Genomic DNA, 60,948 nt, shown 5'->3' on the forward strand with positions numbered 1-60,948 from the left:
TCAGGCTGGAGTCACAGTCCGCGGGCGGCCGGGGCCTGGGGGCTCCGTTGCCGCTGCTGCGGGCGGCCGGGGCGGTGTGCCAGTCGAGCTGCACGGGCACGAAGGAGACGAGCACGGCGAGGGCCCAGGTCAGGGCGACCACCAGCAGCGCGAGGCGGCGGCTCATGCGGCGCTCGTAGCGGAACGGGCTCGCGATCGCCCAGTAACGGTCCACGCTGATGACGCACAGGTTGAGGATGGACGCGGTCGAGCACATGATGTCGAACGCCAGCCAGACCTTGCAGAAGGGGCCGAACGGCCAGCCGGACGCCACCTCGGCCGCCGCTTTCCACGGCATGACGAGCAGCGCGAGCAGCAGGTCGGACAGCGCGAGCGACACGACGAACAGATTGGTGACTTTGGCGCGCAGGTGCTGGTAGCGCAGCACGGCGGCGCACACCAGCGCGTTGCCCAGCAACGTAAAGAGGATGAGGGCGGACAGCAAGGCGCCGGTCAGCACGCGGCCGGCCAGCTCCCTGTCCCCCGCCGGGCCCTTCCACAGGCTCCCGTTCCTCATGCTAGCCCCGGGCACGCCCCCCTCTCTTTGCCTTTTCCCGCCTGACCTGACCTTGACCCCGGTTTCTAAAGCCTCGGCTTCTCCCGCCCGGCTCCTCGTGACATGGCCGCCACGGTGCGAGTGCGGGCCGGCCTCCTCCACCTCCTGCCGGCCGCATGGAACCGACACCGGCACCCCCACCCCCTACCCCTCTCCTCCTCCTCCTCCTCGCGCGCGCACACCCCGAAGCCGCTCAGCACCAGCCCAGACACGGCGCGGCCGCTGGCGGCGGCGACTCCCCGCCGACTCGGCGCTGGCCCCTGCTTCCCGCGACGGGAGCTGGCATCTCCGGGTCAGCACCGTGCCCGCTTGCTGCTTCAGCCCGTGTCGGCACGGGCGGGTGGTGGAAAGCGTCGGAATTTGACTCCCCGCTGGAAAAATACTGTTTACCAACCGAGACGCTCAGAGTTCAATCCCATTCGGCGCCTGGAAAATCAACTCATTTCCTCCCGGGGGGGGGGGGGGGGAGGAAAAAAGCTACATTTCCCTCCTCCTTCGACAAGTGTTCGAGGCTCCTCTCTCTTTTCGCAGCAATAATCTGTCCTCGCATCCCTGAGTGCTCAGGAGAGCTCCGTCTCTCTCGGCGGTGCGTACTCCCGGATTGTTCAGCAGCGATTTCTGGACGCGCTCGGGCAGGGTCGGAAGAGCCGGACCCCTTCCCTGTGTCAGAGCGAAGAGCCGCGGTCGGTCCTGACTGTTCACCGCAGGTTACTGCTCTGAAGTGAGGATGTCTGTAGCGTTCTGCACTCACCCCCACAGAGCGTCACACGGAGGCTCAAGGCTGACACGCAGATACCCCAAAATAACGAAATCTGGACTCCACACGCCCTGAATTGTGTGTGTGGTGCCATGCGCTTCCCCACCCATCCAAAGGGAAAGGGGACCAGGATTAATTGCAGCGGAATTTGGAAAGTGCCACTGCAGCGGATCGGAATTCCACTTGCAAATCGGCAACAGTTGAGTTTTCTTGGCCGAAGTCTCCAGTTGACGAATTTGTGCAGAGTTTAATGAGAGCTGAAGCACTCGGGTGCTACCGCTCTTAACAGCCCCGTAGTTTCGGGTCACTGCAATGTATATTTCCCATATTCGGAATGAACGTCGAAAAGCAGACTGTCGAATGTAATACGAAACAAAAACCTGCGGTGCAAAATGGAAAGTGCTGGAGAAAATCAGCAGGTCTGACCAAGGGTAGCTGGACTCGAAACGTGTTTGTTGCTCTACATATGCTGCCAGGCCTGATGAGTTACCCCAGCTTTCTCTGTTTTTGAGTTTGTCAGAGTTATTGAATACGTTCATCGCAGCTTCGTAGTACCGAGGTCCGACGCCCATCATAGCCACATTAGACAGAGGGCAGCCCGCTTACCTGAATCTCCTGCCAATGGGACCCAATCTCTCGCTTTACTGGTAGTGATTGATATGCCATTGTTCAGCTAATGCCATTGCCACTTCTGCTGGAACCATCTTTGTTTACTTATGGTATCTCATTACCATTATATATATATCATTATTAGGATCGGGATGAGTTGGGCAAATTATTCTTGGGAGCGGTGGATCTGGATGGGAGACTTAATCGTGGTGTGTAAGATTATAAAAGACTTGGACAGAGTGGATAGGAAGACCTGATTCTCCACTGCAGGTGGAGATCACTAATCAGAGAATATAGATTTGGGGAAATTGGTAGAAGAATTTGAGGGAAGCTGTGGAGAATTGTTCTGAGCCAGTGGATTGTGGGGGTCTGGAAACCCTGATTAAAAGTTGGTTGAGGCTGAAATACTTGTATAAGACACTTGCAGCACAGTAACGTACGGAGGTATGAACCAAGCAGAAAAGTGGGATTAAGCTAGATGTCCGTGCTGACCAAAAATCAGTTATGATGGGTCAAGTGGCATTTCCTACATTTTTGCCATCTCCTTTTACTTTACACCTTTCACCATCTGATCCCTCTTCATTTTCACTCTATCACATACCTTGCTTTTTGTTCCCTTTCCCTGCCTTGTACGTTATTAAACCAAATGTAGCTCAAGAATTTTGTAATTGTGATGAATGACATCCATCCAAAGTGTTCATTTTGAATCTCTCCGCAAATGCTGCTGCTACCATTTCTATTCCACTCTTCAGGCTTCATTGGCATAGAATGGACTCAATGTGTTGTTCTTTGTAACCTGTCAATGTTTGATTTAGATAATCATCAAGAAATTATAACAGGATTTCTCTTTGGATGGGCCATTTAATTCAGATGGCTCGTGTGTGATTCCAAATAATGCCGATAAATGTGGTTGTGATTCCCATTCCAGCCGAGGTAAACTTGGGACCTGCCTCTCACTTGACCCTTAAGAATGGAAGACGGTAGGTAAAAAGTGCCAGGCTCATAATGAAAAGAATGAATTACCTTTAGGCGGATGACTCATTACTGGTTGTTTGTTACTGATGTCAATTCGTCAAGGTAGCCCTCCCTCCTAGTAATTAACAGTAACATTAAGTGAGTATTCAGTGTAGGCGTCGGGCTATTCGATGCAGCTCACCTTGTGGTCTCAGTGGATTTTATTTTAGCATCCGACTTCGCCATAAAGGGATCCGCTAACAACATTTAATCAGCGACGTTTGTGGCTATGTGGCTGCTGCGACTTTGTTCCGCTATGATGGACTGAATGAAAACCGCGTGGAAGCAGGCGATCGCCACCCAGTGCACTCTAACGGGAAAACAGGTCAACGTTTCCTGAGCGTAACTGAACCGATGGAGTTCGAATTTGTTTTAACAGCTTCTTAAGTCTTAGATTTAGACCGACCTAAGGAAACCAAAAGGAACATTTAACGTCCTAGTGTAGTAGGAATTTATATCAAAACGTGACATAATAATGCATAGTACTAAACCCGAACATGAGATTAAAAATAAAAAAAAGAGGTGGGACAAAGACTGAACGGAATGAGGGCAAAAAAGGAGATATTATAGTAATAAAGAAACGCCCCAATAATTGATGTACATTAGCTGAAGGAAGGACCAAATAGGGATTTTCAAAATTTTGAATTGATTTTGAGAATGCTATCAGAAAGCATAATTGTGAATCAGGACCTGATAAGGGTTGAAGTAACTGACGATGTGGATCACAGCTTTTATTGACGTAGAGGTAGCAGTCTCATTGTTCAGATGAGAAAAATAAAAAAAAAAGAACTGTCAAGTCTTTTTAATGCATAACCCATGCTGTACCTGTATGGGCAATATTTGATGGGACAGTTTGGAGCTTTATTCTGTACACCCCCTGGTAAATTGTCATTAGCTGCTGCTAAGGATTCAAGTTAGATATAAAGTGAGGCTTCCTCTTCACTGTGCTGTCAGAATATAATACTGTATGGGTTAAGCACAGAATAAGGAACCCTTGTCACTGACGGTCAACAATTCCCAATGTGGGTGTAACACTATCAGGTAAAGAAACCAAAGCTAGAGGTTTGCACAAATATGTTGGGACTGGAAGATTGTAGATGACAGACTGAGATGGACATTCTTGCGCTATTCAGGGACACCCTCACTCAGTTGTCAGAGGAGAAGATGCTTGTCATAACTTCAGTGACATGCGGATGTTGCAGGACATTTGGGGTTGGTTGGGTATGGGACAGTGATTGCAGCTTTTAGAAGGCACATGTACTGTGACAGTCATAATCCAGCGAGTGTGAGCAGCACCAGTATATCCAGCATCACCCATTACTTCCCCACTGCTGTTTCTCATTCTGAGAAAATGCTCACCCTACGTCTGGATCATCAATGACAACGCAATCCTCTACAGATGGAGTCCATGGAGTAATACACGGTCACAGTTCACAGGCATAAGCACCATCAAATTGTCCAGTGTGACCATCCATATCCTTGTCACACCCTCACTGAGAGATTGGGCGTAATGGTGTGGCTCGGTAGTTATGCGGTTCATTCACTGGCTTCTAGTCATTATTGATTCCAGGATCATCTTCACACAGTTAGCAGCTTGGAATCTTGAGATGACCAAGTACAACAAGAAAAATTGACTCAAACTAGGAGTTCAAGTTTAGAGGATAGAATTAATTACATTTCTAGTTTATTTCATGACCACATGATGTTTCAAAGTGGCTTACAGCCAATTAAGTACTTGTTTAAAGAAAAAAGGAGTGTTACTTTTGTAGGAAATGTAGCAGCCAATTTGTGTACAGCAAGCTCCCACAAATAGCGATGTGACCTGATCAACTAGTTTTGTGACGTTGAGGGATAACTTAAGATAGACAAGACGTTGGGATTAACTTCACCGCTTTTTCTTCGAGTGACCTGGAACTCTTACACCCACCTCAGAGATCAGATGGGACCCTAGACTAGCGTCTCATCAGAGCGATGGCGCCCCTTGACAGTGCAGTACTCTTTCAATAATTCATTGCAATATTAACCTAGATTGGTGCTGCTCAAGGCCTAGAATAGAAATTAATCGAGTGTCTTTGAAATGCCAGCTACAACCCACTAAATTGTGACTGACTCACAAACGCTGGAGTTAAAAAAGATTATCAAACTAGTTGCAGAGTTTAAAATAGAGTTTGCCCGCACAAGGTAGCTGGTTTTCTCTTCAAAATTTATAACATGGGTTAAGCCGCTATCCGATGTAAATAGCAGCAATTGAACTGCACGTGTCAACGAGTCTGTAACACGTGCTCCCTGTAATCTGCAGAATTAAGTGGCATTGACGAAATTTAGTGCCGTTTGTGCATTCACTATGAAGGGAGAAGAAATCATATGGAGTTAAAGAAAAACTGCTTTAATTTTCATCATAAATCTCTGCTCGTCTTCATCCGCTTGCAACATAAGGTTTAGATGATAAACTAAGCTCCATTTTGATTGCCTTCAGTAGAAACCGTCTTTGATTCCTCTAATTTGAAAAAGACCCAGTTAACATAGAAGGGATGTATTATAAGGTAAAATACGAACAGCAAAAACAGTCATGTCAGAGGAATGGCACTTCTACTGAGATTAACTTGTTTTTAATTTCGACTCAAAAGCAGTTTTAACCATCTCTAACACCAATCGTGTCTTAAAAACAAGCTGCACAAAATCGACGTCCCTTTTGGCCATTGAGATTTCGGGGGAAAAAAAAACATCTGCCGGTTGCAATCAGCTAAGGAGATTACAATCGTTATGTATAGCAGCACAGAGGCAAGAAATTCTCCTTCGCAGTTTCATTGTCAACAGATGCTTTAATTGAAAACAATATATATGAAATATAGAAACCATATTTATCGCATACGTGAAATGTATTCCAAAGCTGAAAATATTAACAAAAAACATGAAACTAGCTTTTAAAATGCGAGTCGTTTGCGTATATCACAGCATTAATAATATTTATCATTTGTCAGTGCTATTTTTTGTCAGTTTTCATGTCCCACATGGTATGGGAATCTCTATGAACTTTACAAAGACCTGGTTAACAACATAAAAATAGGAGCATGAGCAGACCATTCGGCCGTTGGCGTGCACTGCCATCATCGAACTCATTAGTTTGTTTCCGCTTTTTCCATATACCCTTTGGTCCTTTTAGCTGTAAGCACTATATCTAGCTTGTTTTTGAAAACATTTAACATCTTGACCTGAACAACTTACTGTGGCAAGGAACTGCATAGATTCGCTACTCTAAATGAACACATTTATCTTTATCTCAGTCCTAACGAGCCTATTGTGTATCGTTTGACTATTACTCTGGCTCTAACCCACCAGTCATCAGGTACACTCTCTTACGTTTGCCCTATTCAGTCCTGTTAATAATTTATAGGTATTTTTGTGAGATTCTCCCTTCATTCTTCTAAATTCTAGTAAATATAATCCTAATCAATTCACTCTTTCCATAATAAGTTTTGCCATCCCAGGAATCAATGTGGTCAATCTTTGTTGACCTCCCTCCATTGCTGGAACATCCTCAGACAAGAAGACCAAAACTGAACACAACACTTGGTGTGCTGTCACCAAAGCCCTATCCAATTGCAGAAAGACATGTGTTCTCGTGTGTTTGAATCCTCTCATTATAAAGGTCAACGCATCCTTTACCTTCTTCACCTCCTGCTGCTCTTGCATGCTTATTTTCAGTGGCTGGTTTCCAAGGACACCCAGGTCTTGTTGCACATCCTGCTCCTGAACTATCACCATTCAGAATATAACCTGCTTCTTGTTTTTTGGTACCACAGAGGATAAATTCAAATTTATCCACATTATATTTCATCTGCAACGCATTTGCCTACTCATTGAACCTTTCCAAACCTCACCAAAGCATTTCTGTATCTTCCACTCAACACACTCTCCCACCCAGTTTTCTGCCATGATATGATCACAATGAAAATATTGACTGATTAAGGCTGAGACACAATTGATACAATTATTGTGTGCTGATGGTATTTAACAGAAACAGTATTGTGTAACATTATAGGATACAACCATATACATATATAGAAAGGGCTATACAAATATTCTCTACAAACAGAGGGCTATACAAAAAGCATTAAATCATTTCTCATATAATATGAAACAGTATCACAGGCTTTGTGTTCAGCATAGTGAAAATATGACTATAACTAATATAAATATGCATTTATATACATTCATGATAAATACATTTCCTTAAATTCATGATTATGGCAAGTGAAAATCTTTTATTGTGCATGAAAATCAAATTAAATAATTTGGTTCATCTTACAAATATTTGCCTTTTATTAAAGCGTTAAACATTAGTTAAATTGCACAGAACACTTCAAAAAGTGCTGAAGATGCATGCATGCGGTAGAAAATAGCAAAAGGCATTGCAAGATTTACAATTAAAATCCAAACTTCAAAGCCATAAACATTTTCTTCCAATCCATTGTCAAATTGGGGCCAGGCTCCAAAAGCTGGTAGTATCCAAAACTTTAAGAAGGAAAAAAAGAGTTTGGAGACAGGTTAACTAATAAATGTCATTGAAAGTTAATAAGTACTAACAATAGACAATAGGTGTAGGAGGAGGTCATTCTGCCCTTCAAGCCTGCACCACCATTCAATATGATCATGGCTGATCATCCTTAATCAGTATCCTGTTCCTGTCTTATCTCCATAACCCTTGATTCCACTATCCTTGAGAGCTCTATCCAACTCTTTCTTAAATGAATCCAGAGACTGGGCCTCCACTGCCCTCTGGGGCAGTGCATTCCACACAGCCACCACTCTCTGGGTGAAGAAGTATCTCCTCATCTCTGTCCTAAATGGTCTACCCCGTATTTTTAAGCTGTGTCCTCTGGTTCGGCACTCACCCATCAACGGAAATATGTTTCCCGCCTCAAGAGTGTCCAATCCTTTAATAATCTTATATGTCTCAATCAGATCCCCTCTCAGTCTTCTAAACTCAAGGGTATACAAGCCCAGTCGCTCCAGTCTTTTAGCATAAGGTAGTCCCGCCATTCCAGGAATTGACCTCATGAACCTAAGAGTATTTGGTGCAGTGCCAACATGCAATAAGTAAAAATGATCCAAATTGTTATTGGTATAATTTTTTTTTAAAATCTCCATTGAGCTTTACATTGTCAGAATCATACATCATTGTTGTGCAGCTGAATTAAAGCTAAACCAGCTTTAGTCCTTTGTATTTGATACAAATAACCTCCAAATTAAAAAAAACTGCTACCCATAAATTAGTAATTATTAGTAAATACATGATTTGCATTCATAGCATTAACAACAACAAATTGTATTTATGTAGGGCAGCTCATAGGTGCATTATAAAACAAACATATGACACTATTGCGTAAAAGATATTAGGACAGATGACTGAAATTCTGGTCAAGGCAATAAGTTATAGTTTATTATAGCAGGAAAGCATGATGCAGAGGCAGAGGTTTATGGAACAAACTTAATACTCAGGCAGCTGAAAACACAGCTGGCCAAACAACTAAAGTCAGCAATGCTAAAGAGATTAGAATGAAGGAATTACAAATATATTTGGCAATTGTGAGGCTGGAGGAGATTACAGAAATAGGGTGGCGCGGGACCATGGAGGAATTTGAAAACAAGAAAGAGAATTTCAAAATCTTGTTTAACTGGGAGATCAGTAATGTTGTTTAACTGGAAGATCAGTGAGCACAGGGATGATGAATAAAAGGGATTTGGCATCAGTTTGAAAACAAACAGCAGAAGTTCGGAAATATACTTAAGTTTATGGAGCAGAGAATGAGAGAGGCTGGCCAAGCATGTGAGAATAGTCAAGTTTCGAGGTAAGAAAGGCATGAATATGAATTTCAGGAGAAGTTGAGCTGAATCAGGGGTAGAGTCAAAAAGTGTGGTGCTGGAAAAGCACAGGCGCTCAGGTAGCATCCCAGGAGTTGGAGAGTCGATGTTTCAAGCATAAGCTCTTCATCATCTTCACCTCCACATTCCTGATGATGAGCTTATGCTCAAAACATCAACTCTCCTGCTCTTCGGATGCCGTCTGACTAGCTGTGCTTTTTCAGCACTATACTTTTTGACTCTTATCTGCAGTCGTCACTTTCTCCTGAATCGGCTGGAACTAGGCAACGTTGCAGAAGTAGACATACGTCATCTTGGTGGCAGCCTTTGATAGTTGCCAGGGAGAAAGATAGTGTCAGTGACTAAGGAGTGTGCTAGGAACAAAAAGAAAAGCTCCAATATTCCAAATATTTAATTGGAGAAAATTTCTTTTTTTATCTCGTACCGAGTGCCGGACAACAGTTTAATTTTGAGACCGAGTGATTGAGAGATGGGATCCATGATGCGGAGGTGTCTGTTGGACTGGGGTGGACAAAGTTAAAAATCGTGCAACACTAGGTTATAGTCCAACAAGTTTATTTGGAAGCACTAGCTTTCAGAGCGCTGATCCTTCAGGTAGCTGTAGAGCAGGATCATAAGACACAGAATTTAGAGCAAACGATTTGCTATAAATAATCTTTTGTTATAAATTCTGTGTCTCATGATCCTTCTCCACATCTGATGAAGGAACAGCGCTCCGAAAGCTAGTGCTTCCAAATAAACCTGTTGGACTATAATGTGGCGATTTTTAACTGAGAGCTGGGATGGTAAGGTAGAGGCCAATGTCGAATATACAAAATTCTAACGGGACTTGACCTCAGGGCGAGATGTTGAGAAGATGTTTCCACTCGTGGACATGTTCAAAAATCACAGGATACCAGTTTATAGTCCAACAGATTTATTTGAAAACACAAGATTTTGGAGCCTCACTGCTAGTGAGAGAGGGAGACTTGGATAGAGTAAAAGATGATGCGAACGGATTGAACACACCTAAGATGGCTGTTAAATCCTTAATCAGTTAGAACGGAGGTGTGGATTTCGAGTATTTAATATGCAAATCCCAGAATTTCTCTCAAGTCACTGTCCCAAGATAACTTAAGGTTTTATCAGTATAAAAGAGGAGACATCTCAGGTCAAACAATGAATTTTAGGCGTGAGGTGTATGTGTTAACCTGGAGTCAGTCAGGTTTTATTTCCAAAGCAGAAATTTAAAAAAAATGCCACGTCGACTGTCCACAAATGGTGTCCTTTTTGAACAAAATAGAATGTATGTGCAAAAGCAAGTTCACCCCATAGATTTATATATATTTATGTGTGTGAGAAAGCCTTACGCGTACAAGGATCTGTTTCGATGAGGAGGAACGCAACGGACACTGAATGCGTTGAAGGATGCCCTCATAAGAACGTGATACAATGCTCAACTCATCAATACCCAGTTCGAATGTACCATCGTTAAAAACCGTAATGATAGATAGAGAGAGAACATGAGATAGCCAAATTTTGATTCTTCTGAGATATCAGGACTAACTGAGTGGGAGTGCAAAAAGAAAGCCAGTGAAGACAATTTCTGGTTACGATGACAAGGAAAATGATGCCAAGTAAATACTGTTCTACCTAATCGAATACACGCGTTACCGATATAATGAACAAGTTTATTTAGAGTTCTTGAGATTTCTAAACAGCTTCACTGTGTCTATTCAAACGTTTTTATAGCTCTTAATTCACATTTTTACATGCTTTTTAATCCATCTTAAGTGATGAATATTTTGTAGTTCAAAGTGGTTTATTGAACGCGAACTATTAACTGTCAATGATATTTCCTGTAGTCAGTCAATGGTTCTGAAGATTTTGAAGTTGCAAGATAGGAACAAATTTTAGAAAAAGATTTTCGATGGTAATGTTACTTCGAGGTCAGAGCCTGTTGCTTAGATGCGACTTCGGCACAGCACCATTGGCAGGGAGATGGAGACATAGTAACATACAATTGTAAACATTGATATAAGATCCTAATCAATTATCGTGGCAACAGGAAAATATGGTTTGTGTGTAGGTACATAGAACATGGTCTACCTTTGTTTAATGATTTAACTACATCCATTTTCGAATTACAGTTTTACTAATCTTTTGATATTCTTACTTTGTTTATAATTTTTAAATTTTTACTTTGTTTATGACATTCTCATAATATTCAAAGGTATTCCTGTATTATGATTGACCTGAAATGTGCTCCATTTGCTGGAGGGAAGCTACCACAAGGAATTGGAGAAGTGTGTGGCAAAACTGTCGCCAATTTTCAAGGACAAAGTGATGTATTTTCTTCGAAGAGATTCCGATGATAGCGGGTTTACCTAATATCATGATTTATTATTTAAGTAAAAAGTAAGAAAAAGGCATAACTTTTGAAACAGGAAAGAGGTTCCAAAGCAAAGTTTGAAAGGGCCTTTTTTTAATTTCTTACTAGATATCCTTATTTTATTATTCACGAGATACCTTCATTTCTGAGTAAACATTAGTTCTGCAGTCTGTTTCTATGATGCGGAAGAAATGTGCAAGTTTTTCTCCCTGAGTCTGCGTGGGTTTCCTCCGGGTGCTCCGGTTTCCTCCCACAGTCCAAAGATGTGCAGGTCAGGTGAACTGGCAATGTTAAGTTGTCCAGAGTGTTAGGTGCATTAGTCAGAGGGAAATGGATTTGGATGGGTTACTCTTCGAAGGGTCGGTGTGGACTTGTTGGACTGTGGGGAATCTAATCTAATCTTATATAGGAGTCCGATTTTGGCGCCGCCTACAAGATGTAAGAGACATCGCAGGGAAACGAAATGGGGATTTCCGAGGCGTCCAAAAGCGGCATAAACGTTTTCAGCTCTTTTTGTGGTAGAACGGCATGTTCTATCCACTATTCAGTACTTAAGTATTAAGTTTCTCAATTTCACTTATCTCTTTAAGGCAGTTCTGACTTTATATATTTTATCAGTATCATGTCACTGAAATCACTCTCTAACATTAGTGTTCTTTTGGTACATTCATTTGAATAATCCTTTTGCACTTCCCTCATTTGGTAGTTCGTCCTTCCTCCTTAAAGGTTTTCTTTTAAACATGTCACATTTATTCCTATTCAATTTATCTAATATTCCACCCGGATGACTAACTTCCATTTACGTTTTGTGGATTTTTATTTGTATATTCAAGGGGGTCACGTGGAGCAATGATAGTATACGAGTTCAAGTCCCACGTCTAAAACGCTTGATCAAAAAAATTATCATGATTTACTTTTAAATTATCCTACTCCTCTTCTGAACTTGATTTTGGCAACATTTCCCGAGGATTTCTTAAACAAACACTACTTTGTGAATGAATGCTGGAAGACATCTTTTCTTTAAAGAAAATTGTTTCTTCACCTGTCTTACCGAAATATTGCACAAGAACAGAAACGAGGCGATGTTCTTCAATATCACTCTGGTTTTGTGCAGATTTCCCGTCTGCCTGAAGCTGGCTGGAGGAAAGGAGCCGGCAGCTCGGGGTGATGGTAACTGCTCACTGCACACCGAGCTGCTTCGGTCTTCTGGAGATTGTGGAGAAGCAGCCGCGCAACACAGCTGTCGCTCTACTCCCTCCAACGTTTTGTTGACAATGCCACAGCGTGGGGGTGATGTCCCAGGACGGTCACTGGTCCCCCTGATTCTTCCTGCTTCCTCTTCACCGTCATCCTGCTTGCGATGGAGCGATTCAACGATGAACATGTTCTGCACGGATTTCTCAATGATAGCCAAAGTGGAAAGCGGTAAACTGAGCCATGTGGAATGCGGACGGCTTTGTGCAGAAACCGCCGCTAGCACAGAGCACCAGGATAGAAGCCAGGAGGCACACGCTGTACTGGCCAGAAGCTGGCCATCCAGCTTTCGCGTGGGATTTTTGGAATAATCCATTGACCTTTTGTCTATCCTATAAATGACCAGGCCGGTTGTAGATGCTGCAGACATTAAGCCAAGCACTATCATACTGTACAAATAAAACATAGTCACAGCAGATAGTCGGTGATCTTTTGAATGGCCCGCCTGTAGACTGTACACAACAAGAATTCCTATTGTAGTTGCGAAGACGGCAGCTCCCAGAACTGGTCCTGGTAAAATGTTGGAGCGTGTCTTAAACACCAATTTTTGAGGGCTGCGGTGTCCCAGCTTTCGACCGACATTCTTCCACATGATGTAGAGCATAGCGGAGGCCAAAACGTGATACTCAATGCTGAAAGGGTACATGTAATAGGAGGCTTTGTAGAAAGCAGCGCATACATGTATAGTACAGCTGCAGTTTGGTCCAGACTTTTCTGCAACGACTAAAGGGATTAAAACATTGCACACATTGTTATCCAACAAGATCTTAGTTGGTTTTCATTCCCGTTGCGGGTTCCTAGTTTTCAAAGTTTGTGAGAAGATTTGCAGCGGGTGCTCATTGTTGTGGTTCTGTTGCCTAGCTGGGAATTTGTGTTGCAGACGTTTCGTCGCATGTCGAGGTGACATCCTCAGTGCTTGGGAGCCTCCTGTGAAGCGCTTCTGTGATGTTTCCTCCGGCATTTACAGTGGTTTGGCTCTGCCGCTTCCGTTGTCAGTTCCAGCTGTCCGCTGCAGTGGCAGGTATATTGGGTCCAGGTCGATGTAAAAAATGAGGTCTGCAGATGCTGGAGATCACAGCTGAAAATGTGTTGCTGGTTAAAGCACAGCAGGTCAGGCAGCATCCAAGGAATAGGAAATTCGACGTTTCGGGCATAAGCCCTTCATCCTGATGAAGGGCTTATGCCGGAAACGTCGAATTTCCTATTCCTTGGATGCTGCCTGACCTCCAGTTCGATGTGTTTGTTGATAGAATCTGTGGATCAGTGCCATGCCTCTAGGAATTCCCTGGCTGTTCTCTGGCTTGTCCAGTCGAACTCATATTGCTTGTCATCTGTGTGTGGCTACTAAGGATAGCTGATAGTGCTGTTTGGTGGCTAGTTGGTGTTCATGGATACCGATGGTTAGCTGTCTTCCTGTTTGTCCTGTGTAGTGTTTTGTGCAGTCCTTGCATTTTGTGTGCTGTTATGAGTCCTAGTGGTCGTAGTAGTCTGTCAGTTCAGAAATGTTCCTGATGTATGGTAACATGGCTAGTCCTTTGGGTTGTGGCATGTCCTCATTCCGTTGTCTTACCCTTAGGCATCTGTTGATGAAATTGCGAGAGTATCCATTTTTGGCGAATACATTGTAGAGGTGTTCTTCTTCCCCTTTTTGCAATTCTGGTGTGCTGCAGTGTGTTGTGGCCCTTTTGAACAGTGTCTTGATGCAACATCTTTTGTGTGTGTTGGACTACTACGACCACTAGGACTCATAACAGCACACAAACCAACAGCCACACTCAGACAACAACTCACCAGGACAAAGGACCCGATACCCAGCATGAGCAAAACCAACGTAGTGTAAAAAGTCCCATGCAAGGACTGCACAAAACACTACATAGGACAAACAGGAAGACAGCTAACCATCGGTATACATGAACACCAACTTGCCACCAAATGGCATGACCAGCTATCCTTAGTAGCCACACACGCAGATGACAAGCAACATGAGTTCGACTGGGACAACACTACTATTATACGACAAGCCAAACAGAGAACAGGCATCCACAGATTCTATCAACAAACACATTGACCTGAACCCAATATACTGGCCACTGTAGCGGACAGCTGGAACTGACAATCGGAAGTGACAGAGACAAACCACTATAAATGCCAAAGGAAACATCACAGAAGTGCTTCACATGAGGCTCCCAAGCACTGAGGATGTCACCTAGACACAGGACGAAACGTCTGCAACACAAATTCCCAGCTCGGCGAACAGAACCACAACAGGTTCCTAGTTTGTTGTTAGCATACACCTGACTTGAAACTTCACGACTATCTAAACTGGGCCTTCCCCCAAGTAGAGCTGAAAATTGTACGCTATATCGCTGTAAGAGGTTATTGAACTAGTAACATTACTACACTGCATTCCGAAACAATTTTATGAAGAAACCCATGTTAAATTATTATGGAATCTAATTTAAATAATTTCAATCATTACAGTATCCCTCTGCAAGGAATCTATTTAGTTAACACTTGTTGCAATGGTATTATCCTGTGGATAATCATAATTGGATTTCGAATTGGAACTGTTCATGACTAAGTGAATGTGGAGGGCCACGCAATATATTTGCTGCTTTATGTAGCGGCTGTTTGAAACAGTGAACCACTCAATCACTATGCCATTATCATCACTTTGACATGAATGTAGAAGTATTTCAGGTTGCCTTCTAATATCCTGCTGCTTGCATGATACAGGGTAATACATGTAGTTGTGGACAATTTCATTGACAACAGATCCAGAACTGAAGCAAATAATTCTCAGTGATGGGCAGCAATGGGAATATAATCCAAAGTCATTTTATTACTTTCAAATTATACTACACTGAGCATATTATGTCTTAAATTATTAATATCCCATTTGAGTCATTTTCTGAATGAAATCTATCCAATTGTATTGAGACAGCTTTATATTTCCTGTGGGAAATGTATTGCCTCTTGAAACTGATAAGAGTGTGGATGGCTGGATGGGTATTAAACAAAATATTGCTAAGACAATAAAAAGATTGAAATAAAAATTTCAGTTACTAATCGCTACTGCCTGAACGGTGTCTAAACAGCTTCAGTGTTCCCTTTCTGACCCTGCAAGCTAGATAAAACTATTAACAACATCAAAGTGTAATGAGCTCAAAATGGCTGCAGCCAAGTTATTTCATAACATAATGTAAATTATTGCAAATTCAACAATTTCATGGTCAAAAATAACTTTACTGGGGAGCTTTGAAGGTTTGGTTTTGTCCGAGTTAATTTTGGAGCAATTCAAATCATCCAGCAATGTGGGAGAATTTGATCTACTAGCATATTTGTAGTTGCAAAATGTTGGATTTTATTTTCTGCATTGATAATGGTGAGTACCCATTACTAATGAGCTATTGTTTTTCTAGATATATTAATTGTCAGTTTATGCATGCAGTTCATCATCTGGGCCTGTAACCATTGGAAGCAAGGTAGTCCCATACTTATTACACCATAATCTTTGTAATTACAAGATGTGGAGGTTCTGGTGTTGGACAGGGGTGAACAAAGTTAAAAATCAATCAACACCAGGTTACAGTCCAACAGGTTTATTTGGAAGTACTAGTGTTCAGATCATTCCTTCATTACCAAATAGAAAAGATATTAAACACAGTACATTATAATATCTTTCTTTAGTGTAAGTCTGTTATATTTTCCTTCTATCTCAGCAGCACCAGATAATCCCTCCACACTGTATCACTTAGTGATCAACCAGAATATACTAGTATAACTACTGACCATGAAACTGACATGACCCATCAAAATAGACTATTTTGATCACAACTAAAATAATTTGTGGTTTGATTCATTTTTCTTTCATGGATCGTTTGAGACACTTTAGCTAATATAATTTATTTTTAAAAAACACAGAGGAGCCTGCAGTTAAAGTTTGGGGTTAGAAGATTGTAGGGTTAATTTAGGTTGACATTTCAATGTAAAACTAAGGGATTACTGCATTCTCAGAGAGTCATTATTCAGATGAAATATCAGGCAGAGCCATTTAAAAGTCCTGAAATAGATAAATAAATTTAAAAATGGTATCCAAAGATGCTGATATTGGAAGACGTGTCCAATGTTTATTTTCCAAAAAAGCAATATTTTAAAGGGACCTCAAAAGGAGCAGATATAGAACATATAGAACAATTTAGGAAAAAAAATTCCAGTGGATTTAGGTCACTGAAGGCAATGTATTAGTGGGGGACAAAGAGCAACTACTGATACTCTTGGTGCTTTTAGAAAAAGATGGGCAATATCTTTGTTGGTGAAATGCCTTATCTCCCCTTCCAACTGCATTTTGATTTAGCCCTCTCCCTCTATCCTTACATCTTCCAAATGTAATAGTCTGCCATTAATGGACCTTACACAGAAATTAATTAATTAGAAAACAGAGGTGATTTACTGGTGGTGGTTAATAAATGAAAAAATACCATGGGTGATTTGATGATGGGAATAAGAAGATCAGTCCTATGGAAGAGCTCTTCTGAATACATGAAAAATTCAAATAGTGTAGCCATTGATACTCTCAACAATTTGAGAGAGAGAACGATAAGTTCCACAGGGAATAGAGTGCCTTACCTTTCATCCAATTCCATTTTAAGTTAGCTTTCCTTCTCTCTCTACCACTCCCTCACCTTTGGTGTTACTGCATTGCCTTTAATGGGCTCTGCATGTAAAGTTAACAGTTAAAAACAGGAGTAATTTATTGGTGTGGTTAATAAATAAAAAAGACACAGGTTATTTGGTGGTGAGAAAAGCTATTCAATTATTTGTGATAGCAATTCCAGGTATAAGAGGAAAACAAAGGGAGTGTGAGTGATACTATCCCTGCCAGTGAGCCAGGAGGTGAGGTTCAAATCCCACCTGCTTCAGAGGTTTGCCGTTACATCTCTGAACAAGCTGGTCAGAAATATCTAAAACAAAGGGAGCAGCAGGGTATAAAAAGAAAAGGAGCAGGGGTATATATGAGGTTGGAGTCAGAGTAGGAAGATAAGAAAGGAATGAAATCATGAAAGATATGAACACAAGGATGGGATTTTTTAAAGTTTGAGTTGTTGGGGAATGTTGAAAGCCATAGTAAGTTAATAGTCATAGAATTGTTACAATGCAGAAGGAAGCCATTCAGTCCATTGTGTCTGCACCTGTTCTCCAAATCAGTAATTCATTTAATGTCATTCCTTTGCCTTCCTGTAAGTTTACACATTCTCCTTTTTCAGATAATGGACTAATCTCCTTTTTTAATTGCATCTGCCTCCACTACATCACAATGCATTCTAGAGCTTCATCACTTATTGCATGGAAACATTATTTTTTCTCCTGTCCCTTTTGCTTCTTTTGTCCATTATTTTAAATCTTGTTCTTGAGTCTTTCACACATGGGAATGATTTCTCTCAATCTACTCTGTCCAGTCCCATCATGATTTTGAATATCTGTCCAAATATCCTCTCAGCCATCTGTTTTTCAAGGAAGCAGGCCCAATGTGACCAATCCATCTTCGTAACTCAAGTTCCTTATCCCTGGAGCCATTCTTGTGAAACTTTTCTGCAACCCTTGAATGTCTCCACAACTTTCCTGACATGTGGTACCCAGAATAGGACTTAATATGACAGCTGAGGCCAAATTAGTTGAAGCTCAGGATTATCTCTTTGTTCCTGTGTCTATGCCCCAATCATAAATCCAAGATACTCAATGTTTTATTAAAATTGCCTGTCATGCCTCCTTCAATGGTTTATGGCAATATACTCCAAATCTCTCTGTTCCAGAAGCACCTTTAGAATTGTGCCCTTTATTTTATTTTGTTTTTCCATGTTCTTCTACCAAAATGAATCACTTCACATTGAAATTCATCTTCCATCTGTCCGCCCACTCCACCAACTTATCTTTTTGGAGACATGATCTGCAAATTTTGAAATGGTACAATGTACATCAAAGCCTAGATCAGTAATATATAGAGAAAAGCAAAGGTCCCAATACTGATTCCTGGGAGACTCTACTAGAAATTGTCCTCTGCAAAGCATTCATTAATTATTATATTACATTTCCAGTTACTCAACCAATTTCATACTTATGCTTCTATTTTCCTTTTTATTCTATGAGTTATAACTTTGCTTACAAGTCTGATAAACATTGCACAGTATCATATGCTATTAGGAAGGCAGAGTTGATGGGAGAATGGAATTTGATATTGGATGGGAAATGGCAGCAGAGCTTTCAATTAGTTCAAAATTATGGGCACTGGAGGATGGGAGGTTCAGCCAAGTCTTGAAGTTACAAAAGCATGCAAGGGGGAGTGGTGGCAGATGGGTTAAGGTTGGGCAGAGACAAACAATACTACAGAGGTTAAAGTATATGTTTTTATGAGAGAATATAGGTTAGACCCTACTGATAACAGATTATGTGTTCACTAGAAATAAGTCTTTGTGGCTAGTTATTGCTATGTTTGGCTTCACATCCACTAAATAACATAATGGCAATGAAGGCAGTGAAATTAACATTTCACATGTTAATTTATAACTGCCAATATCAGCTTTTTCATAGCATGTTAATTATAATTAAGTCTAAACAATTTAAACAAGCCACAATCCAGATATTTTGGAAAACTTTGATAGAGCAGCCTAGAGTTATTATTTAACCAACTGTATCCAATATTAATGTTTACTGCATTCTGTAATGAGAGTTGCTACTTCAGGTACACATTGTAACCCTTGGGTTAGCTTTTTTGCTGTTACTACCTCAGGGGTAATCTGGCAGTATGGAATACGTATGCTTTAGAAAATACATCTGATGTTCATTTCATTGTGAATCTAGCCCAGAGTGTTCTCAAAACTTTAACTCCATCAGCACTTAGCATTGAGTGCATTATGACTGATGCTTTTGTATTTGCAATTCACCAACAGAGCAGCACACAGCTGCCAACATGTTATTTCAAATTTGACACTCTCAAGTTGACTTTGTCTTACAAGAAAGAACAAACAATTTGTTTACTTGACTAATGGGATCAGTTTCTATTTCACTAATTTTCAAATCATTCTGGATCCTGTCAAATGCAAAGATTATGGTAGAATTCCGCTGGTGATGGTAATCAGGCTATACTGATTCTCCACTGATTTCGTATTCAAGCCTGATGTAATTTGCAATTAATTTAGAATGCTACACAATATCTTGTTGATTACAAAATGAAAATAATACATCAACATTTTAGGATATGTAGAATTTGGGCACATTAATGAATAAATCATCTGCAGATTTTTAAAGTGACCTTTAGTGCATATATATTGAAATAATGAGTTTAGATCATTTATTACACCTCAGATTCTGTAACCATTAAATTGAAAAATTCTCAATAGCTGACACTCTAGTTTTCTACTTCTTCTGTTCATGATTTTTCACTTATTAAAATTTCTTACCCATAGTTAAGTTGGCAAAGCCATGTCCTGCCAGTCTCTTTTTGTGGTCATTTAACTGATGTTTTGACTCTGCAATTATACTGTTCACCCATAACAGCAGGTTCGTAAAAACAGAATGAATCATTCCAAATCTAAAAAAAAATGGTAATACACACAAGTGGAGTACATAAATGCAAAAGTAAAAACACATCATGAAATTTACTAAAGAAAAGTCTCCTACAGAATTAACAAAGAAACTTCCTCTAAAAAAATTAGATTCACCAAATATTTTCAGGAGAATATTATCACCCTTCAAAACATAGCTTTATATTTACAAGAATTTATCTTTATAGTCGCCTTTACTTTTACAAACTTGATTGAGTTTTTTGAAGAAGTAACAAAGAGGATTGATGAGGACAGAGTGGTAGGTGAGATCTATATGGACTTCAGTAAGGCATTTGACAAGGTTCCCCATGGGAGACTGATTAGCAAGGTTAGATCTCATGAAATACAGGGAGAACTAGCCATCTGGATACAGAACTGGCTCATAGGTGAAAGACAGAGGGTGGTGGTGGAGGACTGTTTTTCAGACTGGAGGTCTGTGACCAGTGGAGTGCCACAAGGATTGGTGCTGGGTCCTCTACCTTTTTTTAAGATTAGACTTACAATGTGGAAACAGGCCCTTTGGCCCAACAAGTCCACACCAACCCGCCGAAGCGCAACCCACCCATACATTTATCCCTTACCTAACACTACGGGCAATTTAGCATGGCCAAATCACCTGACCCGCACATCTTTGGACTGTGGGAGGAAACCGGAGCACCCGGAGGAAACCCACGCAGACACGGGGAGAACGTGCAAACTCCACACAGTCGCCTGAGTCGGGAATTGAACCCGGCTCTCAGGCGTTGTGAGGCAGCAGTGCTAACCACTGTGCCACCGTGCCGCCATTTGTCATTTACATAAATGATTTGGGTGCAAGCATAAGAGGTACAGTTAGTAAGTTTGCAGATGACACCAAAATTGGAGATGTAGTGGACAGCGAAGAGGGTTACCTCAGATTACAACAGGATCTTGACCAGATGGGCCAATGGGCTGAGAAGTGGCAGATGGAGTTTAATTCAGTTAAATGCAAGGTGCTGCATTTTGGGAGAGCAAATCTTAGCAGGACTTGTACACTTAATGGTAGGGTCCTAGGGAGTGTTGCTGAACAAAGAGAATTTGGAATGCAGGTTCATAGCTCCTTGAAATTGGAGTCACAGGTAAATAGAATAGTGAAGAAAGCGTTTGGTATGCTTTCCTTTATTGGTCAGAGTATTGAGTACAGGAGTTGGAAGATCATGTTGCAGCTGAACAGGTGCTGGTGAGGTACATGACCTACAATGGAAGAGAAATCAAATGTGTTCTTTAAATTTAATTGATTATCCAAGCAGATTGGTCTGGCAAGAAGGAATGTATGCCAACAGACAACTCATCCATTTTAGGCTTAATACCGGAGCAATTGTCTTTATATTATCACATCCTGTACCATAGTTGAAGAAATAGATGTTACAGCCTACAACAAAGATACTACAGCATATCGTCCAGGAGGTTTGGATCTCAAGACTAAATGTATGTGACAAGTAGCTCTGAAGCACAAGGTATATCAAAAAGTTGAGAATGTATACATAATTTACAGACAATAATTCTCAATATTGAGCATGAATAAGTATCTTGACTCAACATTAATCAAATGGCAGAAGGTGTTAGGCTCACTATTATTGACAATAAACTAGTTAAAAGGCAGCCAGTCATACCATGACTTTTCAAAGTGATGCTGGGAATAGGACAACTGCTCAAGGAACAGTGAGTTATAGAACTACAGAACCACAAAATTTTAGTTGCTGAACAATTGATCAATGGACATTAGGTAGATTTCATGGGGCCATTTAAAGTTATGGCACAACCCAAAAAGCTAGAATCCATTGATATTATCTATATTGGAATAAGAAAATAATTTCAACAAGATGAAAATCCATGACTACACAAAGTTTGGAAAAAAAATTTCCCAGTCCTCTCAACACTGAGGAGAGTTGACGAGGTGATAAGAATCACCAAAGTTTGCAAGAAGGTGCAGATGATTTGAAGAATAATGAGTTAGGTGGCCCATTTGAGTACATTGATTAATTTTTAACTGAAGTTGTTCAGACAGCAACACATCCTGGCTGCAGATCCACATTTGATGTTAGGAGTAAGCATATACAAATCCAGTCAAACATGTCAATTCTTTTTTTCTCAGGAAGAATCATCATGATCAGTGACAAGATCATGCTCAGTAAATAAGAATCTTCAAATAGCATGACTAAGGAAGTACACATGTTGGGGTCAACAATAAAGTAACTAACTCGACCAAATGTAATTGTACAACATAATCAACTAGTTTCAGTACAGAGTCTATGAATCTCAGTACAGTCCAGCCGACTAGCTGAGAATTGAGATTTGTTCACACAGAGGGAGGATTGGTTGCATATGATTCCATGCGATGACACCAGCAAAGTGATATGACCAATGTCCAGAGATTCAGGACATCATCAAAAGAAGTTGTCTGATTAAATGATCCAGGATACTGCAAGGAAAACAGTAACTCTATCAACAGAGGGAAAGGATTTATGAGATTAATGGTCCCCCAACTGACATTACACATCAAATTCATGATTTAGCAGGAAAGAGAACCTCTGCACATTCAAAAGATTACTTCACTTCCAGATGGAATGCATCAACTGTCTCGTTCAACAAGAACATTGTTCTCCATAAAAATTCATCCAAGAGATAAATGACCATCTAGGTCTCCTCATAGATTTTGTGATAGTGCAGTACCAATGTAACTTATACTTGATTGTTATCATTGAAAAATCTACTTCCTATCTATGATAAGTGGGTTTTCTCTACCACACTAAACAAAGCAGGTCCTGTAAACCCAATCTTACAGGAGGATTGGCAGCAAACCTATTTTATTTTGACCAGGAATCCAGCTACCTCATGTCACCTGATGAACAGTGGTGAAGATTCATCATACAACAAAGGTTACGGCTGAGGTAACAAATGAATACCTGACATCCACTAGAGAAAGGGATGCGCCCAATGTAACAATAAATTAAGAGTAAAGGATACAATTTTAAAAAATAGAGAGGGTGTATTTGAAAGGTTAACATTTCTCAAAATAGTAAGGCTCTCCCAGTCTGAATGGGATGCATCCCCTGGTTACTGAGACAAATAAACATGGAAACTGCTGCAGCTTTGTCTATAATAGTCCAAACCTTCTGGAATATTGGCTGGCTGCAGGATTGTAAATGTTATTCTGCCTTTAAAATGAAAAGAGGGATACACCTTGTAATTGCCAGTCAGTCTAACTTTGGTGGTTGCAAATATGTACAGTGCAGTACAAAATTCATTGAATAACCTATAGTTTTCCACATGCCAATGAAAGCCAGTACTGACATTTTGAAGGCAAATTATCATTCAATATCCTGACTGTGTAATTTTGTGAAGTAACCGGAAGTGTTGCTGTTGGTGGTGTCAAAGGGCATGGAATAAGGTGAATTTCAGACCGGACCTCAGGGTGAGTATTGCGACCACTTCCATTTTTATTTATATTAATGACCTGAACTTGGGTATATTCAATGTTTGAATTTGACACAATCTCAGAAGTGTAGCACATAACACAGAACAGAATAGTACTACACCTCAGGAGGACAAATACAGATTGGTGAAATGGGCGAACACATGGTGATTAGATTTAAAACAGGGAAGATTAGGCAGAGGTTCTATCAACTGAATGGAGGATGCCATGATGGTCCCACCTCCTGAACCTTGCCCCTCATTTGAGGCTTGGTAACCCTCAGGTTAAACTCATCTCTCACTCTCTAATGAAAGAGCAGCCTTGTGGTCCTATGGCCACTTCACCTCACAACTTTAAACAATCTTTAAAGAGAGATCTGCGGGAATGAAGCTGGGACATAGGTTGAAAGAAGTGTTTAAAAGATATATGGGATCTTTAGCTATATTAATAGAGAAATAAAGCATAAAAACAAGGAAGCTATGCTATAAACATAAATGACACATTTGTCAGGTTTCACCTAGTCTACTGTCTTATTGTGATACTTTTGGAATAGGTCAAGGCCTTAGAGATAGTGCAGAAGACATTATTTGGAAAATGAGATTGCTTTTCCTTCAAACAGAGAAGATTTTTTGAGGTTTCAAAAACAAGATTCTAATGCAATAATTAAAAATTATCTGTTGGCAATGCCAGAGAAATCAGAAGTCAGAATACACTAATCTAAAGCCCACTGGGTCTGAGTTATAGAGTCAGAGAGGTACAGTATGGAAATAGACACAAAACAAGAATGGCTGTTGCAGGTTCCAGGGTTTAGTAGGGTCAGACATGGGGGTAAAAGAGGGGGAGGTGTGGCATTACTTGTCAAGGATAGTATTACAGCGGTGGAAAGGACGATGGAGGAAGACTTGCCATCTGAGGTAGTTTGGGCTGAGGTTAGAAATAGGAAAGGTGAGGTCACCCTGTTAGGTGTTTTCTACAGGCCCCCTAATAGTCCGAGAGAAGTAGAGGATAGTATTGCGAGGATGATTCAGGAGAAGAGTGAAAGTAGCAGGGTGGTTGTTATGGAGGACTTTAACTTCCCAGATATTGACTGGGAAAGCTATAGCTTGAGGTCGTTAGATGGGTTGGTGTTTGTCCAATGTGTGCAGGAGGGTTTCCTGACACAATATGTAGACAGGCCAACAAGAGGTGAGGCTATACTGGATTTGGTTCTAGGTAATGAACCAGGCCAGGTGTTAGACTTGAAGGTAGGTGAGCAGTTCGGGGACAGTGACCACAACTCGGTGACTTTTACTTTAGTGATGGAGAGGGATAAGTGTGCACTGCAGGGCAAGAGTTATAGCTGGGGGCAGGGAAATTATGATGCGGTGAGGCATGACTTAGGATGTGTGGATTGGAAAATCAGGCTTCAAGAGAAGAATACTAATGATATGTGGAGATTGTTCAAGGAACAGCTACTGAGTGTCCTTGATAAGTATGTACCAGTCAGGCATGGAGTTAAGGGTCTTGTGAGGGAGCCGTGGTTTAATAAGGAATTGGAATCCCTTGTGAAAGGGAAGAAGGCGGCCTATGTAAAGATGAGGCGTGAAGGTTCAGTTGGGGCGATTGAGAGTTATAAGGTAGTCAGGAAGGATCTAAAGAGAGAGCTAAGACCAGCGAGAAGGCGACATGAAAAGTCCTTAGCTGGTAGGATTAGGGAAAATCCAAAGGCTTTCTATAGGTATGTCAGGAATAAAAGGATGACTAGGGTAGGTATCGGTCCAGTCAAGGAAAGTAGTGGGAAGTTGTGCGTGGAGGCGGAGGAGATTGGAGAGACACTAAATCAATACTTTTCGTCAGTATTCACTCAGGAACAGGACACTGTTGCTGGTGTGAATATTGAGTCACAAGTGATTAGAATGGATGGCATTGAAGTATGTAGGGAAGAGGTTTTGGGAATACTGGAAAGGATGAAAATAGATAAGTCTCCTGGGCCTGATGGCATTTATCCTAGGATCCTCTGGGAAGCTAGGGAGGAGATAGCAGAGCCATTGGCCTGGATTTTTATGTTGTCATTGTCAACGGGAATAGTACCAGAAGACTGGAGGATGGCAAATGTGGTCCCCTTGTTCAAGAAGGGGAGTAGGGATAGCCCGAGTAACTATAGGCCAGTGAGTCTGACTTCTGTGGTGGGCAAAGTCTTAGAGAGAATTGTAAGGGATAAGATTTATGAACATCTGGATAGGAATAACGTGATCAAGGATAGTCAGCATGGTTTTGTGAAGGGCAGATTGTGCCTCACAAACCTTATTGAGTTCTTTGAGCAGGTGACTAAGGAGGTGGACGAGGGTAAAGCAGTAGATGTGGTGTATATGGATTTTAGCAAGGCGTTCGATAAGGTACCCCATGGTAGGCTAATGCAAAAACTACGGAGGTATGGCATTGAGGGTGCATTAGAGGTTTGGATTAGAAATTGGCTGGCTGGAAGGAGACAGAGGGTAGTAGTTGATGGTATAGGTTCATCTTGGAGTGCAGTTACTAGCGGTGTACCTCAAGGATCTGTTTTGGGACCATTGCTTTTTGTTATCTTTATAAATGATCTAGAGGAGGGGCTTGAAAGCTGGGTGAGTAAGTTTGCGGATGACACAAAAGTCGGTGGAGTTGTGGATAGTGAAGAAGGATGTGGCAGGTTACAGCGGGATATAGACAAGTTGCAAAGCTGGGCAGAAAGGTGGCAAATGGAATTCAATGTAGCTAAGTGTGAAGTCATTCACTTTGGTAGGAGTAACAAGAAGATGGATTACTGGGCTAATGGTAGGCTACTTGGTAGTGTGGATGAGCAGAGGGATCTTGGTGTCCATGTACACAGATCTCTGAAAGTTGCCACCCAGGTAAATAGTGCTGTGAGGAAGGCATATGGTGTACTGGGCTTTATTGGTAGAGGAATTGAGTTCCGGAGTCCTGAGGTCATGTTGCAGTTGTATAAGACTCTGGTGCGGCCTCATCTGGAGTATTGTGTGCAGTTTTGGTCGCCATACTGTAGGAAGGATGTGGAGGCATTGGAACGAGTGCAGAGGAGGTTTACCAGGATGTTGCCTGGTATGGTAGGAAAATCGTATGAGGAAAGACTGAGGCACTTGGGGCTGTTCTCATTGGAGAAAAGAAGGTTTAGGGGAGATTTGATAGAGGTGTACAAGATGATTAGGGGTTTAGATAGGGTAGACACTGAGAACCTTTTACCGCTAATGGAGTCAGCTGTTACAAGGGGACACAGCTTTAAATTAAGGGGTGGAAGGTATAGGACAGATGTTAGGGTTAGATTCTTTACACAGCGGGTTGTGAGTTCATGGAATGCCCTGCCAGTAGCAGTGGTGAACTCTCCCGCTTTATGGTCATTTAAGCGGGCATTGGATAGGCATTTGGAAGTTATTGGGCTAGTGTAGGTTAGGTAGGATTCGTTCGGCGCAACATTGAGGGCCGAAGGGCCTGTACTGCGCTGTATTTTTCTATGTTCTATATTCTATAACACCAAATTGTCCATGCCGAATAGATATCCTAAATAAATCTAAGCCTGTTTGCCAGCATTTGGCACAAATCCCTCTAAACTGTTCCTATTCATATACCCATCCAAATGTTTTTTAAATGTTGAAATTTTACCAGCCCCTAACACTTCCTCTGGCAGCTCATTCCATACACGCACCACCCTCTGTATAAAAAACTTGCCCCCAGGTCGCTTTTAAATCGTTCCCTTCTCACCTTACACCTATGCCCTCTAGTTTTGGACTCCTCCACCTTGGGGAAAAGACCTTGACTATTTACCCTATCCATGCCCCTCAATTTTATAAACCTTTATAAGGTCACTCTTCAGCCTCTGATGCTCCAAGGAAAATAGCCCCAGTCTATTCAGCCTCTCCCAGTAGCTCAAAGCCTCCAACCCTGGCAACATCCTTGTAAATCTTTTCTGAACCCTTTCAAGTTTCACAACATCCTTTCTATAACATACAGGCTAGAACTGCACACAGTATTCCAAAATTGGCCTAACCAATGTCCTGTACAATTGCAACAAGACTCCCAACTCCTAAACTCAAAGAGCTGACCAATAAAGGCAAGCAAACCAAACACTTTCTTCATCATCCCATCTACTTGAGACTCCACTTTCAAGCAAGTATGAACCTGCATTCCAAGGTTTCTTTGTTCAGCAACACTCCCCAGGACCTTACCATTAGGTGTGTAAGTCCTGCCCTGATTTGCCTTTTCAAAATGCAGCACCCCACATTTACCTAAGTTAAACTCCATCTGCCACTCCTCAGCCCATTGGGCCATCTGATCAAGATCCTTTTGTACTCTAAGGTAACCTTCTTTGCTGTCCACTACAATTTGATGTGGTCTGCAAAATGACTAATAATAACTACATTCCCTTCCAAATCATTCATGTAAATGATGAAAAGCAATGGATCCAGCACCGATCCTTGTGGCACATCACTAGTCACAGGCCTCCAGTCTGAAAAACAATCTCCACTACCACCCTCTGTCTTCTACCTTCAAGCCAGTTCTGTATCCAAATGGTTAGGTTTGCCTGTATTCCATGTGATCATACCTAGCTAACCAGTCTACCATGAAAAACCTTGTCGAATGCCTTATGAAGTCCATGTCCTCCACTCTGCCCCTTTATTACTTCTTCAAAAAACTCAACTAACTTAGTGTGATATGATTTCCCACAAAGCTATTTTGACTATTCCTAGTTGGTCCTTGCCTTTCCAAATACATGTAAATCCTATCCTCAGGATTCCCTCCAACAACTTGCCCACCACCAATGTCAGGCTCACCGGTCTATAGTTCCTGGCTTTCCTTTCCACTTTTCCCAAATCGTGGCACCACATTAGCCAACCTTCAGCCTTCTGGCACCTCACCTGTGGCTATCAATGATACAAATATCTCAGCAAGGGCCCCAGCAATCACTTCCCTAGTTTCCCACAGAGTTCTAGGATATTCCTGATGAAGGGCTTTTGCCCGAAACGTCGATTTTCCTGCTCCTTGGATGCTGCTTGGCCTGCTGTGCTTTTCCAGCACCACTCTAATCTGCCCCTGATCAAGTCCTAGGAATTCATCCATATTTATGCATTTTAAGCCATCTCGCATCTCCTTCTCTGTAATATTGACATTTTTCAATACGTCTCTATTTATTTCCCCATTTTCTATATCTTCCATATCCTTCTCTGCAGTAAACACTGATGCAAAATACTTGCTTAGGATCTCTGCCATCTCTTGCAGTTCCACACATAGGCAGCCTTGCTGATCTTTGAGGGGTCCTATTCTCTCCCTAGTTACCCTTGTGTCTTTAATGTATTTAAAGAGTCCCTTCAGATTCTCCTTACCCCTCTCCACCAAAGCAATCTTATGTCCCCTTTTCCCCTTCATGATTTCCGTCATAAGTATACACCTACTGCCTTTAACCTCCTCTAGGGATTCACTCAATTTCTGCTGTCTATACCTGACATATGCTTCCTTCTTATTCTTGACCAAAACCTCAATTTTGAGAGTGTGTTGCTGGAAAAGCACAGCAGGTCAGGCACCATCTTAGGAGCAGGAGAATCGATGTTTTGGGCTGGAGCCCTTCATCAGGATGCTGCCTGATCTGCTCTGCTTTTCCAGCAACACACTCTTGACTCTGATCTCCAGCATCTGCAGACCTCACTTTCTCCTAATTGATCAAAACCTCAATTTCTCTAGTCTTCCAGCATTCCCTACACTTAGCAGCCTTGCCCTTCACCCTTACAGGAATGTACTGTCTCTCATTATCTCATTTTTGAAGTCTTCCCATTTTCCAGCCATCCCTTTACCTGCAAACATCCACCCCCAATCAACTTTTTAAAGATTTTTTAGATTAGATTAGATTACTTACAGTGTGGAAACAGGCCCTTCGGCCCAACAAGTCCACACCGACCCGCCGAAGTGCACCCACCCAGACCCATTCCTCTACATTGACCCCTGCACCTAACACTATGGGCAATTTAGCGTGGCCAATTCACCTAACCTGCACATTTTTGGACTGTGGGAGGAAACAGGAGCACCCGGAGGAAACCCACGCAGACACGGGGAGAATGTGCAAACTCCACACAGACAGTCGTCTGAGGCAGGAATTGAACCCAGGTCTCTGGCACTGTGAGGCAGCAGTGCCAACCACTGAGGCATCATGCCGCCCAATTCTTGCCTAATGCTATTCAAATTGGCATTCCTCTAATTTAAACTTTAACTATTGGATCCAGTCTATCCTTTTCCGTCACTCTTTTAAATCTAATAGAATTATGGCCATTGGCCCCAAAATACTCACCCACTGACACTTCAGTGACCTGCCTTACCTTATTTCCCAAGAGTAGGTCAAATTTTGCATCTTCTCTAGTAGATACATTCACATACTGAATCAGAAAATTGTCTTGTCCACACTTAAAAATTTCATCTCCATTCAATCCCTTAACACTATTCAATCCCAGTCTATGTTTGTCATAGAGTCATAGAGATGTACAGCACAGAAACAGACCCTTCAGTCCAACTGGTCCATGCCGACCAGATATCCCAACACAATCTAGTCCCACTCGCCAGCACCTGGCCAATATCCCTCCAAACTTCCTATTCATATACCAATCCAGATGCCTTTTAAATGTTGCAATTGTACTAGGCTTCACTACTTCCTCTGGCATCTCGTCCCACACACACACGCCATCGTCTTCGTGAATACGTTGTCCTTAAGATTTCTTTGATATCTTTCCTCACTAGTTCTGGACTCTCCCACCCTAGGGAAAAGACTTTGTCTATTTATCCTATCCATGCCCCTCATGATTTTATAAATCCTTATAAGGTCACTCCTCAGCCTCCAACACTCCATGGAAAACAGATCGAGGGTATTCAACCTCTCCCTATAGCTTAAATCCTCCAATCCTGGCAACATCCTTGTAAATTTTTTCTGAACCCTTTCAAGTTTCACAACATCTTTCCGATAGGAAGGAGACCAGAATTGCATGCAATATTCCAACAATAGCCTAACCAATGTCCTGTGCAGCTGCAACTGACCTCCCAACTCCTGTATTCAATACTCTGACCGATAAAGGAAAGCATACCAAACACCTTCTTCACTATCCTATCTACCTGCGATTCCACTTTCAAGGAGCGATGAACCTGCAGTCCAAGGTCTCTTTGTCAGCAACACTCGCAAGGACCTTACCATTACGTCCTGCTAAGATTTGCTTTCCCAAAATGCAGCACCTCACATTTATCTAAATTAAAATCCATCTGCCACTTCTCAGCCCATTGGCTCATCTGGTCAAGATCTCATTGTAATCTGAGGTAACTTTTCTTGCTGTCCACGACACCTCCAATTTTGGTGTCATCTGCAAACTTACTAATTGTACCTCTTATATAAATGATTAAATCTGATCTTGTGATCCTTGTGGCACTCCACTGGTCACAGGCCTCCAATCTGAAAAGCAACTCTCCACCACCACCCTCTGACTTCTACCTTTGAGCCAGTTCTGTATCCAAATGGCTAGTTCTCCCCGGAAAATTAATGTCTGCTCCCATTACTACCCTTTTATTCTTACAGATAACTGAGATCTCCTTACAAATGTACTTCTCAATTCCTTATGGTTACAATAGCATTGTGATTACTGGACCAGTAGAGGCCTGCATTTATGATCTAGAGACAACAACATAAATCCAATTGGGAAGCTATCATTTATTTTATGACAAAGATTTGGAATATGAAGTTAGTTTTAATAACAATGACATAAAACTGTCAGCTATAAATGCCTATCCAGTTTATTTTGCTATCTGGGGGAGGAAATCTGCCATGCTAACCTTTTCTGGACATGAATGACTTCCAATCTGATTAATTTGTAACTGAGCTATGGCATGGCCTCACAAGCCACGTTTTTAACCAAACTGCAAATCAGTGGCTCAAGAAAGTGACCTAAAACCAACTTCTCAAAGAGAGTACCAAAGGGCACTGAAAACTGGCATTGGCAGTTATGCCCACAGCTCATGATGAATAAGAAATGAGGCAACGTGAGCATTTTACACAGCCAGTTATGGTGATTTAGAATACAGTTCCTGAACCAACAGCAGCATTCAAGAGGAAATTGAATGAATGTTTGAAAGGAAAGCAATGCATGACTGTAGGGCAAGAGCAGGAGTGTGTGATTAATAGACTAGCTCTATCATAGACTGGATACAGATTCAATGGGCTAAATATTCTCATTATGTTCTGCATGACTCTATGATTCTCAATCACAAATATTCTGAAGTCCATACATAATAATTTGCTATACAGTATAATCAAAGAAATATAAAACAAGTTGATATTTGATCATTTTTTACCTTTCTATCATTTGAAAAGTTTGAATGATATCCTTTGCATGGAACCAAAGGAAATACACCTGAAAATAAACAGTGTTGTTTAAATTCACATTGAATATACTGACACCACTCACTGATAATAATAAAAAAAAGCAAAATGCAGGTAAATATACTGACCTGTGAGAGAGTGTGCACTGCGTGGATGGCAGGATAGACACCTTTGACGGCTGTGAGACAACTTGAATATCCAACGTAGTATCCAATTTTAAACATATCCAGAACTAAACTCAAGGTGGCAAATAAGGTTAAACCCCCTAATGATGAAAGGTACCTTATTTTAAGCTCGAGGGAAAGACAAACTGATCCAAAATCCGAAACACATTCCTCCCGAGTTATCATATTTTCAGGATGTCTTTATCTATTTGTCCCAGTTATTTACATTCAGAACTAACGTGTAAATTATTTATAATCATCACTATCAAATACATTATGTTTACATGGACTGCGCCAAATTCTCCTCCCCGACCAACGCACGAGGGCCTTATTGATGCAGAATCTGTTAAAACTAAGCTCTTACTCAACTGCCCCGTGAACATCGAATCGCATTTGGCATAAACTGAACTCTGGCACACTGCTCCAGATAACTTAAATAAGGCATTCGATTCCAATAGAATCATTTCAAAATAGCGCCACACAGGTAACTACACTGCTCATAATAACCTAGTCATTACTAATGGGAATTACAAACCTAATGCCTAAACATTTTATAGAAAGTTCCCAATCAAATTCGATAAATAGCGACTTTACATTTTAAGAATGCATCCAATACCAGAAATCGCGACCTATGTTGTTTAAAAACGTATTTTAGCCTGACATCCTGTACCTCTCAACCACCTTGGTCCGGCGTGTTCATCTTTCTCGGTGAGCAGCACTCTCTTTCCATGTCTTCTGGAGAAGTACCAGAGCATCCAGGCCAGTTGTATCGCCATGAGGGTGCTGAGGTAGGCGAGGATGTGTTCCTGAGTCACTCCGGCTCTGTGAAATGTTCCCGCCAGCATCAGCACCAAGCCCAGCACAAACACGTTGATCCCGTACTGAGCGCTCATGATGACAGCCTGCTTCAGAGGCTGGTTGGCTGAGAAAGAGCTGCTAAACTCTGTGAAACTCTGATCTCCCACTGCCCCAGCTTGGCTGGTTACAGGGCGCCGCTGACAGTGACCCAAAATCTCAAATCCGCATCTTTCAGTCATCTCCAGACGCCGAGGAATCCTGGTCTGGAAAGACAACCGTTCAATAATGCTTATTTATAACCCCTCCAGTTCTAAGTACCTTCCTGTTAAAAGAAAATAATGTCATCTTCAATTAATATGAAGTACAGTTCAACAGCGCCCACTGACAAAAGGTGCAGGTGGGTCCATTTATTTGGATATTGAAAGGGCTTATGTGGAACAGAGGTAGTGACTCTATCTCTGAGCCAGAAGGTTTCCTAGTCCCAATTGTTGCTCCAGAGGTGTCTAACAATATCTCTAAACTGATTAATTAAAACAACTCTATTTGGACACTGAAGCTTCTTGAACTGCAGTAACTTTCATTATACTTAATCCTGTTCAACACTTTTTTGTTAGATATTGCACATAAACTAACGCTACTTTTCTGTTTTCATATATTCCGTTTGCAGCGGGTATTCCTCACTGAGACCTGGATTCCCACTCCATCAGACTACATTTCACACGCTGCGCAGCTTCAATGGTTAGGCAGAAACTTTACCTAAAATCTTACTCTTGTGTGGAGGCCGACACTCTTGATAATACAGAAGAGCAATGTTGCATTGTTCTGTGCCTGCGCATGAATTTTTATACCAGGTGCCCTCTCATAGTGAGGTGGAGGCGTCATTATGAGTTTGCAAAATGTACATGGGTCGGACAATGTCTTCTTTCCGTCTCGTGTCAGAGATCCTGCTCCATGGAAACCACCCATCTTCCCATTTCCCCCGATCATGTTCAGTTAGTGTACATTCACAAGCTTACTAAGTGGCAAAATCCACGATTTATTGAACATACTGGCAATATTTTTTAGGTTTTAAGGATTGTTATCAAAGCTACCCTATTATTTACCTCAGGGGTTGTGCTCATAATGTGATTTTATAACTGCATGTGATGCTGATCTTAATGTTGGTATTCACTTTGTGGAAAGGACACTTCTATTGGTATCAGGACGTGTTAAGACTTCTCTACTTTATCATAGAGATCTACAGCACAGAAAATGTGTACATCTCAAATAGACCGCTTTAAGATAAATCGGAGCCGTACGTAATTCCTGCCTCGCTCTTTCCTTCTTTATATAGACAGAGACTCCATAAGCCGATAGCAGACAGAAGGAAGTCTGTCAAACTGAGTAACCAGCTGTCTCTGTCCAGTGGTGAGACAGACCTATGGTCTTCTTTTTGGACTGAGTTAATTCGCTCAGTTTACTAAAGGGCGGCGGATTTCGATTGTCAGGCTGCATTAGGCACCACTTTCCCATCGCGCAAAATTCTGAGTTACCCATTGATCTGCCTGTGGGAACCTGGGGGAGGCAAATGATTACGGCAGATTTAATTAGATTTTTAAAAAAAAACTGCAATCGAACCCTGTATCAAATTGACAGAAAAAAAAGCATTGTAATCAACTCAAACCCAGGTCACTCATAAAAAACACTTACGGATAAACATCTAGTTAGAGTCATAGGAATGTGCGGCATGCAAACAAACCCTTCGGTCCAACTCGTCCATGCCGAGTTCTATTAAACATTAGTCCCTTACAAGATGCGGCTGAAGAATTAATATCAGGAAATATGAAATGACAGACTATGAACAAGTATTTTGCACCTGCCTTCAAGGTAGGAGACATTTAAAACATATTGAATATAGCAGAAAATTAATGATAAGTGGAACAAAGGAACTTTAAATAATCACTAGCACTAGATAAAAAATGAGGAAAACTATTAGGTCTAAAAGTTGACAAGGTCTCTGGACCGGATGCCCTGCATCCTAGGGTCTTAAAAGTGTGCTTGCAAAAATATTGGAAACATTGATTGTAATCTTTCAGAATTCCCTAGGTTCTGGAGAAGTTTCAGTGGATTGGACAACTGGAAATGTCTTGACTATGGAAAGATGGAAAGTATTAGCCAGTTAGATTAAAATCTCTGTGGGAAAGAGCTGATCATTTTTCACTTCTGTATGGATCTCATCCTTTATTATTAGAGCCACACCATCATCTGTTCATTATTTCTTTCATTTTTGTGAACACAGTTTTTATTTGTGTTTTAAGTTGTGTTTTGAAATGAGGAAGTAACTAGTTTAAAACCAAGGATTACTGCATGATTTGCTATCAAGTAAATTGATACTCATTGTGAACAAATTCCTGATGAAGTGGAACTGAAGGGTTCTGTGCAAACAGAGATTCCGCTGGCATCAAAGAGTGGATTGATTTGTGAATATGTGGCCAGTTACCAACAACTAAGGTCTCCTGCCTGCTAATAGTTGTGATTGGTTCTGAGCTAGCAGAACATTTTGGATTATGAACAAGATAGGGAGAACCCATCAGATCATCACTAACATAAAAACAAACTCTGTTCTCTGCAGTAAATCATGTTAATCCAGAAGACTAATTTATGTTTTCAACAACAGTTGCTGTGGGCCGTGACTTCTTATACCTGAACACCAGCCACCTAGTTTCTCTTGCAAACTGGTAATACACCCATAAGACCACTGAGGAGCAGCATTTGATCATCACAAGAATAATTTGAGCAACCATGTGAACAGGAACCACTGAATTGCCTTCCAAGTTTTTCCCTCCAACCATAATCTATGATTCATTTTGAGTCTGTCGGGCTTTTTGATGAAGGGCTTTTGCCTGAAACATCTATTTTCCTGCTCCTCGGATGCTGCTTGGCCTGCTGCTCTTTTCCAGCACCACTCTCATCTCCAGCATCTGCAGTACTCACCTCCGCCTAGAGTTTCAATTAGTCAAGTTATGTGCCGATGGCTCATAATTGTTAACCAGTTGCAAGGGCCTATTTACTTGAATAGCTATTCTTGTTAAGTACAGAAATGTGGTCTGTGCTTTGCCAACTGCATCTAAAAGACAGATAAATTTCCCAATTTACCTATCTTAATATTTAATTTCTGCAAAACTCCGGGACTTGTTGGGCCGAAGGACCTGTTTCCACACTGTAGAGAATCTAATCTAATCAAGGTTTTCTTTCCAGTGCTCTACTCCAGTGAGTCATAACATTTTGAAGTGTCAAATACCATTCATATTCAAATTCCTGCCATGATCACTTTGCAACTGTCTCTCTGTAATGGCTGATATATCAAGTTCATTTACATCTGGTAATGTTATCAATACTTTAATTCTTACAGTATTGAGGGAAAGAACTTGAGTTTTTCAAAAATCATTGTTCCCTATTTTGGCAACATTTGCTGATGCATTTATTTGTGCAATCTGCTCCTATCTACCACCCTCTGGTTATCATTATATACATCATTACCCTGTATGTTTGCCTTATTTTCCTAAACTTTCTAAATCACTTCTCACTTGAACACACTATCATTTAATTTAAAGACCTCTACTGCCTTAGTTATGAGATTCACCAGTATACTCATTCCAATGCACTTCAAGTAAAGGACATCCCAAGAAATTTTTCCCACTTTCCACAATACAGATGCCAGTGTTCTATGCATCAAAACCCATTTCTTCCACACTAATCTTTGTGCCATGATTCATTGTTATTGACCTTATGGCAGTTTGCTCAGATAATGATCCAGACATTAGTATCTTTGTATTTATTTTTAATTTTGTCTCTAGACATTCATATTTCCTCAGCAGAACCTTTTTTTTGTCCTTTGCAATTGGCATCCATGTCGACCACAACAACTTATCTCTCCTACACCAAGTTATTCTCTAGCTCTGAGATTTCTACAGCCTGGCACCAGGCAGAAAATATAGCTTGCAGGAATCATGTTCTCAGCTTCAGAGAATAATATCTATTCCCCTTACTATACCATTCCTTTACAGGTTCTCCACTTTGGGGTTTCAAGACTTGGGGCCATACTTTTAAGGTGAGAGGAAGGAGGTTTTAAAAAGACACGAGGTTTTATTTATTAAACAAAGTGGTTCGTGTGTGGAATAAACTTCCAGAGGATGTGGTGATGCAGGTACAGTTACAGCATTTAAAATATTTTTGGATAAGTATATGAATAAGGAATGTTTGGATGGATATGGGCCAAGCACAGGCCCATGGAATTAGTTTAGTTTGGGATTGTGTTTGGCACGGACTGGTTGGACCAAAGAGTCTGGTTTCTTTCTGTATGATTCTATATTCCCCTGAACCACAGCGCTGTAGTCAGTTTGCTTATTCTGCCTACTCTCATTCATACATATTGCAAAAACCTCAAATGTATCAAACAATTACAAGTCTATTCCAGTGCTTCCAACTAACTTCCTCTCTTACAGTTGCACTCATCCCTAACAACATAACAAATCTGAAATATGTAGATTAGGAAGTGTAATTACCTCCCAAAAAAGTTTACAGGGAACCTTTCCTATCCAAATAAATTGCAACATCTGAAGCTCAGTCTAACCCATCAATCTAGAGTTGAATTTTCTTGAACTGCAGCCTTGTAATGGAGATCTGGATGCCATGGATTACACAGGTATCCAGCAAGCCCAATGTGGCTACAGCTGCATTGAACCACCAGATCTGCCAACTGTAATTTGAGATTAGTGGATATTTGTTTTCTGCAGATTGCCTTGATGACTGCAAAGTAACAGCTTGTGAGAAGAAGTGTATCATGAACAGTTAACTTCAGGATTTGTTTAATTGCAAACTACATATGCCAGCAGTTATCAGTTATGCCACCAGGTAATAATATTACCACTGCAGCACTGCTGTTTAGTATACCAAAATATTCACTGATTATACATTACCATAAATGAGTAACAAAAGACTACACATAACACTCAACAGTATACTACATTCTCTTATTTTATTCACACATTGGACATGGCATCACTGGCTGGGCTAGCATGTATTGCCATCCCGTTACCCTTGAGAAGATGGTGGTGAGCAGCCTTCTCAAACTGCTGCAGTCCCTATATGCTGCAGGTAAACCCACAATGCCACTAGGTAGGGAATTTCAGGATTTTGATCCAGCAACGCTGAAGTATAGCAATATCTTTTCAAGTCAGCATGTTGACTGACTTGGAGGGGAACTTGGAGATGGTGGTGTTCCCATGTATCTGCTGTCCTTCTAGACAGAATTGCATTTGAAAGGTGCTGATGAGTCTTAAACTACTGCTACTAAGAGTCAGTAGGTTAAGGTGTAGATATTTGCTGATGCGGTGCCATCAAGCAGGCTGCCTTCTCTTGGATGGTGTTGAGCTTCTTGCGTGTATTTTGGAGCTGCACTCATGTTAGAGGCATTCCACCTCACTCCTGACTTGAGCCTTGTAAATAGTGGCCAGGCTTTGGGCCAGGAGCTGAGTTATTTGCTGCAGTATTCCGAGCCTGGTTCAGTCCAATTACTGATCAATGGTAACCTTCCAGGATAAAGTGAGGACCGCAGATGCTGGAGATCAGAGCTGAAAATGTGTTGCTGGAAAAGCGCAGCAGGTCAGGCAGCATCCAAGGAGCAGGAGAGTCGATGTTTCAGGCATGATTCCTGAAGAAGAGCAAATGCCCGAAACGTTGACTCTCCTACTCCTTGGATGCTGCCTGACCTGCTGTGCTTTTCCAGCAACACATTTTTTAGCTCTAACCTTTCAGGATGTTGATTGTGGGGCATTCAGTGCTGATAAGACCATTGAATATGAAGGGCCAAAGGGCAGATTTTCTCTTAAGGGACATGGTCATTGCTTGACATGTGTTGTAAATGTATTTCACTTGTAAACTTGAGCCTGGATAGTGTCCAGGTTATTGCTGCATTTGGACCAGGACTGCTTCAGTGTCTGAGGAGCTGAGTTGTCCTGAACATTGTGCAATCAGTGAATATCGTGCAATCATCAGTGAACATCCTCACTTCCAAACTTATGACAGAGGGAAAGCTGTCAATGAAGCAGCTGAAAATGGTTTATGAAATACTTAAATGTTTATATTCACTATTTCTTCCTATATTACCACTTGCTTTTATCTATTATTCTAATCAACCTGGCCAGAGATGTTATTCACACTTCTGAAGTGGGTGAGACTTGAACCTGAGCCTCCAGATCCTGGGATACTACTACTGCACCACAGCACTGGGGACCCAGATTTGATTCCAGCCTTGGGTGACTCTGTGAAGTTTCTGCATTCTGTCTGTGTAAGTTTCTGCTGGGTGCTCCAGTTTCCTCTTAAAATCCAAACACATGCAGGGTAAGTGGATTGAACATGCTATGTTGCCTCATAATATCCAGGGATAAAGCAGCTAGATAGATTAGGCAAAGGAAATGCAGGGACAAGATCGGGGCTGGGTTTGAGTGGGATGCTCTTCAGAGAGTTGATGTGCTAAATCGTCTCCTTCCACACTGAAGGGATTCTATGATTCAATTTTCTACCATTTGTTTTTCAAGATGGAATATTAGAGTGAAACTAATTATTAAAGAGCTCAACCTCATGCCTAAAAGATCACAGTTAAGATGAAAAAGGAAGCACGGGTCTAAGAAAATGTCACTACAATCATTCTTCTGAAAGTAACCTGTTCACAAACGCCATAATGACTTTATTCTATGCATGACTTTATTCAACAATTTTTAAACTAATAAATATTTATGCCTCTTTAGTGTCAGAAACCATCCAGAAATTGTCAGTTTAAGATAAACTTTTTTGTTTTTAGCTTGGAGGTTAATTAACAAACTGTCCATTGTAGACCTTACATTGGAGAATATCTTGGTTGTAAGCTACCACCAGCCTAGGAAGTCAACTAATCAATGGTATTATAAAAGAATATCCTGATAAGAAACAGCAATGATTTAAATAAGCAGAATTTGAAAAAAAAAGTTTCTGTGACAAAGAATATTACAAACATTAGAGGTATGGATACCAGTGTGAATGCGTACTATAGTTAAATGCATCCCCCTCCTCTTGTAGAACAAGTCATTCTGGACTCATACTGTCAATGAGCACATACAACAATTTTATTCATCAGATTTAATTATTCATGTTGTGAAACGACCATACCAAAAAAAACAGATGAACATTATGATAGCGTAGATACCTAGCTGAGACAAACATTGTGGTTTTCTTGTTTCAGTTTTAATTCAAAAATGAGTAATGAAACTAGCAACATATACATTTTAAATAAGAGTGAAAACAATTTTGTATGCAAGTATTCCAGTTTTGATATTGCAACTTGGTAACAAATTTACATATCAAACAAATGCATGCTAGATTTTTAAGACTCTGCAAACTCTCTCATAGAATTAGGTCAGAAGAAATAGCATGAAATACGCTCATTCTTAGCATATTTGTTAGATGTCATTATTAATCACAACCACATGCCACACACAAACAGTAAAATTTAAGAAATTTTCACACCTTTGAAGAATTTGTTTTACAGATCCTTCTGCATCACATTTCTAGCAGAGAAAACTAGCAGCTTGTAAAGTTCTGCCATTCCATAACAGGGAATGGGGATGTACAATAGGTTGAAGTTGGTTCTGAAATTCTATAAAGGCAACTTTATTCTGCTATTTCAAAATTGTTATAAAAGTGAGTAGTAACGGTACATCTGATCCACAAAACAAAACACAGATCATTCATGTTACTCCACTGGATAGGAGGGTGAATTAACAAAAAGGTACAGCTGCTGATTAGGATGGTTCTTGCAGAAGACTGCAACCAGGATACCTTTCTGCTTTAAAAAATGCTATCATTGGAGTCAATAAAAATAAGAACAAGTTAGAGGGTGTTTATGTTACTGAAGAGTTCATAATTTAGATAAGAAAAAGAGGCAATTTCCTTGATTGCGTCTGCCATCAGAGAGAGTCATCTGCTGGCAACACTTGCTCTCATTTCAGCCAGGTCTGAAGTCACTTTTAAAAGGATATTATATTTGTTCATGATATTACAAAGATTTATTCAATTCTATAATTACACTTATTCACAGAATAACAATTATAATTTTTAAATCTTGTACAAAAGCAATCTTGTTCTGCAAACTGAATCATAGATCATGGACAGATTCAAAAAGGAATGATAATAGTGAAATTCATTAAACGAAAGCTCTCCATTTCAGTTACTTGATTATTTTATGTAACAATTACAGCCTCATGAAAGACAAGTTCTTTATTTACAGGAAACATCAAGCTGAGCTCTGAAATAAGAGAAAAATGAAAGTTACATCTTACAAATATTTCTATATATTCAGAAAAATGACAAGTTAATTGACAATTGCACAATTTTAGCAACTATGCTGCAATAAATGCACTTCCTTGACTCCTATTTAAAATGAAGTCATATTAAAGGAGTTGATTGATTGCCTTTGAAAAGTTACTCTGAAGCGTAATTGTGAGAAAAGTTGATAAGATTGATGTATAAATAATTTCTCCAATCAGAACCAAAGTATTGTGCTACGGGTGGAAAGATATCTGATTCTCATGATGAATTCTTTCGCGCTCCCAGATTCCAATCAGAAAAGTAATGAGTGAAGGTCAGAGAGAACACCCAAAGATTTACAGAGAAAGAGTCAAGTAACTTGTACCTCCCAGTATCTGATTCTATAAAACCATTGACAAAGGAAGTAGCTTGTCTCCTGCCTGCTATTCACTCTAGGTAACAATAGTTGACGTATGAGACAAACATAATGAACTGAGGTGAGGAGGACGAACTGACTTAGACAAATGCACCTCTTTATGATTAAAAGTTTAAACAGGAGATTCAGGGCTTTTATTCTATGTACTTTGTTTGATTTTCAAATGAAAGCAGCAACTATGCACGTATACTCTGTTCACTTCACAAAAGGATTTTGTTTCAGCTTTTTTGATCCAAGTTAAATGTCTGCAAACTGTGTTCCTTTAAAGCTAAATAAATTAGTGACTGAAATGAAAAGAGTAAAAAGCCACCAATAATAGAAGAATGTATGGGCAGTAAACTTATGTTAATTTATAGAAATGATTTGGATGTTAATACAGAAGGCATGGTTAGTAAGTTTGCAGATGACACCAAAACAGGTGGTTTGGTCAAGAGTGAAGAAGGTTATCTTTGTACAATGAGACCTTGAGCAGATGGGTCAATGGGCTGTCGAGTGGAAGATAGAGTTTAATTTAGATAAATGTGAGGTGTTCATTTTGGTAAGGCAAGTCTTATAAACGTAATGGTAGGGCCCTGGGAGTGTTGCTGAATGACCTTGGAATACAGTTTTATGGTTGCTTGAAAGAGGAATCAACAGGTGGATAGAATGGTGAAGGCGGCATTTGGCATGCTTTCCTTTATTGGGCAGAACACTGAGTACGAGAGCTTGAATGTCATGTTGTGGCTGTTCAGAACATTGGTGAGGCCACATTTGAATTGAACATACAATCCTGGTTGCCCTTCTATAGGAAGAATGTTGTTAAACTTGAGAGCGTGCAGAAAAGGTGTACAAGGATATTGCTATGACTGGAGGGTTGAGGCTGTAGGGAGAGACTGAATAAGCTGGGGCATATTTTCCCCAGGAATGTCGGAGGGTGAGGGGTGAACTTACAGAAGTTTATAAAATCATGAAAGGCATGGATAGGGTGAATAGCTGAGATATTTATCAGAGGGTCAGGGAGTCCAAAGGTAGAGGGCATAGGTTTAAGGGAGGGGAAAGATGTAAAAAGGACCTGTGGGCTAACTTTTTCATGCAGTGGTGCATGCATGGAACGAGCTGCCAGAAGAAGTGGTGGAGGTGGATACAATTAAACATTTCAAAGGCATCTGGATGGGTATATGAAGGATTTAGAGGGATATGGGCCAAATGCTGGTAATTGGGACTGGGTCAGATTGGGACACCAGGTCAGCATGGACGAGTTGGATCGAAGGTATGAATCTGTGACTCTAAAGTCAGAGATTAGGATCAGAATTTTGATACCATTTGTAAAAGATTCAAGCAAAGTGCAAACTTTACTGAAAAATAGAGCAATAACTAAATTAGCTTACGAAAATATATTTTCCATTGATAAAGGTTTACATATTTATTTTTAGATTTCAGAACATTTAAAGACTATAAACTGACCTTTTTTCTGACTCTTTTCCTGTCGAGGGTTAAGTATAGTTATAGGGTATAGTTATAAATTAATTTTAATCAACACGTTCAGTCATGTCACAACATATCTTTGGAGCAGGTGGGACTTGAACCCCAGAAGAACAGACACTGTCACTGCGCCACTAAATATGATAAGAAATAGCTAGGTTCTGGGAAGTAATCATATGATTCTGGAATTCTGTAATCAAAGCCATTCAATTATATAGGTCGCCTTCAATCAACATGCAGAAATGGGGAGCAAGAACCTTAGATAACTTCTTCATTCTGAACAACCAATTGCACTGAACAATGTAACACCCCAATTGAGGTCAATAAACAACATAAATTGGAGACAGCAGCTACTTGTTGATTTGTTAAGTTGAGCTTAGGGACAAGGTACTGGCATAGATAGAGACTGGCTGACTGGCAGAAGACAGTAGGAATATAAAGGGGTCTCTTTCAGGATGGCAGCTGCTGACTAGGAGTTTCATGGGGATCTGTGTTGGGACAATAACTGTTCAGGTAATACATTAAACGATCTGGACAAAGGAACTGAGGGCATTGCTTTTAAGATTGCAGATGACACAAAGGTTGAGGGACAGGGAATATTGAGGAAGCAGACTGGTTGGAAAAAGACTTTGACAGGCTGGGAGAATGGGAAAAGAAGAGGCAGATGGAATACAATCCACTCCTGAGGTGTGGACTATTTTCTAAATGGGGGAGGACTTCAGAAATCTGAACCACGAAGGGACTTAGGAGTCCTGGGTCAGGATTCTTAAGATTAACATGCAAGTTCAGTTGGGAAGGCAAATGCAATGGTAGCATTCATTTCAAGAGGGCTAGAATACAAGATCAGAGATGTACTGCTGAGGCTCTATAATGCATTGGTCAGCCCACATTTGAAATAATGAGAGCAGTTCTGGGCCCCACATCTAAGCAAGACTGTACTGTTCTTGGAGGGGACCAGAAATGGTTTACATGTATGATCCCAAGGCTGAATGGCTTGTCATATGAGGAGCAATTGAGGATTCTGGGTTTGTTTAGGAGGATCGGGGAGATTTCATTGAAAAGCTTACAGAACACAGAGGTCTGGACAGAGAGAATATGGAAAAGCTTCAATTAGTAGGAGAGACTAGGACCCGAAGGCACAGCCTCAGAGTGAAGGCTCCTTTAAAATGGAGCCAAGGAGGATGTTTTTCAAGTGGAGGGTAGTTAACCTGTGGTTAATAGTTAATCATTGCTACAGAGGCCTTTGGAGGTCAACTCTGAGTGTACTTTAGATAGGTTCTTGATTGGTAAGGGGATCAAGGGTTACAGGGAGAAGGCAGGAGAGTGGGCTTTAGAAACAAGTCAAATGACAGATTCAATTAGCCAAATGACCTAATTCTGGTTCTGTATCTTACAGTCTTATAATAAACAAAAAAAGAAAAAAAAAGAGCTAAAACAGTTCAAACTAATATTAGGACTTACCTGCAAATCATCCCAGTAGTGATACAAACATCACAACACCCATAAATTGAGTGAAAAGGATAAAAGGAGTAAAGAAAGACCACACAGGCCACAGAGCGATGTTAAAGCTGTAAGGAGAAAGCTTACAATCAGAAGATCATTTAAAGAGCACTCAGTGCTTCGGCATTTCAAATGTAATGAACCAGTCATATTCCAGGCCTTGAAATATCAATATATATACAGTATGGTACATAATGACAAGGTTGTGTTAATTGCAACATTGTCGAAAAGACCTTGGTCAAATTCATGCAGATGCTATATTCATAAAACATATTTCTGAACTGTTGTCAATTTCCATTTGGGTATAAAGCAGTAATAAAAAACTGGCAATGAATGAACTACAAAAACAGTTATACAATGAGGATTTCAAATGAGGTTTGCTAACTTTATGGCACCTTCAGATATTTTTTGACTGTTTTATTAACATAACCCAGTATTTGATGTATATAACTACCAGATGCACAGAAAATAAAATAAATTTGCATTTTAATTGTTGAGCCACAATGCCATCTAAGGCATTTAGACTCAAATAATATGATGGAAAAGCCATTCCAGCAAATAGTCCTTCAATCACTTGTCCATGAACAGGATTAAAAAGAAATTTGCTTTGATTCATTACAAGACCCATCACCAAATAATACATAAATAAAACTAGTTCAAACTTCACTTTCTTCTGAAAAGTATTCATAGGAAAATAGAATGTACAACCATGGGTGATCATGCACTCCGGATGCGAGCATAAGAGGTACAGTTAGTAAGTTTGCAGACGACATCAAAATTGTAGATGTAGTGGACAGCGAAGAGGTTTACCTCTGATTACAACAGGATCTGGACCAGATGGGCCAATGGGCTGAGAAGTGGCAGATGGAGTTTAATTCAGATAAATGCGAGGTGCTGCATTTTGGGAAAACAAATCTTATCAGGACTTATACACTTAATGGTAGGGTCCTAGGGAGTGTTGCTGAACAAAGAGACCTTGGACTGCAGGTTCATAGCTCTTTGAAAGTGGAGTCGCAGGTAGGTAGGATAGTGAAGAAGGCATTTGGTATGCTTTCCTTTATTGGTCAGAGTTTTGAGTACAGAAGTTGGAGGTCATGTTGCAACTGTGCAGGACATTGGTTAGGCCACTGTTGGAATATTACATGCAATTCTGGTCTCCTTCCTATCAGAAAGATGTTGTGAAACTTGAAAGGGTTCAGAAAAGATTTACAAAGATGTTGAGCTATCGGGAGAGGCCGAACAGGCTGGGACTGTTTTCCCTGGAGCGTCGGAGGCTGAGGGGTGACCTTATCGAGGTTTACAAAATTATGAGGGGCATGAATAGGGTAAATAAACAAAATCCTATCCCTGGGGTCGGGGAGTCTAGAATTAGAGGGCATGGGTTTAGGATGAGAGGGGAAGATATAAAAGAGACCTAAGGGGCAACTTTTTTCACACAGAGGGTGGTACGTGTATGGAATGAGCTGTCAGAGGAAGTGGAGGAGGCTGGTACAATTGCAACATTTAAGAGGCATTTGGATGGGTATACGAATAGGAAGGGTTTGGAGGGATATGGGCCGGGTGCTGGCAGGTGGGACTAGATTGGGTTGGGATATCTGATCGGCATGGAGGGGTTGGACCGAAGGGTCTGTTTCCATGCTGTACATCTCTATGACCTTTTCCACATATTATTCCCTCTATCTCTTTACACCATTACTATTTAGAAATCTGTCTATGTCTACTTGAAGCATATTCTTAGCCTTCTGGGCTAAAGAATTCCATTGATATACCATCTTCTGATGATAAGAAGGTTTCTCTTCAACTCAGTATCAAGTGGCTTTCACCAAATCTTTAAACTGTACACCCTGGTTCTAGACTCTCCATTCAGTGGAAACATCTTAGCTGATCTACTCTGCCTACTTTTCAAGTCTTCTGTAGCTTTCAATGAAATTACCTAATTTTTCAAAACTTGAAATATAGGCCCAGCTTCACTCATCTCTCTTCTTCGGACAGTCCTACCATCCACAGAACAAGTCAAGTGAATTTTCATTGCACTCCCTCAATAACAATAATATCCCTCCCAAATATAAAATATAAATTAAAAACCTTCCTAAAATAAGGAGAACAAAAGTATGCAATATATCAGCTATGGTCTAACCACATTCCTATACAACTGATGCAAAACTTTGCCAGTTTTGCTCTCAAATGCTTGTGATAAAAGATTAACATAGTAACAGCCTTCCTAATGGCGTGTTAATTCATTTTAATTCAAGTAACAAATGAATCAAGTAATTGATTTTCATTTCAAAATTGACTAAGGGCCTACTGCCAAAGATTCAAACCTCTGACAAAGTAGTTATTTTTAAGGATGTAGGAACCAACACATTTGAGTTTCATGGTAGAGGACTGACGAGCATTTTGAGCATTGCTAGTTAACAACAATGCATATACTGCTCAGCATGCAGCATGACTTATTTGCAAATGTCTTTTAATATAAAATGGAAAGAAATGCTCAGATAGAATAAAACAAATTCTTGACAGGAAAACATACTCACTAATGCAATGTACCAATGCAAATTGCAAATCAATGAACCACATAGTACTCTGCCACATTTAGGTAGGGCTCACGTAATGAATAGAGACTTGAATGAACTTTCTGATGTCAAAATGGCTGACTTCACCTGTCAAAGTAGCAATGCTCTGAACACTTGTGATTTCAAGCAAATCTGTTGAACTGTAACCTGGTGTCATGTGACTTCAGACTTTGCCTACCCCAGTTCAACACTGGCACCTCCACTTCACAGATACTTCAATGCAGTAGAGGAACTGCTGCAATGCTAATGTCATTCATATACAATAGTAAACTCTGGCCTCTTCAAGCAGAAGTAAAAGATCAGTGGCTCAGTGGTTAGCATTGCTGCTTCACAGCGCCAGGGACCCGGGTTCGATTTCAGCCTCAGGCGACTGTTTGTGTGAAGTTTGCACATTCTCCCCATGTCTGCGTGGGTTTCCTTCCACAGTCCAAAGATGTGCACGTTAGGTGGATTGGCCATGCTAAATTGCCCAGAGTGTTAGGTGCATTAATTGGAGGGAAATGGGTCTGCGTGGGTTACACTTTGGCGGGTCAGTGTGGACTTGTTGGGCCAATTGGCCTGTTTCCACACTGTAGCGAATCTAATCTATGCTAGTATTTGATGAAAATAAACACTACTTCCATTAACTGCTTCATATTCACTAGCCCTATCAGTATTGACACCAAAATCATTTAACTGGCCATTCATGTTTGTGGAATTCTGCTGTGGTCATGTGCTTGCCTTCACAATCATGATGGCCTTTAAAATCAGCTCAGAAAAGAGTGAGGTGATAACATTATCCATTCGTTCTTCATACAAAAATGTATGTTACATGATATAATTTTAAAGGTGATGCAAGAAGAGATAATTAGAGATACTGAACACAAATCTTTGAAAAGTGACAGAATAGGTCAAGGAGTTGGTAAATCACGAAGTATATACATGATTATATTAAAAAAAATTCTATTCAACACATCGCTTGAGCAGGGGGACCCTGGATACAGGCCTCCTGGCTCAAAAGTAAGTCATTCATGATTATAGATATTTTCTAGTAAAAAATGAGGTCTGCAGATGCTGGAGATCACAGCTGCAAATGTGTTGCTGGTCAAAGCACAGCAGGCCAGGCAGCATCTCAGGAATAGAGAATTCGATGTTTCGAGCATAAGCCCTTCATCAGGAATAAGATGTTATAGATATTTTCTAACCAACCTGTTCAGAGATACCACTATACACCTCTGGAGTAGATGGGACTTGAAACCAGGCCTTCTGGCTCAGATGTAGGGACACTACATTGTGTCACACGAGCTCCTCATTTATGATTTTTATGCAGGCAGAAGATTGCACACAACAAGATCCCACTAACAGCAAATGGAACAAATAGCCAAGAAATCTTTTTTATGTTACTGCTTGATGGGTGTAGGGCACAGGAAAATAGAAAAACTCTGTTTTTCATCAAATACTGGTACAGATTCTCTTATTTCTTCCTGCACAAGGCTCAGTTTAATATTGCCCCTGAATGACATCGACAGTGCAGCACTTCCTCACTGAAATGTTTGCCAAGATCAGTTGTTTCAGTTCTGCAGAGAAGTATCATCTCCAGCTAAAATGACAGTTAATGGCAATATTAAATAAGTAACATACATAGGGCTAATATTACATTTGCTTGCAAATAGCAATTAATACATTTAACCCACTTATCAAGACTAAAGCACCTAAATTCCATGGCATTATTTCCCAATATAGGTTTGAACAGCAGGTTTCAGATTTACGTTTAGTACAACAGATTGGAACAACTCTGTTCAGTGATACAGAATTTTATTGCAAGCAGAAACAAGTTAAAAATCAAACTAATATTTGCCAATGACTTCAAAAACTTACCATACTGCTGCAGCAATGAAAGATGCTGTAGCTGAAGGAACCAGGGTTGGGTTATATTGCTCATATTCTCTGATCCCTCTGTACCACTCCAGGTAAAAGATGCAGTAGAAGGCAATCAGTAAGCTAATTATCAAGAGTGAGGATCCTAAAAGGAACCATCGACTGATTTAAAGAGAGAGAAAAAAAGGATTACTGACAAAAAGCAGACATGAGTAAATGCATTTTAAATAAAAACAAAAAAAAATGCTGCAGAAACCCAACAGATCTGGCAGCATCTGTGGTGACAGAAACAGAATTAAATTTTGAGTGCAATGACTGGGAATTGGAATATGATAGATTTTACCATCTTGCCAAAGAGGGAGGAAGAGCAAGTGGAACAAATTAGGTGAGAAGTTGTGGAAGGAAGGTTTCCAGAAGAGATGAGGTCAGTGACAGTCCTAAAAACACTAGCTTGACGTTCAGTGATGAAGCATTGTTGGACAGACATAAGGAAGGAGGAAGAGGAAGGCGGCGGATTATGTTAGGATGAAATGTGAAGGCTCAGTTAGGGTGATTGAGAGTCACAAGGTAGCCAGGAAAGATCTGAAAAGAGGACGAAGACGAGCAAAGAGGGGATATGAGAAGTTGTTGGCGGGTAGGATCAAGGAAAATCCTAAAGCTTTCTATAGGTATATAAAGGATAAAAGAACCCTACAATAAGATTAGGGCCCATCAAGGACAACAGTGGGAAGTTTTGCGGGAAGTCAGATGAGATGGGGAGGTGAAAATGAATATTTTTAGTCAGTATTCACACTGGAAAAGATAATGCTGTCAAGTACAATACTGAGAAATAGGCTACTAGATAGATGGGATTGAGGTTCATAAGGAGGTGGAGTTAGAAATTCTGCAAAGTGTGAAAACAGATAAATCTCCTGGGCTGGATGGGCTTGATCCTAGGAGAATCTCTGGGAAGCCAGGGAGAAGATTGCTGAGCCTTTGGCTTTGATATTTATGTCATCATTGTCTACAGGAATAGTACCAGAAGACTGGAGGGTAGCAAGTGTTGTTCCCTCGTTCAAGAAGAGAAGTAGAGACAACCCTAGTAATTAGAGACCAATGAGCCTTACTTCAGTTGTGGGTAGAATTGGAAAAGGTTAGAGAGATAGGATTTATAATCATCTTGATGGGAATAAGTTGATTAGGGATGGTTCACATAGTTTTGTGAAGGGTAGGTCGTGCCTCACAAACCTTACTGAGTTCTCTGAGAAGGGGTGACCAAACAAATGGATGAGGATAAAGCCATTGATGGGGGTGAATGGTTTCAGTAAGACATTTGATGAGGTTCCCCATGGTAGGCTAAGTACAGAGGCATGGGATTGCAGGCAATTTAGTGGTTTAGATCAGAAATTGGCTAGCTGAAAGATGACAGAGGGTGATGGTTGATGGGAAGTGTTTATCCTGGAGTTCAGTTACTAGTGGTGTACCAAAAGAATCTGTTTTGGGTCCACTGCTGTTTGTCATTTTATAAATGACCTGGATGAGAGCATAGAAGGATGGGTTAGTAAATTTGTCCACGGCACTAGGGTCGGTACAGTTGTGGATAGTGCCAAAGCATGTGGTAGGTTACAGAGGGACATAGATAAGCAGCAGAGCTGGGCTGAGAGGTGGCAAATGGAGTTTAATGCAGAAAAGTGTGGGGTGACTCACTTTGGAAGGAGTAACAGGAATGTAGAGTACTGGGTGAATGATAAGATTCTTGGTAATATAGATGAGCAGAGGGATTTCAATGTCCATGTACATAGATCCCTCAAAGTTGCCATGCAGGTTGATAGGGCTGTTAAGATGGCATACGGTGTGTTAGCTTTCACTACTAGAGGGATCGAGTTTCACAACCATGAGGTCATGCTGCAGCTATACAAAACTCTGCTGCGGCTGCACTTGGAGTTTTCTGCGCAGTTCTGGTCACTGTGTTATAGGAAGGATGTGGAAGCTTTGGAAAGGGTTCAGAGGAGATTTACTAGGATGTTGCTTGGTATAAAGCGAAGGTCTTACGAGGAAAGATGGAGGGTCTCGAGTCTCTTTTCGTTAGACAGAAGAAAGTTGAGGGGCAACTTTATTGAGATATAAAATAATCAGAGGGTTAGAACACATGGTCAATGACAGCCATTTTCCTAGCCATGATGATGGCTAGCACGAAGGGACATAGCTTCAAATTGAAGGGTGATAAATAAGGACAGATCTCAGTGGTAAGTTTCTTTACTCAGAGAGTAGTAGGGGTGTGGAACACACTGACTCGCCAACTTTACAGGCATTTAAAATCGTTATTGGATAGGCATATGCATGAGAATGGAGAAGTGTAGATTAGATGGGCTTCAGATTGGTTTCACAGGGCAGTGCAATGTTGAGGGCCGAAGGGCCTATCCTGCACTGTAACGTTCTATGTTCTATAACCCAAGAAAGGACACAAACACCTGATTAGTAACAGCATATGATGAATACTTATTTCACAAGTGGGATACTAAATCTAGAATTTCTATACAAGACCAACTTCTAATCTCATCTCAATTTCACTCATAACCAGTCGTAGCTTTTCACAAATTACTGCTAATTAAGAGCATAAAAGATATGTTTCATCTTATCAACAAGCAGCAACTAGACCTACTACATTTCATGGTCTTTGTCACTTCTGTAACGTGATGTTTTCATCTTAAAATGTCATGTAAATGGATCTCTTAAAAAAAGCTGAAATACTATTACTGTTGGCAAAAATCACAATATGCCTTATGCAGTCTTACTTAGCTGCCTTTTCTCTTCAGTAATTGAAAGGCCCAGGAAGAAAACCAGAGGAAATTACATTGCATAGTACCAATTACATTTCCCATGAAATTCACTTTTCTTTCCTTAATTCCTTCAAAGGTTTTACATGAAGTCAACCATCAGTTTTAAGAGCCCAAGCTTCAAATGAATGTTCTTCTCCATAACAGAGTTTTCACCATGCATTCTCAGCATATGCTGTTGTAGAATTTTCTAGACTACGATCAATGCATCCACCAGTTTTGAAAGATTAGAGAATTACTCTTCTCCAAAATTGAAAATTGTTTGAATTTTCAACATTTTTAATCTGGAAATGGCCAAGTCACATAAAAGCATTAAGATCATGAGCATGAGCATAAACACATGGATGGCAGACGCCTGCAGTACAGATGGGATCGACATGGAGCTTGCTCAACACTGTCAGAGTGCAGTAACTCCTCACCCTCCCACCAGCATTGTCCCTCCACATTGTTGGGGGCAAAAAAAATCTTTCATTTTCAAAGTTCAAAATATATAAGTCAGAGATAGCAGAAGTAAAATATATTCAGAATATTTACCCTTCTATTCGGTAATCAGTTTTAATTGTGGAAAAAAATTCAACATAATAGGTCACTGCTATTGATGCTAAAATCCAGAATACAGAGTGCATGTTAAATCTAGGAAGTGGTTTTTCTTTCTTCTTTTCCTCATCTTGTATATCTGCTCATAAAAAAATAATATTGTTAAAACTATCAGATACTGATGAACAGCATTTACTTTGCATACTGTATAAGAGATATGCCAACAGCTTAAACTCAACAAAGCCCGATGAAGTCTAATGCGGCCTCTCTGTATCTGGAGATTGTCCTTTTGACTCCCTAATGGCACTAGTTTATCTGTCTTTTCTCCTGTCCTTAATTCCAGGGTTTGATGAACAATGGCAGACATTTTAAAGAAAAATTCTCATGACTCACAGCAAAAAATACCTTAGAGGATTCTAGGAAGGGGTTAAACCAACTATGGTTCACATGCAAGTTATGGACAATATCAAATTTAAAGAATACCATGCAATATGGCAACAATTAGTGGTACATTAGAGGACTGGGAAAGTTTTAAAAGCCAAAAGATGACCAAGAAAGAGGGCAAAAACAAGCTGAGGGCAAACAAGCATTTAACAAAAAATGGACACCAAGAATAATTCAAATATATAAAAAAGGAAGAGAGAGGCAACAGTGGAATACTGGGCACCTAGAGAATGAGGGTGAGAAATAATAAATGAAATGGTAGTGGAGTTGAACAGAACATATCCACGATAAAAGAATACTTCTAACATTCTAAATATACTAAATAATGAAGAGGCCAAAGTGGTATGTGGATATTTTGAGGGGTGGGGGAAGAGGAGGAAACACGCACAATTACTATCACTAGAGCTAAGTAATTAGAGAAACTAATGGGGCTAAAGGCCAATATGCTCCCTAGATCTCCTAGACTGCATCCTTGGATTTTAAAGATAGTCAATGCACTGACGATAGTCTTCCAAGAGTCCTTAGATACTGGAAAAATCTTGGAGCATTGAAAAACTGCCAATGTAACACCCATATTCAAAAAATGAAGCAGCTGAATTACATTTAACTACTGGCCAGTTAAACTAACATCTACTGGGAGAATGCTCTAGAGTCTATTATAAAGATGTAAGCAGAGCATTTAGAACCATGTAGAGTCAGCGTGGCTTCACGAAGGGGAAATCACAGCTGACAAAGTTATTACAGTTGTTTCAGGAGGTAGCAATCAATGTAGATAAAGGGGCACCAGTAAATGTAATATATTTGGATTTGCAAAAGACAAAGCATATGGTAGTGCACTTAAGACTACTTAATAAGATTGGAGCCCATGGTGATGGGAGTAATGAATGAGGTTAATTAATCAAAGACAGGGAATTGAGATAAAGGGAGCATTTCAGAATGATGGTCTGTAACTAGTGAAGTGCCTCAGCGATCAGTGCTGAAGCCACAATTATTTATAATAATTTACAATTAATTACTCAGATGGTAGAAGTAAATGTCCTATCACCAAGTTTGGGAATGACAAAAATAAATAGGATGGCAAGTCTTGGGGACAACAGAGAGTTTGGAAAGGGCTATAGACAGGCTACATGAGTGGTCAAAAACTTGGCAGAAGAAATATAATGTGGGAACATGCAAGGTTACGTATTTTGGCAGGAAGAACGGAAGAAATGAATATTATCTAAATTGGAAAAGACTGCAGAAAGCTGAAACACAAAAGGATTTGGGAGTTCAAGTGTATATATCACAAAAAACTAGCATCTAAGTTCAGCAATCAATATGGAAGTCTAAGGAATATTAGCCTTTATATCAAAAGGGAATGGAATACAAAACAGAGTCCTTGCTAAAACTATAAAAGTCAGACTATAGCAACTACTGTGAATGGTTCTAGTTCTCTGAATTAAGGAAAGATATACTGCCATTGGAGGCAATCTAGAGAAGGTTCACTAGGATGTTTCCAGATTTGGTGAGATTTTCTTAAGAGGAGAGGGTGAGTAGGCTGGGCTTATACTCATTAGAGTCTAGAAGAATGAGAGGTGATCTTACTGAAATATACAATATTCTTAGGGGGCACAACAGGGTAGATGCAGATAGAATCTAGGACCACAGAGCATAATCTCAAGAGTAGTCATCCATTTGAGATGAGGAGGATACTTTCTCTCAGAAGGATGTGAATGTGTGGACTTTTTATCATTGAGGGCTGTTCAGGCTGAGTTGATAAATATATCCATGATCATTGAGATGCACAGCACAGAAAAAGGCCATTGACCCACTGCATCTGCACCTGTTAAAATAACCACTTCATTATTCTTTAGGGAGAAAGTGAGGACTGCAGATGCTGGAGATCAGAGTTGAAGAGTGTGGTGCTGGAAAAGCACAGCCGGTCAGGTAGGTCGATGTTTCGGGCTCAAGCTCTTCATCAGGAATGAGGCTTGTGGGCCAAGGGGGGGCTGAGAGATAAATGGGAAAGGGTTGAGGCTGGGATGGGAAGGGGAGGTAGCTGGGAATGCAATAAGTAAATGAAGGTGGGGGGTGAAGGTGATAGGTCAGAGAGAAGGGTGGAGCAGATATATGGGAAGGAAAATGGACAGGTAGAACCATTCAAGAGGGCGGTGCAGATTTGGGAGGTTGGGACTGGGATAAGGTCAGGGGAGGGGCAATGAGGAAACTGGTGAAATCCACATCAATCCCATGTGGTCGAAGTGTCCCAAGATGGAAGATGAGGCGTTCTTCCTCCAGGCATCGGGTAGTTAGGGTTTGGCAATAGACCTGCATGCTATAGATTAGATTACTTACAGTGTGGAAACAGGCCCTTCGGTCCAACAAGTCCACACCGACCCGCCGAAGCGCAACCCACCCATACCCCTACATTTACCCCTTACCTAACACTACGGGCAATTTAGCATGGCCAATTCACCTGAATCGCACATCTTTGGATTGTGGGAGGAAACCGGAGCACCCGGAGGAAACCCACGCAGACACGGGGAGAACGTGCAAACTCCACACAGTCAGTTGCCTGAGTCGGGAATTGATCCGGGGTCTCAGGCGCTGTGAGGCAGCAATGCTAACCACTATGCCACCATGCCGCCCACCGTGCATGTCCTTAACAGTGTGGGAGGGGGAGTTAGTGTTCAACTACAGGGCAATGGGGTTGGTAGGTGCAGGTGACCCCAAGATGTTGTCTGAAACGATCTGCAAATTGACATCCTTTCTCCCCAGTGTAGAGGAGAATCGCAGGCCTAACCGGCATGTCACTTTTGCCATTATTGTTGCTGCCGCTCCCACCAACGTCACTCACCTGGACACAGCCGACAATAGTGCCCATGTCATGCGTTCCAACTCTTTATTATTCTATCTCCACTTTCTAGCCCCTAGCCTGTAGCCTTGTCTGTCTTGGCATCCCAAGTGCATATCTAAATACTTCCTACATGTCGAGGGTTTCTGCCAGATTCCATCACCCTCTGGGTGAAACTGTTTTCACACATCTCCTCTAAACCTTCCGCTCCTTACACGAAATCCATGCCCTCTGATCATTGATCCCTTCATCAAGGGAAAATAAGTTTCTTCCTGTCTAACCTATCTATGCCCCTCAATTTTATACATTTCAATCTTCTCTAAGAAAACCAACCCAAGACGTACCAATTTCTCAATGTAATTCCAGGCAACGATCTGGTAAATCTCCTTTCCTTTCTCTCCAGTGCGATCACATTCCTCCCACAGTGTGGATTTCAGAACTACACACAACAGCTGTGGCCTAGCTAATATTTTATACATTTCCAAAATGACCTTCTCGAGGTTGATATGGTATTTTAATTAGTGAGGGAATCAAGAGTTTTGAGGAACTGGCAAGAAGTGGAATTGTGGATTACCAGATCAGCCATGATCTCATTGAATGGCAGAGTGGACTCAATGAGCCAAACGGCCTACATCTTATGGTTGTACCACGGACTTCCATTGTATTGATCAATGCCATGGGCAAAGTACTACAGTCGTATGTTACAGCTTTCTGTAGAATGGCTGGGCACCTGCCACTTTCACCCTCTGTCATCAGGCGTATTGAAGGGATTTAGAGGCTGGTAATCAATCTTTTTGGCATGTAATGAACATACCTTCTATGGCTAACAAATCACGATGTAGGAGTCGAGGACCCAGAGCTTAGTCTGGAATGGCCCAGAGATGGGTCTGGAACTACAGAACCAGAAAACCTCCGAATGGAACTAGTAAATGGATTGAATGATGATGGGGTAGTGGCAGGGAAGTGGTGTTGAGGCTAAGGTGAGATCAGCTGTAATCATATCAAATGACAGAGCAGGCTCAAGTGATTGAATTGCCTCCTCCTGCTCCTTGTTCTTATCTTCTTAGTACAAAATGTATTTAAAAAACTTGAAAAATCAATTATAATAATAGTGTAATCACTAATTCTAGAGTTATAAGAATTAAAATTAAAACAAAAGTAAATAAAAGCCTGATTCTACTCTTAAACTCAGCCATCACTTCAGAAAGGTCCTGGAGACCAAAGGCAACCTTGTTTTTGTCACTCCATCACCAAAACCCCTCATCGGAAATTTGCAAGACGCCCATGGTCACTAAAATTGCAAATGTCCATCCGTTACCTCTCTGCGCTCTCACCTAGCCAAACCTCTCAAGTTCTGCCCTGCACCAGCCTTGAACCTGCATCTTTCCTCATTTCTCTCCCATTTCAGTGGCTTAGTTCCACACTTAGCAATCCAGAATATCTCCAAGAGTGGTTTATCATGGAATGCTGGGGGACAGGCAGTGTAAGAGAACATGCAGGAACGTCCAAGCAATAGGAGGATGGAGTTGGGAATATTGGTTGATGAGGCGGGAAAGGGGAGGGGGAGGTGGTGGGGAAGATGCTAGGATTGGGGAAGGGATGTGGTGATGGGTATTTATATGGCTAGTTTTAGATAAATAGTTACCGCCAGGATGTTGATAGTGAGGATATTCAGAGGGGCGATGGTTAGATTGTCTCATATTGATGGTCTTTACCTGACATTTGTATGGCATGAATGTGACTTGTTATTTTTCAGCCCAAGTCTCGATATTGTCCAGGTCATGCTGCATTTGGACTTTGACTGCTTCAATATCAGAGGAGATGGAGGTCAGCAGCTAGGAATCCTGAAATAAAGTCTTTGAATTACAGTGAGTAGCTCAGCTCCTAACTCTCCAAAGCGTGAATGCTCCCATTTGGATAATCCAATCAAGTGTATCCCAGGACATTGAGAGAAGTCAGGGAAGAAATTGTAGGACCCCTAACAGATACATCTACAGCCACAGGTGAGGTTTCAGAGGACTGGAGGGTGGATAACGTCAAGCCTTTATTTAAGAAAGGGTGTAAGGAGAAGCCTGGGAACTATAGACCTATGAGTCTGATATCAGTAGAGGGTAAGTATTTGGAGGTGATTCTGAGAGATAGAATTTACATGTATTTGTAAAGTCAGGGACTGAATAGGGAGAGTTAGCACAGCTTTGTGTGTGGAAAATCATGTCTCACAAACTTGATTGAGTTTTTCAAGGTATAACCAAAAAGATTGATGAGGGCAAAGCAGTAGGCGTGGTCTACATGGTTAGACTTTAGTAAAGCCTTTGACAAGATTCCGCACGGTAGACTGATTAGTAAATTTAGAACACAAGAGATTCAGTAAGAGCTTGCCAAACAGATACAAAATTGGTCTGATGGTGGGAGACAGAGGCTGGTGGTGGTGGAGGGTTGCTTTTCAGACTGGAGACTTATGACCAGTGGTGTTCAACAGAGGTTGCTGTCGGGTCCACTTGCATTTGTCATTTATATAAACAACTTAGATGAGAATTTAGGAGGCATCGTTAGTAAGCATGTAGATGACATCAAAGTTGGTGGTATAATCAACAGTGTAGGTTATCTAAGATTACTAAGGGCTCTTGATCAATGGGCAAATGCGTTGAGTGGCAGACAGACTTTATCCTGCTAAATAAGAGGTGTTGTATTTTGGTAAAACAAACAAGGACACAAATTATACAGTTAATGGGCCCTGGGCAATGTTGTCGAACAGAGATCTAGGGGTTCAGGTACATAATTCTCTGAAAGTTGCATCACAGATAAACAAGGTGGTTAAGAATGCATTTTGCGTGCTTGCCTTCATTGCTCAGACCACTGAGTATAAGACTTGGGATATCACGTTGAGGTTGTATTGGATGCTGGTGAGGCCACTTTTGGAGTACTGTTTATTGTCCTGGTCACTTCACAAAAGGAAGGATAATATTAAATTGGACAGGGTTCAGAAAAGATTAGTGCCTTGCTGTGCTTTTCCAGCACCACTCTAACCTTGACTCTGATCTCCAGCATCTGCAGTCCTCACTTTTGCCCTTCAGAAAAGATTTACCAGGACTGCAGGATTTTAGTTACAAGGATAGGCTGGGACTTTTTTCACTGGAAGTATGAGGGTGAGAGGTGACCTATAGGTGATTTATAAAATCACAAGGGGCATAGATAAAATGAATGGCAAAGATCTTTTCCCTTGAGTAGGGGATTTCAAAACTAGTGTACATATGTTTAAGGTGAAAGAGGAAATATTTTAAAGGGACCAGAAGAGCAATGTTTTTCAAGAGGGTGGTTCATATGTGGAATGAATTGTCAGAGAAAATGTTAAATACAGGTACAGTTGCAACATTTAGAAGACATTAGTCTAGGTACATGATAGGAAAGCTTTAGAGGAATATGAGCCAAACACGGGCAAGTGGGACTAACCTAATTTGGGAAACTTGGTCGGTGTGGATGATTTGGAACAAAGGGTCTAATTCCGTGCTGTATGACTCAGAGTAAAGCTCCAGTAACACTCAAGAAACATGGCACCATTCATATCAAAGTTGCCACTCACTTGGCACCACGTTCACTCCCTCCACCACCAACGTTTACCAGCTACAACAGGAATTGCACAAATTCTCTGAAATTCCTTAGGCAGCACCTTCCACATCCGCGACCCCACTCCCACCCAGAAGGACAAAGTCAGCAGATACACGGGAACACCACCAATTTCAAGTTCCCCTCCAAGCCACTCACCATCCAGACTTGGAAATACATCACGTGATTTTTAACTTTGTACACCCCAGTCCAACACCAGTATCTCCAAATCATGGAAATATATCGCTTTCCTTCACCGTCGCTGAGTCAGAATTTTGGAAATCCCTCCCTAAGGACATTGTGCGTCAACCCACAACAGATGGGCTGCAGTGATTCAAGAAGGCAGCTCACCAACATCAACATCATCATCACCATCACCATCACCACACCATCACCACACCATCATCACCATCACCACATCATCATCACCACATCATCATCACCATCACCATATCATCACCACCATCACCATCACCACATCCTCACCACCATCACCATATCATCACCACCATCACCATATCATCACCACCATCACCATCACCACATCCTCACCACCATCACCATATCATCACCACCATCACCATCACATCATCATCATCACCACATCATCATCACCATCACCATCACCATCTCAAGGACCACCGGGGACGGACAATGAACATTAACCAGCGATGCCCACACCCCAACAACTGCAGGGGATGGGTTGGGGGAGGTGATGGCGGTTGGGTTAATGGGCGGGAGGTGTACGTGGTGTTTGCATTCGGCCCAATTTCCCCTCACCTGGCGCTCTCGGCCACACCGAGTCCCGAGGAAACGCGGTCGTCGGCACCGCCACTCGGAACTGGTTCCGGAACCGAAGCAGCCGTTCGGACTCAGTCGCCATCTTGCAGCGGGTGTTCCGGGGGAGGTGGGACCATAGACATCAGCACGCAAATACGGCCTGACATCATGCAGATCCAGAACAAGAGCCTCCTGTTGGGTCACAGCGCCCCAAATGTTATTGTAGCTCAATGGTAACATTCCCGCTTTAGGTGTTGGAGACCTGGGTTCAAACCCCATTCTCCCGCCTCTATCGTGGTTCAAATCTCACCTGCTCCAGCAGTACAATCTATCAGATATAGTATTGCAGTTCCGTGATATTACAAATAGCAGCCAAACCATTTCGAGATAGTGATAGTCCAGCACCAGGTTATAGCTACCTGACAAGGCAACCCCACTGCAAAAGCTTGTATTGTGCTTCCAAATAAACCTGTTGGACTATAACCTGGTGTTGTGTGAGTTTCAACTTTGTGCACCCCAGTGCAACACTGGCACTCCTCATCATGGCTATCCCAAGAGTAATATCTGAGAGCGTGAAATTGTCTTGATGTGATAATTTAAGACGGCTCTAATGGCCCATCTCTGAGCCAGGAGATTTAGTCCCTTATGCTACAGGAGTGTATAACATCTGGGCACAGGCCAGTCCACCTCAGAGATAATGCACTGCAATCTAATCAACTACGTGCAACCTGACATAGCTCAGCTCCAATATGCCTCAGGTGTAATATCCACAGTCTAGTCGACATATATTTCCAAGTCAGGCATGTGGTTTGCTCTTGAATGTGCAGTTTGTTTTTGGTGGCAGAGACTTGGTGAATTACATATGGATGGAACACACAGCTGGAAATAATGAATGTTCAAAGTGGTGGATGAGTTGCTAACCAGTTAACA

The 60,948-nt window shown here is 41.1% G+C and overlaps 3 protein-coding genes across 3 annotated transcripts in view; all 3 read right to left on the minus strand.

Annotated features, from left to right (window-relative positions):
• drd5a (dopamine receptor D5a) overlaps positions 1-478 on the minus strand; it is a 1,212-nt gene extending 734 nt beyond the window's left edge. Inside the window, exon 1 of the mRNA XM_060829310.1 lies at positions 1-478. This exon is cut by the window's left edge and continues 734 nt beyond it. Within this exon, the coding sequence (XP_060685293.1) occupies positions 1-337 (337 nt within the window). The 5' untranslated portion in view covers positions 338-478.
• Positions 479-7,319: 6,841 nt separating this feature from the next.
• otop1 (otopetrin 1) lies at positions 7,320-33,738 on the minus strand. The gene is made up of 7 exons (XM_060829444.1): positions 33,625-33,738; positions 32,729-33,119; positions 32,023-32,159; positions 31,867-31,925; positions 19,944-20,074; positions 12,284-13,209; positions 7,320-7,490 (listed from the first exon to the last, which is right to left on the minus strand). Exons 1-7 carry the CDS (start codon positions 33,736-33,738, stop codon positions 7,320-7,322), a joined length of 1,929 nt encoding a protein of 642 aa, XP_060685427.1.
• A 6,258-nt stretch (positions 33,739-39,996) lies between these two features.
• On the minus strand, positions 39,997-60,133 carry tmem128 (transmembrane protein 128). The gene is made up of 5 exons (XM_060832659.1): positions 60,019-60,133; positions 52,356-52,497; positions 49,006-49,167; positions 44,537-44,643; positions 39,997-41,176 (listed from the first exon to the last, which is right to left on the minus strand). The coding sequence occupies exons 1-4, from the start codon at positions 60,119-60,121 to the stop codon at positions 44,544-44,546; spliced, it is 507 nt and encodes a 168-aa protein (XP_060688642.1). The 5' UTR covers positions 60,122-60,133; the 3' UTR covers positions 39,997-41,176; positions 44,537-44,543.
• Positions 60,134-60,948: the final 815 nt, after the last annotated feature.

Source organism: Hemiscyllium ocellatum, chromosome 1 (assembly GCF_020745735.1).
Source record: "Hemiscyllium ocellatum isolate sHemOce1 chromosome 1, sHemOce1.pat.X.cur, whole genome shotgun sequence".
NCBI classification, from domain to species: Eukaryota; Metazoa; Chordata; class Chondrichthyes; order Orectolobiformes; family Hemiscylliidae; genus Hemiscyllium; species Hemiscyllium ocellatum.

Bases quoted from the DNA above. Each gene is read 5' to 3' on its own strand.
- otop1 (XM_060829444.1), bottom strand. From the start codon at position 33,738: ATGACGCCTCCACCTCACTATGAGAGGGCACCTGGTATAAAAATTCAT. The intron at 31,926-32,022 runs GTCAGTATATTT...GTTTATTTTCAG, and splicing joins CAGTGCACACTCTCTCACAG to GTGTATTTCCTTTGGTTCCA. The intron at 7,491-12,283 runs GTAAGACAGGTG...TCCTTCTTAAAG, and splicing joins TGTTCTTGTGCAATATTTCG to TTTTGGATACTACCAGCTTT.
- tmem128 (XM_060832659.1), bottom strand. From the start codon at position 60,121: ATGGCGACTGAGTCCGAACGGCTGCTTCGGTTCCGGAACCAGTTCCGA. The intron at 52,498-60,018 runs GTGAGGGGAAAT...TTTTATGAGCAG, and splicing joins GGTGTGGCCGAGAGCGCCAG to ATATACAAGATGAGGAAAAG. The intron at 44,644-49,005 runs GTAAGTTTTTGA...TTCTCCTTACAG, and splicing joins TTCATTGCTGCAGCAGTATG to CTTTAACATCGCTCTGTGGC.